This window comes from Schistosoma mansoni, assembly GCF_000237925.1.
Source record: "Schistosoma mansoni, WGS project CABG00000000 data, supercontig 0129, strain Puerto Rico, whole genome shotgun sequence".
Classification (NCBI taxonomy): Eukaryota; Metazoa; Platyhelminthes; class Trematoda; order Strigeidida; family Schistosomatidae; genus Schistosoma; species Schistosoma mansoni.
In genome coordinates this window covers 627,967-700,055 of record NW_017386036.1, presented here as the reverse complement: position 1 = coordinate 700,055, position 72,089 = coordinate 627,967, and the positions used below count along the sequence as shown (strand labels likewise).

General features: G+C 37.1%; 3 protein-coding genes across 3 annotated transcripts; 1 reads left to right on the top strand and 2 right to left on the bottom strand.

The window, feature by feature from the left end:
• Positions 1-16,372: 16,372 nt before the first annotated feature.
• On the top strand, positions 16,373-25,448 carry Smp_059360 (pre-mRNA processing factor, putative; the record flags this gene model as incomplete). Its single annotated transcript, XM_018792759.1, has 8 exons — positions 16,373-16,432; positions 16,477-16,599; positions 16,638-16,724; positions 16,761-16,907; positions 16,941-17,258; positions 19,790-19,930; positions 19,976-20,047; positions 24,684-25,448. The coding sequence occupies 8 exons, from the start codon at positions 16,373-16,375 to the stop codon at positions 24,924-24,926; spliced, it is 1,191 nt and encodes a 396-aa protein (XP_018644273.1). The 3' UTR covers positions 24,927-25,448.
• Positions 25,449-37,849: 12,401 nt separating this feature from the next.
• On the bottom strand, positions 37,850-38,014 carry Smp_187290 (hypothetical protein; the record flags this gene model as incomplete). Its single annotated transcript, XM_018792758.1, has 1 exon — positions 37,850-38,014. A coding segment is annotated over one exon (165 nt), but the record flags the coding sequence as incomplete, so codon positions are not given.
• Positions 38,015-41,165: 3,151 nt separating this feature from the next.
• Positions 41,166-57,952, bottom strand: Smp_154050 (hypothetical protein; the record flags this gene model as incomplete). The annotated part of the gene is given in 4 exon segments (XM_018792757.1): positions 41,166-41,249; positions 41,253-41,260; positions 48,975-49,059; positions 57,842-57,952. Coding segments are annotated over 4 exon segments (189 nt in total). The 5' UTR covers positions 57,854-57,952.
• Between the last annotated feature and the right edge of the window lie 14,137 nt (positions 57,953-72,089).

Below are 72,089 nucleotides of genomic sequence, written 5' to 3'. Positions count from 1 at the left end.
TATTTGTCGTGATGTGACGACCTAATCTATACGATTTCACTTGGAAGCCACATCATTGTCTATTCTGACTTGTCACAATGTACCAATCAGTAGTATAATGTTTGGCGTTTCTAAAGAACACATTTAGTCTGGGGATGGAAAAATATATTTAATATGAAAAAAAGAGGTAAGTTACACAAGAACGACAACACATGCAAGGCTGAGCCATGCCACCCGATCAATTAAATCCACTGTTTTCAAGTTGATCATTGTTGATCTTTTCCTAGTGTTACATGTTGATAGTGAATCTTCTTTTTAGCCTTGAAGATCATGCGGTTAGAAACCAATGCCACTACAGCTTTCGCCTAACGAGCTTTCGTGTTTAGTAGCAATGGACAACCGATATATCCTGGTGAAGATCTAGGTATATTTAACAAGAAAGATGGAAATATTTGTAAATTATGTTGCAATGTAGACGTCAATCCTTGAGGATAAATCAAATTGCATCATAATAGACTCTTCGATAGTTCCACAGACCACCTCAGTCGTTAGAGAATTCTAGGACTCTACTGCTCGTAAAGAGTGGGTCGCCTCTGAGTTTTATGTAGTCTAATGGGTCAAGATCCAGTGATTTCATGCGCTATTTAAAAATTTTGGATTTAAGGCTTTGAAAGGACTAAGTGTTCTGCTTTTGGAAACTTTTCAGTGTTCTTATACTTCTGGTGTGAAACAGGAAACACTATATTTCCGTACTTTAAATGAAGGCTGATAAAACGGGTAAAATTAGGCGAAAAGTTATGCTGGTAAAACATTTACTTCGGGGTTGCTAATGAAAGATTTCCTCTAGAAACATTCTTATCACAGTCACCTTAAGTCTTTATAACATGAGGGACCAAGATCTGAGTCTTTTTCAACCTGGAAAGACTTTAAAAAGAAGTCACCTAAGTTGTATATGTAGCCTGCAACGTCTATCATTTAAACAACTTTGAAGTTTGTAATGTTGTAAGTATGTTAGTTGTTATTACCCAATTATAAAGTCTAGTCAGATCATCCTGAAGCCCCAACTTATCATCGTGCTTACAAACTCCTCTCCAAAGTTTAAGATCTTCAGAGAAGAGCAATAACTGACGGCACTTGCAAAGGAAGGTCGTTAAAAACAGATGCGGTCTTAGTTTTGAACCCTGAGATCTTACCAGGATATTCCTTAACCTTAGAAAATATAAAGTTTACCCTAATATTAAAAAGCAGATCATTATGATATGGCCCGAAACGGTTTATGAAGAGTGACTTGTTATCTATCAGTTTCAGACTATTCATACAACATGCATGATCGGCCTCGTAGACAGCTTTTGAGAAATCAAGACATATCACATCCACTCACCCCTTGTTAAGGAGAGTCGCAGCGACATATTCTCTACAGTCAGCAGATTGATGTTAATGGAATGGCCCTACCTAAAACCATTCTGTCGGAGTCAAATAGTTCGCAGATAACAGGTGGTCACGTAGGTCGTCATATACCAAAGATTCCATAATATTTGCAAGTAGCAAAAGAAGTTCCGCCAGTCAGCAGCTTGAAGGTTCATTGAATCGGTCGCCTTAGAAAGTTTGTGGTGGATGAGAGCTTCCAGTCATCTGGGACTGCACCTTGGGTTAGTGAATGAGAGGATGTCATAACAAGAGGTGTTGTCAAGAGTAAAGCCGTATACTGAGTTATAGACAATCTTCATTGTTTTTGGTGCCAGGTCCATCAATATCGGTGACGTTGGCTACTAATTTTCTCAATTTTTCCGTCCAGCTTTGGAAGATTGCTGATTTCTCGCTTGTCTCTTTTCGGTTTCGCTTACTCTATGGCCTAGTGACTATCATATTGTCGTGATTTCGTTTGTGCACAACCGGTCCTTAAGGCATTCAACCTGTTAACTTCGACTGAATTTTTCCTTCAGTTCGAAAGCACTCTGTTGAAACTCTTACTGGTACTGATGGTAATGTGATGCCTCCATTGTTCTTACACTTAAAGACATCTCCTTCCTTTGGTATCTTGATGAGTTATCTTTCTTTTTGGTCTTCCTGCATTTGCAGTTTATCCGTTGCAATATGAAGATTGTTTTCGGGACATTCTGGCAGCCTGACCCAAACAATTTATCAATAAATTCCTCTAATTACAATACAACTCGGGATGCCATTTATAATTGTGCTACAAGACAAATAATGGTTTTCATTGAATACCGTGTTTAACCATAGCAAGTCATTGAAAACGGAAATAATTGTAGTGTAACTAAAATGACTTTAAATTTTTGTTCGTCGAAGTAGTATAAAGTATGGCTGTCATAACTTACCGGTATGGCGGAGTAAGTATAACTTCTTTAACCCCTAGAACCCTTGATTGAGCTCATAAATACGCCCTAATATATACATTATGCACCCACCGAGACAAGTAACAAAAGATATAGTAAATCGGTAACCAAGTAGTACTAATAATACACTAAAATATACATAAAAAGCACAGATAATCAGCGCCTGAATAGTTAATAAACAGGTCTGCACGATCCAAATTCACCAAGAGGTATTTTAGATCACTTAAATTTCCTCGAAGGGTAAATAGTCACTTGTCAGTTTACTCATGTGAGTGATCAGAGTTTAAAACGGCAACGCAAGGGTCCAACAAGCAACAAATGTGGCTCGTGCATTTTTGCCGTAACTAATTTGGTCAGTCAGGAAGAATCAGTCAAGAATATGGTCACTTAATTTGACAATCAGTGAAGTACACTGTCGAAGACGGAAACAAGATAGTCAGTAAGAAGCTATGTGGTAGCAATGGTAGGACTGAAAACTGAAATCAAGCACAGAACAAATGTATCTAGTGAAATCTGGGCCAAAAGATGCTGTAAATTTACAGATAAATTTGTCAAAAATTGCAGCTCTATATCTACGTAAATGCTGCAAGTTTTTATCACACAAAATGTAACATAGAGGCGACTTTATTTACATTCCCATAAAAACATGCAAATAAGAGCTGACAGTTAGAGTGCGGCGTGGAATGTATGTAATGACATCGGAATTTATGAGCAGAACGGGTATATAAGTGATACACTTAAGGACTGTCACATTCAGATGCAATCGCCGTCGTAGGATGTGGGTCGCCAGTTATCTCTTGGTTTCGATGGAGAACATTTAGTTATTCGATCGTAACTGACTCTTATGGAGGGACTAACTGAAGTAGTATGGAAGTGAGATTGATCAAAATGCTCATAAGTCCCCTTATCCCGACTAATCAGTCATACGTTTGGCTCTAGATAACCTTCGAAGGGATATCTGAGTCAATCTCAACAAGCGCGAACTCGTAAACAGTTTAGAAGCTGTGCGTTACACTGACTGTTAGCGAACCGAAATCATGTGCATACCAATCATCGCTAACCTTTTCGCCGTCTATCCCTCTGATTTTTCATCAGAGGAAAATCGTTGGTCAGTGTTTTCTAATTCTATCAAATCCGAGACATCGACTGTATCTTTTATTGCTGCCATTTTACCAATATATGTTTCAGTCCTGAAGGGTCCTATATTCATGACTTCCAAAAAACGATACTCGTTGAGTAAGATCTTATAAATAAACTATCGCCAACATGACATAGGGAGGAAAGTTGAAGTAAACAACCTGGTCTACACTGGCTCGAATGATTAGGCTTCGACAAAGAAGCCACTTTGATTTTACCACAGAACCATATAAATAGTCTTTGAATCTGTTACAGAATTGATTGGAGCTTGATCAACGAGCGATCGGTGCTAAGTGGACAGAGAGGTTCCATCGAGCCGGGTGCAATCACTATCACAGAAACTAGAGTGATGCATTCTGTAGACAATAAAGAAATTGATTTCGAAATTTTCACATTCGTATGAGCCTACAGAATCCAGGAACCTAAAAAAAAGCCAAGTTGTATTCATTAGAAGCACTGTCCAATTTGTCGTTATTGATATAATATCCCGAGAGAATGAAACATGGAAATTGGTAAGTTGCCTCTTGAACTGCAGGGCTGAAAAGCTGCCGATTAGCTTGTTCTGCTTAAGTCTAAATTGTAAGGTGACGAAGTCTTGCTGGACGGTTTCAACACTTGGTCGATGTTTAACCCAAGGAGACTTTAATGTACCCATGGTACATCCCATATTCACCTATTGTGAGGATGACATCTCAAAAGTCCACCATATGCCATCCCTAAGTAGGGGTAACCATACATTTCCAGTCCTTGATTTCAATATATTTGTCAGTAACGAGGACGACTCAGCCGAAGCTGAACCAGATGTTTGGAAAGCAGATATAAATGATACTATACGCTCAGAGTCCTTAGTAGACTGAACAATGAAACCAGAGTCTCTATCGAACTAACGTAAACTAACGCACTAAACCACAAAAGGAATTGTTAGTAAACAAGAGTTCGAGAGAAGACCAGATATCTATCTGAAAGGATTCCTACAATTTTTCACATCGTGACCTTCAGCTTCCGGTTCCCACCACAAGACAAAGCTTCAGCACATCTCTCGTTACTACCCATTCTTCTCTATGTACCATCACTGTTCTTATTAGGCCATCTTCATCTATCTAGTACTTACGAGACCATCCCATTGTCTGTGAACCGCGAGTGTTGGTGTCGTTATCCACAAGCACCACGTTAACTTTCCTTAAGTTTCTGTGTCCGTGAAACCGCTTCTGTCTCAGTTTCAGAAACGGGATGCACTCGTTCATCCATCGACGCCAGAAGGGATTAACTGGGCAGTTTAGCTGTCTCCATCGCTTTGAATACCTAACCGCGATATTCCACCCCACTACTAAACTATCAAAATCTTTTAGTAGTGGCAGGGTATTGTGTGTGTGCGCTAAGTCATCCATTTCATCCGGTGGTACATGGACGTTTCGGCGGTTAGGTAAAATTCTTTCTATCTATCTTCAAAAAAGGTTTGAGACAGAAACCTAAGGACTACGGACCAGTGAGCCTAACCTGCGCGCTCGTTGAAATTTTAGAAAAAATATTCGGAAGTTGTCTAAGTATCAAGTGGAATTTTCAAACAATTGGTTCTATTAGTGTTTGTGAATAAAGTCAGGATACATTGATACAGAATAACATAAATTCATTTCATTTCGTGGTTTCTCATCAGCTTCTTACAACCGTATCTGTCTCCTTGCTTTATTTGATTATTGTGCCACCTATCCCTTATGTTTGCCGAATTCAGATTCAAAAATGACCTCTAACGTGCTTTTCCACATATATAATTATCATTAATAGCATTTTGTCGTTCTAATACTTTTCGTTCATCTATGTCGATTATTTAACATTATATCTGACTTCAGTGCTAATGTTCATTACATTTATGGTTGTAAGTAGCTGATGAGAAACCATGAAATAAAAAGAATTCACAGTATTGTGTACCACTTTTTGGTCTGGACGAAAACCAGATTCCTTCCGAAAGGCAGAATGGCTTTAAAACAGGTTAAACATGTCCCACAAACTAATTAGTAGCCCGTGAAATTTGGTGTACTTTTATTGACCAAACGCTGTGCATAGATCCATCCTTCACTGAACTTGGTATGGCTTTTGAGAAGGATCTTCACAACCGGCTGTTATCTAAGATGTGACATCAGGATTGGAGGCAATTTATTAGTGTGGATTGAAGACTTCCTAGTTGAGTGTTAACAAAGAGTATAGGTGAACTCGTAGTTTTTTAGCTGGGGAATCTGTCCTGAGCTTAACGTTCGGTAGATTACTTTTCTTTTCGAGTTTTGCCCAATTTTATAGTTAAGTGTGGTTTTCCCTAAGCTTAATATTCAGTTCTTACAGTTTTCCACGTCAAGGCTAGTTGTAGTATATCCTACCGGATTTTTACCTGCTTTACGCGTACTCTTTTTTCGTTTGCTTACAGTTGCAAACTCACTAGGATATATCTCATAACACCATGGTCATGAAGAACTCATGCCAGCGGTCAGGATGCCGTTTTTTGTCACACGTGTCATGCAGTATGACAAATACAACGGTTGGTTTCTCGAAGCATGCACAAATCTTTCAGTAACTGGTTACAGTAGACTTGGCAAGTCAGATCGCTAGTGAGTATTCGGGACATGCATCATAAACTCAGGGAACTTGCCGAACAACATCCTTACTCTCTTGACAGGTCTGTAAAAAAAGGTTGTCAACAAATCCGAAAAAGACAGCCCCAAGACGGATAAACAAAGACGCTTAGTAAAGTAAAAAATGGGGACCTTGACAACATTTGTGGTGATAGAATACGCGTCGACACTAGTGAGCATATTCTGAAGCTCATTACAATCATAACATCAACGATGTTAGACTCTCTTAGCACAGGCTCCCCAAATGCAACTGTAGTCCCCAGACATTTTGTGGGTGTTTGGGCGCTCATCAGCAAAGTTAAAAAGGATCGAATGTTACCATAAAAACTCGGAACTGCTTATGTCTTGTAGTGAAGTCAGCTAGTGATTTGACCATGTAATCTACCCCTAGGATTGTACAACCAGTAAACAAATAGCACGACAATCTTAAACGAAATTCACCTGTCAAACAAATAGGACTCCCACCTCAATTTATCAGAAAATCTGGGAAGACGATGATGGTCCGAGATGATTCTTTCATCATCATGAACCCAAAAGACATATTCGACCTTCCTCTTGGTATGCGGGTTAAAAATAACAGGATGCTCTGAGAAGTGTTGGAAGCTCAAGCTATCCGAAATTAAACTACTGACCGTTACACGGTTCACTCGAGGGAATCCAAACGCTAAAATCGCCTAAGCATACCGTTCATCAACACTGCCGACGTAGAGCATGTTCTGCTGGCGAACCACCTGCTGGAATCAGAAGGGGATGTAAGAATGCTGCCTAATCTATCATATTCCTAGCGTAATTTCACCAGGACCATCCCCAATGAGTCTTGCGAGACTCACAGAAAGCTATCACTGTGTAAAGTTTCTCAGAAGACATGAACCCTGACTACGCAGACCCTGATATTCTCGGGTGAAAATTCATAGCGCAATCCTTGAAGCTCAAGAAGTGGTGTGATTAGCCAAGAAGAACGAGGGTTCTAAGCCACAGCTAGTGAAGATAACCTCCTCGTCCACCCATATGGCGGCTGCTGGCCTCGAAGCATTTCGTGCCAATAGACGACGGTTGTCAAATGGAATCCACATGCATCCGGATAGACCGTATGATGTAGGGATCAAGAACAAAAGAAGATTGGAACTGTATATTTACAAATGAGGAATTCCTAATTAACAACCTCTCAATCTTGGTCCACCTGGCTAAAAGTGATCATGCTATCATAGTCTTCAGTCTTATCAGATAAAATGAGCTCAGACATCCTAAGAACAACAGACAATGAAATTTCGAACGGTTAGATATGCCAGTTTTGCAGAACAATCTGCATCAAGTGGACTGGGAAGTTCACCCTCAGTTTGGTGTGGATGGTCATTGAGGTTTCTTACTGTACACGATCTTATATGCTAAAAAGAAGTCTGTTACTCCAGCAATCTGCAAGCAACCTACAGTTGTCAAGAACGTCACTCTTCGCTTGCTAAGCCGCTGAAGGCACCGCTGTTCATAATACAAACAAGCTGGTAACAACAGTACATACAGACAATGAAAACAAATAAGGAACGCATACACAAAAGCAATAAGAGAAGACAGGCTTCAGCACCAGGTAAAGGTTATTGATAAATTTTTCTCCAATCCGAAAAGCTTATCCCGTTATGCAGCCTCTCTTTGACAAGCCAAAACTGAAGATCTCAGCTGCTAAGTCTTAATGGACCGATCAACAACAACGGTGACACCGCCTACCTTCTGTCAGAACGATACTTTCTGATATTTCAACCGACCTACACTAACTGTATTGATGAGCGCTTCATCCACATCTTCGCAGGACTTTCAGAAGTGAACAGGAGCGCTGATTTGGTGTACTAAAAACTTCAGAACCTGGAGCAAGACACTTCTCCTGGTACGGATACGGTCCATTCTACTATACTGAGGGAAGCAGCTTCAATCTTAATGACATCGCTTAGCTTGATGTTCTCACATTCGTTAGGCCGAGGCACATAACCCCAAATTTGGAAGCTGGCTCAAATCATACCAATTTTCAAAGGAGGTCGACGCAGGGAACCTTGAAGTGCTACCGACCGATAGCACTTCTCTCTATACACTCAAGAACTATGGAGTCGCTGATATATGGCGGTATAGACGACTCTTTATTATCCATAAACTTCTTTTCACCCCAACGGAATGGTTTCAGAAAAGATCACTCTTCTATAACCAACCTGCTGACCGCGTGGACAGATTGACAACCATCCTTGATTGCAAGGGAAAGGTTGACGTCATTTACCTTGGCTTTTCAAAGGCCTTTGATAGGATCAACCATATATGTCTTATCAAAATGCCAAAGCGATTAGGTATCAAATCACCTTTAATTGGTTGGCTAACCTCATATCTAAAAAATCGACACTTTAATGTCAGGGTAAACTCCACTTTCTCTTAGGCTATGGAATTTCATATTGGGTTCCTCCAAGGTTCAGTACTAGGACCTCTTCTTTTATTAGTTTATATAAACGGAGTTTCACAGCAGGTATCGTCAGATTTATTACTTTTCTCTGATGATGTGAAACTCTGGAAAGAAGTACGTAACCAATATGATAAACCGGCACTTCAGGATGCTCTGACTTGTCATCAAAGTTGAGCCGATAACAACGGACTTACCTTTAACACTTCAAAGTGTAAAGTAGTCCATCTAAGACATGTTGCAGACTACGAATACAACTTAGATAACACTCATATAGTGGTATCCGAAGTAAAAAGATCTAGGAGTGCTGGTATTCTGCGATTTGAAGTCTTGCACCAACTGAGACAAAAATGCCTTTCGAGCAATTTTTGTATTGGCAACGTTGAAGGGCATTTTCGGCCAGTTCGATGGAAGAATTTTCCGCATAATCTTCAGTGGTTTTATTAGTCCCTATTTAGAGTACATATGCATAGTATTTCCCCCTCACTCCAAAAAGGATAAGGATACATTGGAACGTATCCAACGGCGAGCCACGAAATCAGTTTGGGGACTCAAATTCGAGCCTTGCGAAAAGCGCCTCCAATCACTGAACTTTTGCCCATTAGATTACAGGCGTCTTAGTGGTGACCTTCCGATGGCTTACAGTATCTTTACCACTTCTTCATATACCCTTAAACACCTACTTAAGCTTAGTCCCAACACAAACATTAAGAATAACACCCAAAAAGTGAAGACAGAACATGACAAAACGGACTGTATAAGCACCTTACACTTCTTCAGGGTAGTCAAATGCTGTAATTCTCTGCCAGCTGAAATAATCCAAGATACTTTCCAGGAGCCCTCCAAGAGAAAACGTGACGTATTACTAAAGGCTAAGGACAGTATCCCACTATGATTTACCGTTAAATATACCTAGGTTCTTACCTCGGGGCATCGGCGATCCACTGCTACTAGATACGGAAACCCATTAAACGAATGATTCTTTTATTCCGTCCAGAACCGATTGAACTATTTGAACCATTCAACGTCAAGATATGAAAAGCTTCAAAACGATTTAGAGAAATTATCTGAATGACTTAGAATTCAGTAGTTACCAAGTGGGAAACCACCTTTAACACGAAGATATTGCCCACTGTAGAAATTGAAGACACGGATAAAACCATCACCGTCCTTAACAGTCCCTGTACGGATGTCCAGATTGATGGAAAGTGGATGGCAGTATGGAGAAAAAGAAGTGAAAAGAAAAAAGCTATAAGCGGTACACATTTGGTTGACAAGTCATTGGTGAACTCTCGTTCTGAGTCATAAAATACAGTACCAAAGTTCGATAGTAAGACAGAACTCCACCTTGGCATGGCTGAGAAGAATTCGATCTCATCGAATAATATTGTGAGTAATTTGATAAAGTCAAACGATCCTGATTCCCAAATTAGACACGCCTATAATTTGGGAAAGGTCAACGAATTTATCCGTAGCATCTTACCAGATAAATCTAAAGCAGTTCAAGTCAAAATTCGATGAGAATAGGTAAAAGAACCGACGATAGTGCTGAACTCCGACCATAAAGACTCCTTAAGGTAATCCTACGTTCGGAGGAACAACGTGATCCTCTGTTAAGTAGCGCTCGTAGTCATGACAGTGTCGACATTCGAGTAAGACCTGATATGTCTCTTGAGGATAGAATAAAAAGGAAGACGGCATTGGCTGAACTAGAAAACCGTCGACAAAACGGGGAGGATAATCTCCGATTAGTGGGTTTTCGGATAGTCAGGTCTTGGAATCGAATGCTACCAAGGCATGTGTGGATAGGTCGTTCTCCCTAGGAGTTTTATATGCCAATGCTCGTAGTCTAAGAAATACATTCTATGAACTATGAGCATTAGTGGAAAAGTTAGGGCCACTCATTGTAGCTATGACAGAAACTTGGTTAGTCTATGACTTCAACATCACTCCAGAATTATCCGGATACCACTGCCTAAGAAGTGATAGACATAGATGCAGGAAGGGAGGTGTCGTCCTTTTATACATTGCAATAATATAAATATCCGCTCCTCTGTTTGCGAATCCCATAGTAGTGGAACTTGTGAAGTCATTAGCTGTGAGCTCGCTATCGGATATTGTACATTTGTACTCGGTGTCATTTATCGCAGCCCAATCTGCTTAGCTGACGACTTTGTTTTAAAGCACATTCAGCTATGAAGTGTAAATAACAGATGCTTGATATTAGGAGACTTTAATGTGCCTTACATCGGTTTGACTGAAATGACCACGGAAGGATCTATAAACTCTTTTGATAGTATGTTCCTGGTAACAGTGATGGGGCATGCATTAGTACAGCATGTATCTAAACCCACACGTTTTGGTGTAAACGAAGGTTCTTCTCTGTTGGACTTGGTAATCACTCATGCGACTGAGGATATTGCCAACCTATATATTCTTCCATTGTTAGTGAATAGTGATTACGCTGTTTTGTCATTCACATTTATAGCCAGTGACATGATATACGATCAGGTTAAGCCTCGCCCAAATTTACGGAGAGCTTACATATCAGCCATTCAGGAGTGTGCTTCCAAGACAGATTGGTCAGTAGATACTAGCTCATCAGTTGAAGAAGCATGGTATATATTTAAAGGCAAGTTTATTTCAGTCACGTCTTCGTTCATATCATAACTGGTACCATGTAGACCGAATAATAGTCTACCATGAATAATTAAACAAGTCAAGAAACTTCTTAGACGTAGGGAAAAGCACTGGAATATGTTCATCTCTACTGGCTTAGAATAGTACAAATCCAGTTTTTGTAAGATTAGGAATGCTTGTTAGGCGTTAATTGGTAAGACTAGACGGTCGTATGAAAAATAATTGATTAGGGATTGTAAATATAGTCTGAGACTGTTATTCTCGCATATGAAAAGGCGAACTCAGAGAAGCAATGGAATCCCATCACTTTCGATACAGGAAAATCTGTTAATATTGGCAAGGAATGATGCCGAAAAACCTGAAGCTTTATCGGAATATTTCAGTAAGGTGTTTTCTATCAGTAATGAGAAACGACCAACTAATAATTGGGATGGTGGCGGGTTGTTAATGGGCTGTCTTAAGACAGGTTCAGAATCCCAAACCTGATAAGTCTAGAGGTCTCGATGATATTCATTTTAGGATTATAGAAGCCCTATCGGATGTAATTGCTGAACGGTGGTCAAAAATATGATTACAAGAGCTCAAAAACTTGTCACTGAACCAAACGATATGAAAAAGAAAATAAATTTAATTACATCTAGCCTAATGATGAACAATTATCCAAAAGATTTTATTAAAAGAATAATTAAGAATGAAAGAAATGACGGTATGGATAATACAAAAAGATTACAGAAAAAGGAATGGGTTAACACAGTGGTGATCCCATATCGGAAAGGTATTTCAGAAGATATTAGAAGAATCTTAAATAATCAAAATATAAGAGTATTTTTTCGAACAGACAATACCCTAAGATCAAAGTTAGTAAGAATTAAAGATCCAATTCACAAAGAAGAACAACAAAATTGTGTCTATGAAATCAAATGTAGTGACTGTAATGCAACGTATGTAGGTGAAACATCAAGACAACTGAATGTGAGGGTGAAGGAACACAAACAATGTTTGAAAAACATTCCTAAATCCTCAGATGATGTAAGGAAACTAGAGAACAAATCAGTGATAGCATTACACTCGATAGAATCGGGTCATACAATTGATTTCGTTCACACAAAAATCCTTCAAAAAGATTTCAATTCTTACAAGGAAAGACAAACAGCTGAAGCCCTATACATTTGGGCTAATCCTAACAATATTAATAGGAGGGATGGAATACAATTAGCAGTGCCATGGCAGCTAATCATTAATAAGTAAAAACCTGAACTCCTTAACGTTTTTATCTATTTCGTATTATCTAAATGACAACAATTGCTTTCAATGATTCCAATCAGTTGTCTTATCGGAATTGTTAAACAATTCACTGGAACATTAAAAATGACACATACATACAGTTTTTTAAAAAAAATTTACACTCTTCAAATCTCACCCTTTTATTATTTTTATTTTGTTTATTTATCTTCATGTTGTACATGCTGCGACAGATATGATTCATGTCATATATTACAAATTGTATGCTTCCTTATAAATTCACCGATAAGAGACAATATATAGTGTGAATGTAATTTCTCCCCTCACCACTTACGTTTTCTATACAGTATGTTATCTTAACACACTTATCATTTCACATCACACATCTCTTACACACTAATACACATACCTAGTTTAGACATTTTTAACGTTGATTGGATGACCTATTCAGTGTACAATGAAACGAAGAACCATGTACCTGTTTATATTCGACAATTTTGATGTTTGATTATAATTCCTTGAAAAAGCTTGGACCAGATTGCCAGGCGAAACGTTGGATTTACTACAAATTCATTCGCTGAGATTTTACAAATATATATTATTCCTATTTAATGTCATATAGCTATACTGTTTGATATGTCTCCGCGGCAGTCCAGACTGTCAGGAGACTGGAAAGATGCAATAATTAGTCCGGTGTATAATGCGGGGAGTAGAGATTTAGTTAGTAACCATCGGCCCGTTAGCTTAACCAGTTCAGTTGTAAAACTGATGGAAAAAATTATTCGAATGGCTGCTATAAGCTATGTGGAAGGGCGTCATGTTTTATCCAGGGAATAGCATTGTTTTCGGAAAGTTCTATGATGTTTGACAAGTCTGCTCATGACGAGAGAAGATTGGGTTGGGGCAAAATACCGAAATGTTCCTGTAGATGTAATTTTCATTGATCTGAGTAAAGCCTTTGATAAGGTCTCCCATTCTGATCTCAAATTAAAACTGGAAATTTTTGGAATTAATTATACGGTCATAGACTGGATAAGTGACTTTCTACATGACAGGAGGCAAAAAGTAAGAGCAAATGGAGCTTCATCGTCTTGGGAACCTGTAAAAAGTGGGGTTCCCCAAGGCACAATTCTCTTTTTACTTTATGTAAATGATTTATCAACTGTGGCGAGGTCATCCATTCTTATCTCCGCCGATGACATAAAGGTTTGGAGACCCATATACAGCACGTCAGATATAATAGTAATACAGGATGATCTCAACTCATTGGTGGCATGGATGGATGAACGGTCACTCGAAGTGAATTCTAACAAGAGTGTGGTGATGCAATTCAATAACTATGATGATTCGTATCACTACTCATTACGTAGATTCCTGTTATCCAAAGTAATAAACCGTAAAGATTTAAGTCATACTAAGCAATGATTTCAAAACTACTAGTAACTGTAAGGATAGTGCTGCAAAAGACTACAGGGTATTATGGATTATTCGTAGGCCTTTTCGATGACGAATTGATAGATTATCATACTCGACTTTCGCGAGACCACATTTGGAATATAGGATTCAAGTGGCGAGTCCTTGTTTCAAGTATGAGGTGTATATGCTGTAAGGAGTTCAACAACGAGGGACCGAAATGGTAAGAGGTCTCTGTGGCCTATCTTATGAAGACAGACTGAAACAGCTTAACTTATTTTCGTTGTCTTACCCCAGAATAAGGGATGATCTAATATTGAATTATAGTATACTAAACGATGACCTTGGTATTAATATGCCTTATCTTTTCCTTCCGTCTATGACTGTTCATTTGGGAGGACATTCGAAGGAAGTTCTAAAACCGAGATCAAATCGTCTACGTCTAGTGAATTACTGGAATTCTCTATCAGAACCCATAATATCAGCAGCTTCTTTTAATATATTCAAAACGAGATTGGATCTTCACAGTGTTACAAACTGCAAGGATTAATATAGATCAATAGACCTCCTATCCTTATTACTGAGGACCGTATCTTCTGGCGGCAATTTCGTTTTGTGTTCAAGGCAGCTGTTAACGTAGCGTATGTGCATGTGTAAAAATATCCATATAAAAGCCACTGTTCCTTTGATATTTTTTTATCTGGAGTCTAGTCAACCCATAATCAAGCTAAAGCTTATATGGTGTTAGCAGTTTAAGCCGTCCTAATTAATGTGAAGAACTGAGTGTTTTATTTACGGATATTTTGGTTCAAGGAGGGTGAAAATAACCTAATTGTAGGCTTCAACAATGAGTGCTGTTTACCTCGTGGATAAACTAGAAAATCCACTTACAAATTTAATATTGGTATGCAGTAACACCAATAAGCTGTTAGTGCATAGTTTTGACGTTCCTAAGATCTGTTTAGATACTTCTGCAATGCTTTCGCCCATACTTTTTTATGTCTTTGAGGCCTAAAGTGTTCCTGTAATAATTTTTCGAAGTGTAGGCTTCGAAACAACATCTGTTATATCGATGTAGAAACCTTATCTTCGTTTGCTTTATGGGACACATCCACATGGTAATTAAGAATAAAAAGTCGGAATCGGTTGGGACTATAATTTGTGAACGACTTTTGAGTGGGGCTGAAAAGACCTTGAAAATGCTCATCTACATGCTACGGCTAAATGAGGGTTATAGACCAGTGTGAGGAATTCTGATTAATATTTACAGTTGGTAGTCAGGGTTAGGGATTAGGTTTGGGGTTTTCATCACGAACTTACATAAGCTATAATGCCAAAACTATTTAGCCAAGTGAATGAGTTAGCTCTTAAGTCTTATTCGTCCATAAATTATAGTCTCGCCGCGTAAATGGTTTAAGTCAATAAAAGCTCGTTCATACTTCCAGTTTTATAGGCGCCACGTATGTTCATCACTCCTTAATTAGTCTTTATGGAAATTTACCTTAAAAACACTTTCAGATTTCACCAGCTAGTGATGATGAAAAGACGGTTTGTGCAGAAAACCAAACTTTATTTCGTACTTTGAATATATAATGTGGAATTCCATGACAATACTATGCCAGTCAGCGCCCAACGTAGAATCTGGCACTTGTAAACCAGTCAGATTTGTCGTGTTACATTAACACAGTAAAATATAATCAGTAAGATAAGCCCTAACATAGTAGGAGTAATGTGTCCGTAATGATGAGAAAGACTAGGTATGATATAATTCCAAAGGAGAGAATGGATTCGTGCATAAAGAAATGCTAGATAACTTTAAATCTAAGGGAAGACAAGAAGTGAATAAATCTCTCCAATTGCAACTAATTGCAAGCCACATCATTTTCTAAGTGTTTCTCCCTAAACATCGTTTTTTCCCCAAGAACTAAGTATTAATCAATAGTCTAACCTTCTTTACTAGTCCAATTATTAGAAACATATGTACTTATGGCTAATTCTCTTGACGTCCTTACTTGATATGAGATCTGAACAAAGCGATAGGCACTCATCACAAATCGAAAAAGGTAGTGCTCTCACATTTCCATGATTTCACAACTCGTTAGAGAATATCACGAGGTCCTAAACTGGCTCTATCGTAAACTTCATTAGGTTTTGATAAGCCGAGCGCGTAGTAATGAATAATTCCAGCGAAGTGAGCCTTGCATAAATAAAAATTATTACCTCAGTGACTTTTTATGTCAAACTGGTGGTCGTTGCCCAGTCAAATATTTTTATCATATGTGACTTTGTTTTTCACTATAAATACACAAGTTAATGTATAGGAACTTAGTACCACAAATGAGAATAGCAACGCAGAACGTCGGGTAATATTGTGTTTATTTTAATGACTACGTATTTTCGTGGTTTATGACCAAAATATGGTTGTCGCGAGGTTATAATGCCTCGAATTCCGCACATTCTCAACAACTCTATTTTAAATCAAGACAGTTTATATAAAAACCTTAAAAGTCTTAAGTTGTAATGTTTTATATTTTACAGGAGTAATTGTTTTTACAATGGATCTTGTCAAAGCAGAAATAGCAAGGCAACGTGAGAAGCTAGTTAGCAGCGGATTGGTATGTATAATAATCCTGGTTTTTGTCGTAATTTGGGTAAATAGTGTGAGAAAAAGTTCTTTAAGCGTTCACTATTAAAACAAAAGGAAGAAGAGGAATATTTCAGCAAATCCAAACGTATCAAAGAACAAGCGAATAACAATGAAGATTATAATTTTAGGACTAAGGTGTGCGTCTATTTCCGAGGGGATAATGTTATTGATAGACAGAGGAAGAGGATCTCTTGTTGAAAAAGTTCGAAGAAAGAAGTCGGGAAGAAAGAGAAAAAGGGAAGCTTATGCCTCGTAAAGAAGTAATTTTGTGCGTCCTTCCGACACTTCGTTTTCAGGTTATTCGTCTTCTAAGGGAACGAAATCAACCCATACGATTATTTGGTGAAAGTGATTATGACACTTTCCAACGGTTGAAAAGGGTCCAACTTTTAGAACCTGAATCAAAAGGATTGCGCAATGATCTAATTGCAGCACTAGATAAGGTAGTTTATTAGATCTCCTATTATTGTTGTTAGTTGGATGATGCTGAGGATGAAGAGTTTTACACCTCAGGTCGTGGAAAATCAGCTTCCGAATCTCAGTCTGTTGATAGCTCATCAACCTCCTCTACCTTGGATGTAAAAACAAAAGAAAATGTATTAACAGAAGACGAACTTGAGAAGATAAAGATAGATTTAGCCCGTTATGTCACCATGAAAGAGGGTACTGCTACTGATGACGCAACGACTGCAGTTGTTACCATTAGTAAACTTGCCCCAGATATTGTATGTACCAATGACTTTGACGAGGGGTTTCACGATCAAGTGATCGACCACACCCTTCGCTATCTGAAGGTGAGCTTCTCAACCTTTAATAACCTTATATTTGCCTAAATATTTTTATCAGTTTGAATGATATTCCACTAATGATAAATCCACTGTACTTTTAAAAACTTAATAACAACGAACCCAATCTTGTGGCATGCAGTGTATGATGAAATGTTCGGCCCAGCTCTTCAAGCGTAACCTTACCAGATTCCTTATTGTTTATGGTTTTGAGTTTTCATGAAGCTTTTCCATGGTCAACATGTGGTTGTGAATTATGCCTTGTGTTGGATGAATAAAAGTCATTTTCACCACGTTAAGGCGACGGCTATAATTTACCAATGTGCTTGACATAATGTTTCTCTGCAAACCAAATTGAGCATTATTCGTATATTGTTAGTTCAAATTCCAATTCTATTAAAAATAGGTGATGAATGAAAATGTTGGTCAAAGTAACAGGCCAGCTGTTGGGAATAATTATGGAGCGAAGTCACTGACGAAAACTGAACTCATTGATAACTCTTATTCACTCAAGACACCCGCTTCAGGATTTACCCCAAGCTTTTTAACTTCAAGTTTAAATATGTGGTAAATGGCCTTTCGTTATCAAGTTGGTTTATCCAACCAGAACACAGTACACACAAAACAAGCTCTTAAGAACTCTGAAGGTTTCAGTTGTGACAAAACAAATAAAAGCTCATGATCATACTACTGTTGGTCAGATTATGCGGTAAATACAGAGACTAAAAAAAGGTAACGTACTGTTTTCACTCTCCGAAATACAGCAGTGACAAATATATCAGATTTTATTGGTAAAGTGTATTCAATGTATGGAAGAAATAGAAGAAAACGAAGAATACGAGGAAAGCTAGAATTGGTAATGTTTTACAAATGTTACCACAGAGGTAGCTGTCGTAACAGATAGATAACTGACCAATATCTGAAGTCTCAAATTAATTGCATGTTCAATAACCTACTTATTTCACTGCATGAACATCGTACGTTACATAATTTTTGGTCAGTTTCATATTGTACCGTAAGTTTTTACATAAGAAAGTGTTTCATTACGCTTACAAGACGAAGAACATTGCGATTTTGGTTGTGTGGTTAACTATTTAGTCTTTTTGTCTGTTATTTGTTTGAAGACTTATTGAGTGTAACGAACGAGCAGGCTCAAACTTGTAAATAGATATCACTCATAATACCATTCAAATAATTATTTTGTTAGTGTTCCATCATTTTAAGCGTGTATTTTTTATTATAACACTTCAGAACTGTAAGTCATTATAGACAAACCGCCAACATGTATTCACAGAAGTAAAACGACTAATCGGTGTTTAAATAATCTTTATATCATAAACATAGATTCTAACCTTGTTCAACATTTATATCCAAATGTTAGGGATTTTCTACAGTTTACTTATTTAATCTATGCAATTATTTGCATTACATCAATAGTATGCAGCCTCTAGCATCTCTTTTAGTTGCTCAGGTGTAGATTTCACTTCATTAAATGACTAATGAGTTTAGTAACTAGTCGTTAATACCATATGTCCTATGTTCTCAACGATTATTATGAAAATAGTTTCTTCCCATTCTTCACATTTTATCATAAAAAAGTAAGCTGGTTAACCGTAGAAACTAATGGCATACAATACGATTAAATAGTGATTGACTATTGACTCTTGTAATCATTCGTAAAAACGTTTCGAGCTGAGAATTAGATTGCGAATTGTTCTGATTATATAGCGACAGTGAACCACTAAATCTGGGTCCAGGAGCAGCCTAAGTTTTATGGCTATGGATGTCACTGGGGAGTTTTTACTGACTCGGCTGCACAAAAATAAATAAATAACTTTGTTTCCACTCATTTCCATTTTGTTTGTTCCCTAATGCCTTTTATTTTCGTAACTTCACGAAATGTTACAACAAGTTTAAATGTACAGTTGTAAGGTTTCGTGTTCTACCAAATAAATCTGTATATTTCTGTCTTTTCCATTTTTGTCGAGTCGTATATACCCGCCTAATTTTTTTGAGTAGTAAATTACATTGTGTGTGGTTAAAGAAGACCCAACTGCATATAATTCGTTGCGAGTTCCTATTCTCACCTACTTACTAAGTGCCAGTTACCGGTCTACAAAAATGATCATATGCCAAGCATTCCACGGTCAGTATATATATGCATGCTGAAGTCATCGGTGTCTTAAATCTGTTTAAAAAATTAGTTTAGATAAGTATGAAGACATCACTTTTAGCCTAATTAATCATATTTAATGAAAGTAAGATTTGGTTAATAACGAGTCGATTCACAATGCGATCTTTTCTTGATTATAAAAGCTAGCAATAATCTACGTATTCCTTATAGTTTTTTTTGTAGAAGATTATTTTTTATATACAGTTGAGATCATGAGTCATGATCTCAACTATATATAACAAAATTACTTAAATCTCCACAAAACCCCCTTCTGATAAATGATTATTTATTCGAACTTTCTCATTTTTGCATACTTATTCAATAACATGATAGTTTGTTACATTGCAAACTAATTTTTTTCGGTTAGTTCCTTTTGTCAAAATGGGGTCATGCTTTGAATACCAGGACTAAAGAAGAAAAACTATCGTATTCTGGAAAAATGGCCAGTGCAACATATACACAAACAGTAGAGTATATTAAACCACTCCTTCGTACACTTCAGAATAATGTAAGTCATTTCATTCCTTCATTACTAATATCACATTCATTTTAGCGTTGCAAAGATGATATTTTGAATTCCTTGGTTAAAATCATGGTTTTGATGATTGATCGGAACTACCTAAAGGTTAGTTGGGCTGTCTTTCTGCTTTTTATGGTTTATAAAATACATAAGCAATTATTAAGTGTTTTTTCCTGGATTGTGACGAAATAAACTAATATCAGGTCGATATATCTGCATACTAGTGTTTTTCCTTCTTACTGAATAATTATTGATCTTGATCACACTAATTCCATAAAATAACTTTTACTCCATGTCATTTCATTTTCTTAGGTTTCATCCACTTGTATTATATTTCATCTCGACCGTAGCTGCTACTTTAACATGTTGGTCGGGCTTGCCCATCATGATGGCTCAACCGAGTTATACTGGCTAAAACGCATATCTTTTATGCTTTGCCATGTCAGCGAGGTTGGTTGGAGAACTGTAAGACTATAAGCAACAACTTAAGGTTCGAGGTTGAAGTTGTACTTCTGACTGTGGAGGGATGTGACAACAGTGAGGTGTTTACCTCAGGCAACCGGCATCTCCAGCAATGCTGCCTTCTCACAAAGGGAGGAGAGGGTTAGAAAAGGTCGGCCCTAAAAATATCACACCTCACCTTACCCCACAGATTTCCGTCTCCGACAATGAGGTCATCTAAAGTGCGGAGCTAACTCATTGAAAACTTCTTATAAAAATGCTGTGGGTGATCAGCCTCAAGCAGTTGTCCCTTGAACTCTGCGGTCACGCTCTCAGGTCCCTAGGGCCGCCACTAATCCAGCTTTTTAAAATCCCTCAAGAATAAATGTCCTTCCACGGTTTGTGTAACTGGGAAGTGATGACCACTCTCATGCCTCTACTACCACCTGAGATCATCTTGTTGACGATCGAATCGCTCCCCCATCTCTCAATAATTCTTTCATCCCGTGACTAACCGCTTCTGATTTATCTGTATCACCACCCACCACCAATGTTAACGTTTTGAGTTCTCCTGAAACCGCGCTCGAAACTGTGTGTTGAAGCTTTTAATGTTCGAACGCTGTGTCAGATCGGAACACAGGCTTTTTTGACTAGGACTGTAGACTGTCGCGCCATCGATATATGCTGCGTTTTCAGAACGCGGATACAGGATCCAAGTACAGCGTTGTAACAGCCGGATTTCTCATCTACACGAATGGGGCGTTAATTTGCATAAGACGAATATCTACACTAGATTCCCTCCAAGTGTCTATTCTACAGGACTTCAGCACAACTCAGATCAAGAACACGTAATTAGCCCAACTAAAACGTAAATATATTTGCATGGCAAAAGCCGACAACAATCCGTCAACAATTACAGTAATAATAAGGGTAAGAGAATATATAACTCATCGGTGGCGAACTGTCATCGGAATTGGTTACTTCAAGTAGTGTTCGTCAGGACTGTCTATTTTCTTCAGTTTTATTTAACTTCTTCATAGACATACTTTGAGAGATAACACTTTCATCGTCTGACTTTTCAGGAGTTGATCTTGTAACAGGAGATTTACTTGTTGTCATGAGCCGCGCAGATGATATGATTTTATGTGTCGAAGACGCTGACAAAATGCAAAGTCTTCTGATCACCTTAAGCAACAATGCAAGCATGTTTAGGATGCGGTCCTCTTACTTCAGATGTAAAATATTACTACAGGATTGGCTTGCATCATCGTCTGAATGAGTGATAGGGACTGAAGTAGTTGAACACATCAACCGCTTCACTTCTCTCGGGAGTCTCATGAGTACTGATGGTTTGGTGTCTGACGAAATCTCGACATGGATTCAGGAGGCTCGATTGGCTTTTTCCGACTTGCGTCACTTGTGGCGTAGGCGAGGGATCCGCCTTCTAACAAGAGGGGGAGTTTACTGTGCAGCCGTTTTCTCCGTTCTATTTAATGGATGTGAAATATGGCCATTAATAATAGAGGATGTTCGTAGGTTACTGGTATTCGGTCATAAGTGTCTACGAGGCATTGGTCGAGTATTTTGGGACCACGGAATAAGCAATGCCCGGTTTAGGAATAGAATACTAGGTAAAGATGGGTAATCGACTGATGAGGTAGTAAATCTTCATCAAGTGAAGTGGTTGGGATATGTGTTACGTATGCCCAACCACCTCTTATCTCGACAGGCGATGTTTTCGAGTGCAGGACCATGCTGAAAGAAAGCTAGTGGCCATCAAACCAAAACGCAAAGTGATATTTCTTATAACGAATGTTACTATTACTACCTCTACTATTCTGGGATTTGCCTTGACAATTATAATTTTGTTTGCTAATGGGGTATGGCAACTTGAACTGGTGTACTTACGTTCTACTTAGTGACTTAGTGATTATGTTTCACAAGATGGTAGGAGACAAATCTTACACCTGTAATCCCTCATGGAGGAGCATAGGCCTCACACCAGTATTCTCCATTCAACACTGTCCTGGGAAATCCTTTCCAGTTGTTATTCATCTTTTTCATGTCTGCTTCTATTTCCCGGCGTAATGTGTTCTTTGGCCTTCCTCTTTTCCGCTTCCCTTCCGGATTCCAAGTTAGGGCTTGCCTCGTGATGCAGTTTGGTGATTTCCTCAATGTATGTCCGACCCACTTCCAACATCTTTTCCTAATTTCCTCTTTAGCTGGAAGCTGATTTGTCCTCTCCCATAAAACGCTGTTGCTGATAGTATCCGGCCAGTGAATGTTGAGTAGTTTGCGTAGACAACTGTTCATAAATACTTGTACCTTCTTGACGATGGATGTAGTAGTTCTCCACGTTTCGGCTCCGTACTTATGACTGTCTTGACGTTCTTATTGAAGATTCTGACCTTGAAATTAGCTGAAAGTTGTTTTAAGTTCCATATGTTCTTCAATTGTAGAAATGCGGTCCTTGCTTTGCCAATTCTCGCCTTTACATCTGCATCAGATCCTTCTTGTTTATCAACGATGCTCCCCAGGTACGTGAATGTTTCCACCTCTTCCAGAGTTTCTCCATCAAGTGTGATTGGGTTGGTGTTCTCTGTGTTGTATTTGAGGATCTTGCTTTTTCGTTTGTGTATGTTGAGGCATATTGATGCAGAGGCTGCTGCTGCATTAATTGTCTTCATCTGTATTTGTTCGTGTGTATGAGATAGGAGGGCTAGGTCATCTGCGAAGTCAAAATCGTCTGATTGATTCTTAGATGTCCATTGTATTCCTTTCACCCCCTCATATGTCGAGGTCTCCATAATCCAGTCAATCACCAGAAGAAAGAGGAAGGGGGAGAGTCGATAGCCTTGTCTGACTCCTGTCCTTACTGGAAATGCATCTGTCAGTTGTCCTCCATGCATGACTTTGCACTGTAGTCCGTCGTATGAGTTCCGGATAATGTTGAAACTCTTCTCAGGAACTCCATAGTGTCAAATAAGGTTCTATGAGGTTCTTCTATCCACACTGTCAAACGCCTTCTCATAGCCAAGGAAGTTGATGTATAGCGACGAATTCCACTCAACCGATTGTTCGATGACGATCCGTAGCGTCGCAATTTGGTCTGTGCGTGACCGATTCTTACGGAACCCAGTCTGTTGATCTCGAAGTTGAGCGTCTACTGCGTCTTTCATCCGGTTCAGCAAAACTCTGTTGAAAACTTTTCCTGGTACTGACAACAAACTGATGTCTCTGTAACTCTCCCATTAGGAGACAAATCTATTTAGCAGTAATCTGTTTCCAATATTTATGATACAGTTGAAGCATTGTGTATAACTGGATTATTCTGATTATATAGTGGTGAAGATTATCACATCGTTCAAAACTTGCAGCTTATTATCATTTATGTTTTCATTTCATAAACTAATAATTACCACATTAATGTATTTGTGACTAAATATCTATAAGTTCTACCAATTCGTATGGTTTTGAAATGATATTCATTGTGTGACGATGACTTGTTCTTGCTTGTTCAAAAATAATGATAATATTCACCTTATCACATACAATAAGTTTGGTCACAGTTAAGAATTCTTATCATATTGCGTGCAATACGGCGACAGAGTCCTCGCTTGTATTTGTTTAATTCGCAAATATTCGAATAATTATGCAAAAGACATTTTCAATGGTTATCATCTTTTAGTCGTATTTATTCACGAGATTTATGATCAGTTTAGGTCTTATGGAGTTTTTTTCATCGCATTCTATATTTGACAAATGAGTTCCAGTGTATTCGGGCCTCATCCCTACAAAGTACAGGCGGTTAAAAAAATACGAACCGCCGTGATGGTTTCTCCTGAATTTCGCTGCATTTAGCTTTATGGTAGGTTGTAAGCTTTTTACAGGAGCGCTTAGTTGGATTAAGTAGTTAAAATACATAATTATCTAGATAAACCTGAAACAAGAAATTAGTTGTCTCTGACTTGATTAGGTCGCTAAAAGGCCTATATAGCTTTCTAGCTTCATAATCCATGTACGATGGGTGTCTACTACTGTTAGTTTTCGGTGGTAGCCAAAGTTTTGATTTCTAGACAGACTATTCAGTCTATTATGCCAAATAATGTACTGCATCTCTTTTTATCCTTTTAAATATGTTTTATTTACGTTTTCGTGTGTTGTTCATTGCAGTATGAATTCAAATTGTTCAATTAATCTTTATATATTCTCCAAGACCAGGCTTGGATGAATTTTTTCTATGGAGAGATGAATGTCCGTATGATGATCCTCATTCAGATTTATCTGTTTTCTTTTGTAGGCCAATGATGCTTATTTAGAATTAGCTATTGGCAATGCTCCTTGGCCGTTAGGTGTCACAAATCACGGTATTCACTCACGTACTGCGCAAGAAAAAATCTATGCCAAAAATGTAGCACACGTTCTGAACGATGAGACACAACGTAAATATATTCAAGCTATAAAAAGACTAATGACACAATGCCAAAAGTTTTTCCCATCAGATCCTTCAAAGTCTGTCAATTACATGGGCACTGTGGGATAATTTACTATATTTCAAGTTTCACTCTTTTACTCAAAACAAATTAGTGTACATAAACTGATTTTTTTCATTTAGTAAAGTTGTTTACTGCATGTAAATATGACTGGTATAAATTTTGGAGAATTCTTAATATTCATGTTCAGACTTCGTCACGTAGTTCTTCTACAACAGTTTTTATTATTTGAAAGTCTTTCATGTTATGGTGCGGTATCTTGTTGATTGATAAGGGGACAGTTGTAATAAATTTGAAAGCTTGATATGATTATCCACCTAGTTTCTCGAACTTTTTTATGAAGAGTTCGAAACATATGATAACATGGAAAACCATTGTGTAGTGGAATATAGAACCAATAGTATCCCGAGTAATTAGTCCATTTTATTTTCACTTTAGGCATTTGTAAGATAAAAATATATTTAACTTCTATTGCTGTGGTCAATACCACCGCCACCATCACTAATGACTCTATAACCTAGTTCTGAGTAAAATACCAGAGAGTTGTTTTTCACAAACACGTTAGAAAAGTAATCCAGGTATGCAGTCAGAAAAATGTTTGTCAATAACTGATCAATTATTTAGTTGAATATTAGATTCGGTTCCTAAGCCCTTCTAGTAACCCCCAGGCTAAATATACACGGCGACTTGAACACGAGAGAAAAGACGCGAAATATGGAAGTGACGCTTTGTTGCAAAGGTTTCTTTATGCACAGAAAATCTAAGGTATTTATAGTATTCTAGATGACCCTGGGCTTCCGGAAGTTTCTGGAACGCTACTAAACATAGTAGCAGTATGGGTAATCATCCGAACAGAAACACGACATGTAACTTTCCACTTTCTGGATGTTTCTAGCAAAACTTCTGTTGAATGCTGGTTGGTTAAGATGTTTTTCGGCGATTTCAGAGCCTTTTTCTGGATCTCCCCAGCACCTCTCCTTCCAAAAAACAAGACTTCTTCTTCGGGTCTACTTGCAACTTGATAACTGGTTTCCTGCGGCGTTCAGACTTTCTTGGTATTCAGCATCTATGAGTGTCTGTTGGGATTCTTGCTATCGGAGTATCTGTAATTATCTGCAGCGGAAGACTCACTCGACTGTCTACCGTGTTTAGCGTCTGTTTTTCTCTGTGTATTTGATTAGTCTGTCTAATCCACGTCTAAAAAGTCCCACACACTTAGTACAGAACATTTCCTATTCTCTTTTCAATGACTTCCAGTTCTTAACGATTTCTCCATATGTATGACTTTATGATCACTTTATCACCCACGTTAAAACTTCTGATGTTATGGTTTCGTCTGCATCCATCTACTCGTTTAGGTGGCAACATGACGCCGAATACTTCCCCTGAAAATAGCTTCAACAGAGGACTTTCCATCTGGGACGATAGGGTTACGCGTAGTTTTATCAGCTGTTAAGAATTTTGAAGTTGCCTGACTTGTCCCCTCGTATCCCCTTTCAGTAGTGCTCTTTTAAATGTGTCAGTGAAGCGCTCTGCGTGTCCACTCGATTGATGGTACCAGGACAATGAGCGTATATGTGTAATTCCGTTAATGTTTCAGAATTGCTTGGATGGTTCTGCAGTGAATTGTGATCCGTTATCGGTCACTAAAGTCTCCACAACTCCAAAGCAGCTCAACAATTCAGAATACTGGCTGTGCAATTCGCCTCGGCAAGGATTTGTGGCCATTCCATAAGTGCATCTACTATGATTGAAAACATTCTTCCTCGTACTGGGCCGGCAAAATCTGCGTGCAGTCTCTCCCAGGGACAATTAGGTTTTTTCCATTGTTGTGGTCCACACTTCTTTGGACTTTCGGCTGCTTGCAGGCACGACGAACAATTACGGCATCTAGTTTTGATATCTTGACCCATTGTAGGTCACTAAACATAGCTTCGAGCCAACGGTTTCATCTTATTGATACCGGGTTGGCCGCTGTGGAATTGTTTCAGAACCTTGTGGCGCAATGTTTTTGGAACGACAGTTCTGCCGCCAAACATCATACATGAATTGACAATCATGAGTGAGCCCCACCGGTGAAGATATTGTAGCAGTTCTCCTTGGAAACGACGGTTCGGCCACTTAGTGAGAAGGTAACCACTAACTTCTCTTAATATCTTGTCACTTTCCGTGGCTTCTTCGATAGCTTTGAAAGTAACTGGTAAACCATCGGCTGCGTCTTCCAATACCCGGTGTACTTCTATTTCCATCTCAGTTGCTACCACCAAAGTATCTTCCCATTTCACTTACGAACCAATCAGTCCAGACAAGGCGTCAGCTTGTCTAAAATCAGTAGTGGGCTGGTACTTAGTCTTGAAGTAATAACCAAGAGTGTAGTTCCCCAACGTTGCAGTCTGTTTGCTGTATACACCAGAATTCCTTTCTCCGACCCAAAAATGGCTACCAATGGTTCATGGTCAGCTAATAGAGTGAACTGACGTCCAAATATCTTATGAAACTTCTTTACAGCGAATATAATTGACAATGCTTCTTTATCGATCTCGTTATAGTTACGTTCTGCTGTAGTGTGATGTTTAAGAGTATTTGAATTATAGTATAAACTAGTAATCCCAAAAACAACTCAATTCAATGAAGAAGTATTAGATGAACACGAACGAATGTACTGTATTTGGAATTCAAAATCAAGCAGTCATCAATACAAAGGAGTCATTGGTTCATTCAAACACCACATGTAGTTAACGATCTAGTTGCGTGTGAAATGGCATGGCGTGAGAAATAATTGCTCCATTGCCGTAGTTCGAAGCGTCTGATGTTACTACAATGGGTAAGGATGGATCGTAGCGGGTGAGCAACAGATCCGAGACTAGTATTTTCATGATTTCCTCAAAAGTAGTTTGACAATTTGCGAACCTATTCCATTTTATATTCTTCGCCAAAAGGTTATTTAAAGGGACACGTAGGTGATGAAGGTTACGGATAAAAGCTCCATAATGACTAACTAATCCCAAAAAGGATCGTAGTGTGGATACATCTCTCGGTTTAGGCATAGTTCTCACTACCTGGGTATCCTCTGGATCTGGTCTTCTGCCATCCTTATCGGTTATAAACCTGAGGCAGCGTAACTTTTGTATGCAAAAGTTACATTTCTCTGCACGGAGCCGAAGTGCATATTCGGTTATTCGCGACAGCACCTGGTCGAGCTTCTTTTCTAAGCCTATTCTTTATATTTCCATAGTTGTTATGTCATTGAGATAAGCTGCAGCACCTGGAACATGCTATGGCATAGTATATATTACTTGGTAACATGTGGATGGGGCCGTCTTTACTCCAAGAGGTAGTCGATTATACTGGAATAAGCCCACGTGTGTTTATGGTGAGCAGATCTTTACACTCATCAGCAAGAAGAACTTGTAAATATATTTCCGACAAATCCAATATTGCAAAGAGCTTACCTCCATTTAACTTGGCACAAAGATCTTCAGGCAGGGGTAGGGGGTACTTGTGAGTTTCTAGGGCTTCATTTAGCCCGGTTCAGAAATCGGCACATAAATGGACGCTACCATTAGTCTTCTTTACTTCCACTGTCGGTGAGATTCAAACTTTCCAAAGGTTTACCGACAGCATAGTAAGAGACTTAGATTTTGTTCACGTCTATATTGATGATCTGTTAATCGCATCATCAGACGAAGATGAACATTATCAACACCTAACACTACTATTCCAGCGCCATTCGGATAATGGAATAATAGTCAAACCGGACAAGTGTGAACTTGAGAAACCGGAAATAAAATTCTTAGGTTATGTTATTAAGCAAGAGGGTATTCTACCTTGTGAGGACAAAGTGCGTGCAATAATGGAGTACACCGTACCGTCCACACTCAAGGAACTGAAGGCATTTCTCGGTTTGGTTAACTTCTACCGTCGTTTCGATTGCTCTCCCTCGAGAGTTATCTACCTGTTCACATGCTTCTATACGAGTAGATTCGGTATGCAAACCTTTGCAACAGCCTTACGAGGGACCCTTCCACTCGATTTCCCGTCACGAAAAGACCTTCAAGGTTGATCGACATGACCGCGTCGAGATCGTCAGCAATGATCGTCTCAAGCCAGCACACGTCGATGACAGTGCCTTACCTTATAAGCGAGACCCAATGCTAGACCCATCAAACCTTCTAGCGGGATCTCTCCATCTACTTCGAATCCCATGCTCAATACATCAGAGACCTCATTCTCATGTCCCAGCCAACAGCACGTGTCATCTGCACCATCTACGGATGAGACTTTAGTCTCACGTCCAGATCAGCAGACCACGTTGCCCTTGACTTCGGATGAGATTGCAGTCTCACGAGACTACCGTCTTACGTTCCGTTCGCCTACCCGTACGCTTTCGCGACTCAGCTCTCAACCAACAACGGATACGGTATAGAACTCTATCCCTATACTACATGCATGCTACACTTTTCTTTGTTTGACTTCTTTCTTTATCCTGAGCCCACGCCTCCGACCATTGCCCTGTTAATTGCTATTATTACTATTACTATTATCATTATTATTATAACCAATTATACCAATGATTGTTTTAATTTACCTGTTTGTTTAAGTGTACAAAACACACATTCTTCCGTTGTCTGTGACCTAGCACGAACTCGCGTACGCTTAGTAGTTCCGCTTTTAAACTTTGGCACGATCTCGTTATTCCTTCGGTTCCACGAGATCACCAACAAATTTATCTTATTACAACTGTCAACTGCCTTCTGGTTTTCGGCCACCCTAATACCTTGAACTCAGTCTCCCTGTAGTGATCATAGTCAATCGCGACTCTACACCAACTACAAATTCTCCAAAATTGATACGTCATATTTACATGCGGCAAACAACTTTACTAAATGAAAAAATTAGTTTACGTGCTTCATTGTGTTTCGAATGAACCAAATCTGGCGTCTAATTTGAAGATTTATCACTTATTTTTAACTAGATAACAGTCCTTTGACTGAATATTCTGTGTTGACATCATATATATTTAAGCTCTGCCCTCCGAGTTGAAGGAAGAATTATGACGCCTCATGATAAAAGACGAGATTATTCGGAAGCCACGAGGCCGATGCATCTTCTAACAACCAGAGCAACAATTTCTATAGGTACATGGGACGTCCGGACAATGTGGGTGACCGGGAGGACCACATCAGCCTTTCCCAGAGATTCCAACAGCACGTCATAATTTTGTGATCGCTCCTGATCCCATCAATTAATTTGTCAATTTCCACCTAATAACCGACGCATACTTCAGTAATACTCGCTTGGAGGTCCGACCATGTGTGGTAGATGTTCTGAAGAAATCCAAAATCAAATATTGGTGACCTTTAGATTTTCCCAACCTTCATAAACCATTTTTACGTCCATAAAGTAATGCAAAGGGGAGTTTGCTCACTCCTTTATAGGCAGGTGGAAATCTCATCGATGTTAACAAAAAATCCGTACTGAGACTTCGGGAGCAATCTATTGATAAAGGCTAATGCGACTTTGAAGATAAGGTGTTGGATTCTTTGAAGCACTTCATTTCCTACGATCAGACCAGATGCTGGTCTTGGCCAGTCCAGAAGCAAGTTTTTAGATTTAGATGGACAAAACCACATTTCAAACAATTTTCTGTGGTCTCTGAAATAGAAGTATCTTAATTTGGCAGTATCATTACCGAACGTCACTTTATCATCTCCCCAGCCTATGTTATTAAAAGTCTTCACGTAGGGAATCCGTCCCTGAAAATCTTGATGACTAAAGAGTCACCTCATGGACCATATCTATGGCGAAATTAAATAATGAATGGAAAAAAGTAGTTAGGATGCACAGAAGCCATGAATAAGGGAATTTTTAGTCATAACTAGGGTATTATACTTTCGCACTAACTATTTCACAATCAAACGTGTTTTTTAAACCTCATACTGTGATTTTGAACTACAAACAATGACTAGTTTCTTAAGTTAACATAAAATCATAGAAATGTATCAGTGTCTTAAGTTTGAACTAGTTCGTATTACGAAATTCACTAACAAAAGAATTTTCTATCACAATTATTCTTACCACCTTACAGAACTACGTCAATACTCAGATTTGTGAGGGATGCTCATGCGAATACCAAATCTTAATAGTATGTCGTAATAAAACTACCAATATTTTCTGCAATATCTGCAATCTTTAATCATTTACCTATCCATCTCTTACGCTTACATAATTTGGGTAGCTGAGTGAAGATTTAGTTTCTTCATGAAATATTTAAACTAATGAAAGAAAACATGAACACTAACAATGAACGTTATCATTGCAACTTGGTACATGTGTATTTGTATGCAGGTACATTTTTACTATAGAGTTAAGTCGAAACGCATACACAATTGTCCTAAAGTATTCATGTGTGCACCTCCAGTGATAGAAAGTTGTTTGTCTTCCTGACCGTAATCATTGACAGTTTGTCTTTGTGTGTAGATAAGTTTGTTTGTTGTGTCAATGCAAAATTAGAAAAACGAAATTTATTTTAGAAAAGATATTGGAATAGACGTTCAAATTTTTAGGGTTTTACATCAAGGATTAATTCCTCTTGAAGTAACATTGGAAACCTGGGAGTATTGAATAACTGTTGGTTACTAGTATGGGACATCTCAGCAGTCCATGAATGTTTTTTTGTGATAAAACACGAATATCCAGAAACTTCTTTCTTGTTATTAGTCAGTCAAAATGGAGAAATGGAAATTCTTCCCCGTTAATCCTGTTGTCATATATGTCAGAACAAGAGTAATTGGTTAGCAAGAATCCATCATTCATATGGCACTTACTGTATGGTAAGATACCGGTTAAGATGTAGACTGAGACTCATCACATTCTATGTCAACCTGTACAATAAAAACGACTAAGCTAGGATCTATAATTCTCAGGGTAAGTGGTTAATCACTGGGCCGTCGGGATCGGCATACAAACCATTTCAAACATTTCAATTAAAAAATATATATAACAACTAATTCCTACAGCTTTTATGGATGGAGGATATGAACATATAGGATATGATTTAGAAGCATGACTATGTAGGAGAGATTACCGATTTGTGTCTAATCAATGTAGTTTTAAAAGATTATAATATTCAAATTACTGACAAATACTAGTATCTTCGGATATATTATCCCTTCATCGAATGGAAACCGGCGGTCTATACCATTCGAAACTTGGTTATAATTTGCTCTCAATAAGACAAGTTGTGAAGATGGATCAGTGCAGAAACTGACCAGAGGCTCAATATTCTGCTCAATTTGGCCTGAATAGAAGTCTGGAATTCCAAGCTGCCTTGTTGGTGAGATGTTGGTAAAACGTGAGTATCAGACTTATCTACATGAAATGTCTGAAGAGATGCATAGTCTGTTCATTAACACTATGAATATATAGATAGATTATACCGGATCATTTTTATTTCTCTAGTATCAGTAAAAACAACTGCATAAGAGAACAATAGATGAGGGTACTATTCCAATCACTCACTCCTACTAATTAGATATCTATTTAGAGGTGATGATTAAAGTAACAAAACACTTTACAAATGAGTTTAATCACAACGTCAGTGTTTAAAACAGTTTAATCTGGCACCATGTGAAATGTCGAAACGAAAACAGGCAGGGGGGGGCAAGATTATGAGTCTAATAAGAATATTTGAGAAAAAACAGAATGGTTTAATACTACTGGGATATTGAATATTTTTGTTTATTCTATGAGAATAGATGCACAAGCAAATGTATTGTGTTACTTTACAAGTTTTAATCAAGTGGTCAAGCAGCTGGTAATGCTGTGTTGCTTTGTTATATAACTAATTAGATATATTCAAGAAAATAAGATCTTCCGTGTCATCGGAGTTCACAGTTCATTATGAGAAGGGTTGGACACAAAAGTAGTTGTCGGAGCATCCAGTCTGATAGAAAAAAGTGATAAACGTCAGAAGTTGTCCAAGAAATTAATAAAAAAGTTTTTACTAATAAGAAACATATTTATATATTTTTAACCAAATATAGTTAATATACATACGATTGCAAAGCTACTCACGTGTACTCCATACACAAAAAGCTTCGCAACTTACCTCATCTGGTTACCTGAATTTAGAAAGTTATTTGATTGACTGCTGAGTGCAAATGTAAGTTTTATTGAATAAAACTAAAGAGCATTAAACGAAGAAAAGTTTTTTTGATGAAACCATTAACTTAAGCTGTACATCCGTATTTACAGTTATTGTAGACTGTTGTGATTAATATGTAGACACAATAGCTACAACGACGATTACTCACAAAAGAACATAAATCTCGATTATTTGACCTTCTGATAAATCAGGATTTAGTGCTGTCGCACAGATAAGGGTGAGGAAATTTTCCTTATGGATCGTCATGGCTATGTCACCAAACTATCCTCAATATTATCGGACGCTGTCGAATTCTCTAGAGAAACCATTCAGAAGATAAGACTGAGAAAACTGAACAGATGTTAACTAAAATCCTAGGAGCGATGAGTTTGTTATCAGTTGTGACCTCGATGAACATCTAAGACCACCGGGTCTCGCTATATCGAGACTATACGGACCACCAAAAGTTCATTAAAAGAATGTCCCCCTACTTCCTATAATTGACATGAATTACTCACCATATCATTTGATGGATAAATGGTTAGTTTAAACTTTACAACCCGTCAGAAATCACGTCAACAAGCACAACTCTCTTGATTTATTTGATTTTGTTGACTCAATTAGAAATATCGATGTGAATGATAGAAAAGTGATCTCGTTGAATGTCACTTCTCTCTCTGCAAATGTTCCATTCACAGAAGCTATATGTTTTTTACGCGACTATATTGAAAATAACAAGTTTGATATTTTTATCCCAAAATATTATCTAGCAGAGCTAATTCTACGATGTACTCTAAATGTGCAATTCAGATTTAATAATGATTTCTGTAGACAAACTGATGTAGTTGCAATGCGTTCACCACTAAGCCCCTTTATGGCTGATTGTTTCATGGCCAATCTGGAAAATACGGCACTTCGACCAATAATTGGGATATTTCATTTATATAAAGGATATAAGGATGATACTTTCATTATTTGTGAAGAAGATATCGACCTCAATGAAATTTTGAATCGATTCAACAATTGTCATCACTCAATTCTATTCACATTGAAAGGAAAGGCGAACGAGGAATTCCATTTTCTTGATGTCTTGTTGAAAAGATTAGATGGATCTTTACAGATCTATATATAAAAAACCGAACTGGAATGGTCAGTATACAAGTTTCTACAGTTGAGTCCCATTGAGTAGAAAAAGTGAATTAATTCACTCTTAATCTTCGAGAACTAGGCGAATATGTTCTAATGAAACAATAGATGATGAACTACTTCAACCTCGACAGATACTCATCAGAAATGATTATCCACCTGGATTTATCGATGGGGACTTAACACAACTACCACATCCTAAAAACGCACTGACAGTTTAAGAAACATTTTTTACGAATATCATATTTAATGGAGATGCGGCCGCCGAAATTATGAAGTAAACGGATTTCAAAATCTCTTGATAAAACCTTTTATTCAGTTAAGCTTAGAATTGTCTTTTAAAACTGGCCTACTATTCACGGATGTGTTAAGGATAAACTTTCGCTTTGGGTCACATCGATGTGCATCTATAAATTTACTTGCTCCTGTGGAGCTGGTCACATTTGTCGTACGGAGCGATCACTTTCCAAACGCATCTCAGAACTTTACACGGTGTGATTTTTAAAAGGAGAATTCAGAACAATCAACAGTTCAAAACAGGAACACCTGACCAACTCTGGACAAGTCACTGCAGAGGAGTCTTCCTTCAAAATAATCTAAACAATCAAAGGAACTGGACAGAAGGCAGGTCGAATCAAAAACTTATGCACGGCTGAGGTGTTGGTGATCCATTAATGCCAGCCCGAACACTGTGTGCAGAAACGATACGTCTAACCTGTCATCTTCGCTTGGATCTAACTCCCTTCTACAGTGCGTTTTAGTCTTGTTTATTGATTATTGTTTCCTAATTTTAAACCGTAACCAGTTATTATTGTAGTGTCGGTTGCTATGTTAATCCCACATAGCTAATTCTACCTTCCGGACAAACAAATCTATTCATTCTTCTTAAATCACATTTTGACCTTGTCAATCATTCACTTATCAATTTTGACTCTTTGTATGAGCGTATGTATGCTAATTACTTATCTTATTCATTACATGTCTGTAGCTTATTTTTGTGTGACTATAAATATTGATTCACGCTTGATTAAATTAAGTTGGCTCGCACGCCTTCTCCAGTGCGCGTTATTTCGTTTCGCTCTCTTCACTTCGCTTTCTTCTCTTCGTCCCTCTGATTGTTTGTCCAGATAGATGAGTGTACAAAATATAAGTACTTGAAATTCATTCTCGTATTTGACACTTAACTCCGTGATTCAGTAACGCTATTTGAGTCGATTATTTTATACGAGGATCGACGATATGTATATTTCAATAACAATCACTCATACGATCGACCTGGAGTCAGATATAAGGCCACTAAATTCTTATTCTTCAACAATTTTTATGTTTACTATTCAGTTATTATTATGACCTTTATGTTTTTTGTTTCTCTTCATATCTATCAAGTGAACAATTATCTCCCATAATTGTGACCCATAAATTATTTTCATTCTCCTATTCTTCTCTAAGCCCTGATTATTACACAATCGCATTTTATCCAATGACACAATGGGTTACTTCAATAACTTTAATTTATAAAATAAAGTGGTTAGTTAAAAATGCATATACTTGTTTCACATCATTTTATACCTCGAATAGGATATGTGTAATTCGCCTTTTTACACCTGGTCCAATTCACTGAAATTAAAAGTCAATCCATGCAACTTAGAAAGCTTTCACTGACACTATTTGGTCCACTGATCAATTGTGGCGACATATAGCTTGAGTTTTTACTAGATATAGACCGACCTAACTCTTAGATGCTAAGTGAATTAAAGTAAAGTCTTTATATCTTTTGATAGTTGCTTTCAGTCCCAACGTGATTGACAGATAAGATGCAGATAATTTGGGCCTATATTTGTCTCTAGAATTTGGTGGATGATGGTTTTTGAAGTGGTTGTATAAAAAACTTAAAGTTTGTCTTGCTTCGTCTTATTACAAAAATGTCATTTATTTGTTCACTGTACTCAGTGATGTCGACAAGTGACATATAAAAATGTGGAAATAAAATAATCACTCCCTTTCTGTTCACAAAGCTGTTAGTTGGTTTACAAATTAACTCAACTCTAAATGAACATTTCAGAGGAAAATATATTACTTAGAACTCTCAGTAACATGGTTTTGACTGTGTGAATAAACAAAACCTAATTAATTATCCCTAATGATTTACAATGTATCGCACTACACGGATTACCAGTTAAATCCCAACTATAGTATATTTCTATACAAACAGACAAATACCAGACTAACTTAAGAGTATTATTAATTGATCGCTGACATTTGAAAACACTAGAGTTATGTTATTCACTTCAACATTAGAATTGTAGTAGCACCGTCGCACTCATCCCTAAACATACTTTTAAATGCCTATCAATTGTAAGTCTCCAGTTTGTAATCTGATTTGCAGTGCTTTGGAATATCCCGTTCATGATATTTTGACTGAATTTAGGTCAGATTTAGCATATTTCCATACTGTGAGGATAGTCATTATATCACAAGTTTATATGAAATAGAATATGGCTGGCAGTGGGATGAAATTACATCCAGCTAACTAGTATCAGGTGTAATAAAACACACGTTCTGGACTTAAGCGCTATCAAAATTCATTGATTCTATCTTCAGTTTTATTTGTATGCCTCAGGATTGATTGAGAATATTCCACACTCTTCCTTCAATTGTACTTCTGTGTTCTATTCGGATTTAATTCGCCATTGAGATTCACTTAAAATAAGCTTATTCAATATATTACTTATTTGGTCATTTTACCTCGCATCATAAATAGGTGTTAGAATTCCGACGTAGTGGACCTAGGTATATATGTGATTAGTTGGAAAGTACATCGCTCTAGGAGTCAAATATTTGGCACGAGGTATTTCTGTAGACTTTTGTTCGCAATGTGTTAATGATAAAATTTAATAAAATATACCAGTTATTCGATTATAGCTTAAATATCTATGAAGTTTGCATTAGCAGACAAATTAACTTCGAACTTCCACTTCTTCATATCCAACCATAAGGTGCATCTCACAGAAAAAGCGATTGTTATGAACTGACGCCAGCTTTCATCAAGTAGAGAGAAAAAGTGGATCCCTTTCTTACCTGGCCAAGAAAATGAGAATTTTAGAAGATACCTAATGGAGTGCGTTCAATCTAAAGAAATTACATGTTATCGAGAACGTATATCCGTTGAGACTTCAACAGAGGAGCATTGAAAATATCCAAAGTTAGTCAACTGATAACATAGGAGAAACGTGCAAAACCTGTAGTTCAATGGTGAGATACACAACCATGATCTTAGTAAGTATTTTGTTGGATGACTAAGTAGAATATTTTCCTCTGCCATCCTGCGAACAACCTATAAAATCTTCAAACTAATGTACTTTTGTGGTAAGTTACTGTTTTACCAATTCAATGTAGAACCAGTTAGATCGGCTTCTTATCTAAGAAGTTTATTCGTTATGTTCTACAGCATCTACCAACCTAAGTATAAAGACAATGCAGGAAAGTGATAACAAAGATTAACATAGAAAACTTTTCAGACAATCATTAATTCAGGCTAGGAACAATGACTGGTTATGCTTTCAGTGATGTTAAAGCTGGGAAGGACTTCATACCAATGAAATTCAAATAGATAGGAAGTCTTTCTAGATTTAAATAATCTACATATTATCACCAGTCAAAAATAAATTACCTGTACATCAATTAACTGTTTGGATTGAAAAATTCCGTCAGACCATCGAGTATTTTGGAATTATCATCTGGATGAAGTATACTTGAGGTACTAAAAGTATTAAATGATTGTTTATTTGGAACATCTAAGCAACGATCCAAAGTCGGTTTTCGTGTAGGAGGTTTACGTGCACGATTCTGTGTAGATACAAATGCACCAATGTAAGAATCATAATGATAATGTGTTTTTCATAGTTAAATTCGTGTAACACCGTTATTGTTAGATAAATCTTCCAAAATCAAATGAGCTCTAGATGTATTCACAAGAAAAATTATAAATGTCCAGGGATAACAAGCCCTGTGTGAGGAACAAAACACAGTATAGACTCTACTTCTAGAGTTATCTTAGAGAAACAGACCATTGTTTATTTACAACTAACCATAACCATCGAAGTAAAATCTTAACTATCCCGCTTAGTATATGTGATAATGTTTCCACTGTGGTCGTAACTTTACTTCAAGCAAAGACTAGAAAAACTTGGGCTCATGAGAAAAGGTCTGTGTAAAAATGGATCCTTTCTCAAATCAGTCGATAGTAAATTCAGTTAGAAACTGGTTTTCAATGTAGTGAATAAATAACCCCTGAGGTGGACTATTCTGAATTCATTTTAGTTCGTAGTTTATTATTAGCTGATTACAACTGTATTTGTACTAAAGTATAACATCGCATGTCCAAACACGTATCAAAGAATTTTAGACTGAGAGGAGCAATCGCTCTAAAAAGTTCAGTAGTTCGACATTTAATTGATGCCGGGAATACAATTGACATTCTTCAATTTCCTGAAATTAGAAGCAGAAAAAATAACACAGCTTCTCTTGGGTTTGCCGAAGCAGTAGCAGTTAAAAACCACCAAATCTCACTTCAGTGTTCAGAAAGAGACAGTAGTCAATTTTATCATTCACTTGGTAAATTCACGATTTTGAATAAAATCACCTGAAATTATTATTATTATTATTATTATTATTATTATTATGTTTATTTCGTTATGCAATCTTTGCAAAAATAATTGCTATTTCATGTACGCTAAAATCATCCTTTCATTCATTCTTTTCACACACCCGATTTTCGAAACTTATCAAAACACTAAGACTTATTCGTTATACCGTAAACTATCTTATGAATTTCAAATTTAAGACAATCGTTATCCAATTACTCTATCTTCTCGTGATCTGAAACTTATGTACCTCTTCAAATTTTGTAAAATTATCACACAATCCATCTTATCAGTCTGCGGACTCTGAATAGTTACTCCCTTATCTTATGTGTTTTCTAATTCGATCTTCAAATGAAATTATACTCACGTTTCTACTTATGTATGGTTATCACTGATAATCTTTATTATTCCAACTCTTTCCGTTACTTATGTCTTTTACTCTATATTACGTCATACCTCAATGCTACACTTCAGTACTAATACGGTTGTAAGCAGCTGATGAGAAACCATGAAATAGGATGAATTCACTTGTTGTTTTGGCTTTATTAAAATTTGTAAAAGAAACCAACTGAAGGAAATAAATGACTTAAATTGAGTTTCACTCGATTCCTCCCTTTAATAAATATAGACCAAATAAAGGACAAGGATTTTCACAGATGAAGATTGGTCACTGATTTGTTATGGGTAATTTGGGCTTTTTCATTAATGGAACACTGTTTTCCAGTATAAATGTAAAGACGGTTTAGTTTAAAAGAGGTAAGAAGCTTTTTGAAAGTCAACAATAATGAAGTCAATATATATATATATATATCCATGGTCACATCTGAATAAATTTCCTACTGAAGGGCGACATTGTACAAGAGTCAGTAGAAAGAGATTATTTTATCTAGTTTCCTTGTTGCATTGTTAAGTATAAGAAAATAATTCTAACTGCCAGCTATTTGTAAACATTATACTTCATGAATCACTATTAAATAGCAAAACACATTGGACGAAAATTGATTCTTATCAGAGTGGAATTTGTGGAGATTGTAGTAATTTTAATGGTTGAATTCATGAGTTGATCTAAGATAGACCACCATTGAAAACCTGGAAGCACTGGATGAACGTTTCGTCCTAGTATGGGAATCCTCAGTAGTGGAGTCCAATCCGTGTCAAGCGGAGACATTTATCCGCTTCAGCGGTCTAGAAGTTGAGCGTTTGCACGCGACACTGGGAGTCCTGAGTTTGAGTCCCATAGGTATAAACGTGGATGCGCACTTCTGCAGAGTCCCGTATTAGGATAAAACGGCCGTCCAGTGTTTTCAATGGTGGTGTAGCTTAGATAGATTCATGAATTCGACTATCAAAAGATAGATTCATCTCGAAAACACTGTCCTTCCTATTGGCAACAGATAATGCTGAAATTTCTTTTCTGATGAGAAAGTAGTTAAAAATCAATTATTCACTATGCCATAATAAAGTTACTATTTTATTTAGCTTACTGAAAGGTATAAAATATAAATTTCTCATACGATCGAAATCAAATTTCGCAGAAAATCGTGATGAAATTCAAATGCGGCAACTGACGTGTTTAGGAACTTGATATGTCCCTGAGTTGTTTGTTCATATACTTATGGAAAATCCGTGCTGATTACTGATAGATAGGAATAGGAAAACGCTGATGAAAAAAGACAGATGAATAGTTTATTATTTTGTGTAACAGTAAATAGTCATGTGTAAGTGTTATTTAATACGGCGGATACGGTATGTCATGACTTTGTGTTAAGACTGGTTACTTACACTCATATTCTGCTTCTTATCCTTAATTATTATCTGTATAGCAGTGAAAAAACATTCTGTGTGTGTGTGTGTCATGTATTAAAACTGCAGGTTATGCGGAAATACAGTAATCTATTATTACTAACATGAAACATCTTACTTCATATCACATGAAAATAAATCCAAAGATGAACAAATATGATATCAGTTAGTTTCATAAGAACTACCACACTATATCCATCGACCTACTCAAAACTCAGACAAGGTTCCTATAACGAAAACAATATCGTAGTGTCTTTGGGCAATCATAAAATATACGATTATTGTCCCAATATTATTTCCATTGAAAATGATGTTTGTATGTTAACATAAAGAAAAAAACTCTAACATGATGTTAGATAGTACTGGGTGTCATATAAGATACGTGCAAAACTATACATCCCACTTGTAAATCTCACACTTTTATTCCCATTATTTATAAATATTTATCAATTTTTAAACCTCAATCTGAAGACAGTTTCTTTAATTATTTAGTAAAAATTGATACAGTAGTATACGGTTGATGATTTATGTACTTTAAAGTTTCCAAAAGATCAGGAACACTTTCTCGATAGAAAGTTAACTGAGAAATGATTACGTAATGGAAATGTATATCGTTTGGGGTTACAAGTAAAAACTTATAGGTTACCAGTAGGTAATAAACAGCTCACCAATAAAATATCTGATACTGTTTTCGACTCAGATTGTTCAAAATCATCACATATTGATGATCTGGGACTTGAATTGGCTGACATGCTAGAAGATGCAGTATCATATGAAGATAGTTCTTGCTGTTCAAATGAATTGTTCGTTGACATTTCTGAAGTCGATTCTTTAGTATCTGAATGTCCAGTTGATCTTAATTTTAGTCGGTTTTTCATTTCACCGAAAAGTTCATTTCCTGAAGTCATAAACAATATATGATGGTAAGTAAAAACGAAACGTTTGATCAAATTTATAATTCTCTTATATAAACAATCGATAGCTAAATTCAAGAATATGTCGTCAATTCTACCCTAGCTGTCACAGCAGATTTATCCTTCAAAACAATATATACGGTCAAAGAGTTGGGATCGAAATGAGTACGAATCAAAAACTTGTGGATTAAAGAGGGTTTAGCTATTCATCAGCTTTTCGAAGAAGGTGAAGATTCCTGGCAAAAATATCAGGTCAGAAAATTATGCGACTAATCGAACTGCATATTTGATAAAGATCTACGGGGTAATGTTTTGCGACATAAGTCATAAAATTGATGCGATTGATACATGTTCAATTCGAAAACTTAGTCAAAAAGACGAGTGATCTTGACCCTGTCTCCGATCACGAATTTCACCGTTTTAAATCGTCTCTTCTAGATAGCTACAACTAGTATATAAACACAAAAATAACAAATAAGGTTCTTCTATCAAAGGAACATAGAAATCAACTAAAACCATTTAGAAACAAAAAAGACCTGTTAATAATACTCCTAGACAAAAGTGCATTTTTAGTGCTGTGAGACGGAAATAAGAAACCTATTTTCAGTTGACAACAAATCCTCCAAACGAATCAATGAGAAAAGCTAGACCGAAATTATCTGAAAGCAAGTAAATGAAGTTCTTAAGAGAATAAATAATGGTTTTGTAATTAACAAAGATATATATTTCTTAACTGCTAGACCACGCGGGACAAGATATATATGTACAAGCACATAAAACCAACAGGACCACTAATGACACGACTACATGGTCTATTTAAAGTAAACAAAGTTTGCCTGCCTCTCCGACCAGTTCTTGACATGTCCGGATCTCCTTATCACTCTATAGAAAAGTGGCTGGCAGATCTCCTGAAACCCGTAAGAAAATGTATTTGTACATACTCTCTACATGATGCTTTTAAACTCATTGATTACACAAAATAAGCGAATGTAAATAGCAAACTTATCCTTTCATTTGATGTGGAGTCACTATTCACTAATGTCCCATTTACAGAGACTATTAGCTTTATCTTCAAATACATAAATGATAATGGAATTAATATCGGACTGCAGAAATCCTATTTTTAAAAGAATTGCTATTACAATGCACTTTTTATGTACAATTTACATAAAATGGCGTATTTTATATAAAAAAAGGATGGCATAGCAATGGGATATCGTCTTGGTTCATTACTAGCAAATTGTTTCATGGCCAGTCCAGAAAACAATAAACTCAGAAGGACTTTTGACATTTTTCACTTGTTTAAAAAGTACATGGATGACGTATATATTATAACAAATTTTATTTGAATCATCTTCTGCAGGCATTCGTAACTGTCAGCCGTCAATAAATTTCACACTAGAAGTTAAAAACAAAGAAAGTATTCTCTTTCTTGGTGTTCAGATGACTGGAAAGTACGATGGAACTATAGGAGATCAATCTACACAGAACCATCGTAGAATGACTAACTATCAAGCTTTCTCAGCTGGGCCTCCATTAGTTTAAAGCGTAGTTTACACGGATACATAGAATTGGCATTCCCTAAGTCATAGGTAACGAACTGAAGCTCCTGAAGAAAATACTTATTGAGAAAGGAGATCCATAGGTTTTTATCAATAAGAAAATAAAACACAGGCCTCCGAAAGCACAGACAGCCGCCGTACCGAAGAGAATTCTATGTACGAACATCAATTTCAAAGCTACAGACATCTTAAAGAGAGGAATTTCCGACTCCCTCAATAAAACGACTTTCGCAGAAACCATGAGATTGTTGTTTTCGAGCTGAACGACGTTCAGTAACAGTCTGTCAATTTACCCGTTCATGTGGAATCAGGTATGTAGGTCGTCCGATAAGTAATTTTATCCAAAAGAATCCAGAAACATTACCCCGCTTGACTCAAAAGAGAAGGAGTATGGCTCAGTAAGAAGTTCTATAGTCAAAACCTTGTGAGCACACGTCATTCGATCAAAACCGGCTCTGAGTTGAAAGTCATCTACGAGGAAATTTGAAAGCTGCCAAAGACAGTTACCTTCCGTCTTCTTAGTATTGCCGAAGCACCTGCTATGTCTGAAAAACCCAGAATTATATGTAAAAAAGGAACTTGTACAATCCATCCTTCTACCATAGTCTCAATATCTCACTATTCTCTTCCCATACCTTCTCTCAAAAAAAGCTTCCCTTGTATTTTCTCTATAGACCTTTTACCACAGCTGATTTGTTTTTGTTTCTATGATCCTTATCACGTTGAGTATTCCTTTTACAACTATAGCTCCTTATTTATCTTCAGAATGAACCTTTGAGCTATTAAAAACAACATTGTTGCCGGTTTCCTTATTAAAAATAACGTTTTCATGCTTCTACCTATTTTACGTCACTGTTAATGTTAAGTTCGTTGAAATACTTATCGATATTCTCACACCATCCTACTACTGTTTTGTGCATCGCTTTATACTACTTGTTCATATTCAATAAACAAATCTATATTTAAATAAATAATATATTTGTAATATCCCGATGAGTAGAAAAATTAGATTTTCTGACGTTTCGTGACTCAGTGTAAACAACTTTTTCAGAGAATAAATAACCCAATTAACATTAATTTAAGTTTAAGTAGTACAACGGAACAACACGAATATTAGGTGCGATCAATCAAAAAACAGGTCTGAATAAATCAATATCATGTCATTTCTCTCAATGTGATTCATAAGCGACATGTATGTAAATTTATGCACGTATGTGTGGACTGTTAAGGATGAAAATTGTGTGACTTTTGTAGTGAGAAAGGATAGAGTTCAATTAGTAAGGTAATAGTGTGAATTGTAAATAACATCAGACTAGGTGACTAGGATAGATAGTCCAAGTACGATGTATGCTACGGCCTTCCTTTCTATTGAGAGCAGTAGGATTAAGCATTATATCAAACGCTTCAGCTACTCTCCTTTCTTTGTAATTGGAAAAGCCTTTTTGTAGTTTTTTAATATTTTTGAAATCAATTTGATGATTGTTGAAAATGGCGTGAACTGATATTGCTGATTTAATTTGAAGTCTATCCAATTCCACAGAACTATTAGGAGGTTTCTTTGTGTACCTAATATGTTCTTTGGCACGAGTTAAGATTTCGCGAGATGACTCTCCAATATAGAAGGCATCACAATCGACACAGCCTAATTTGTAGACGCAGTTCTGTGTAGATATGAATGGGATCTTTTCTTTTAATCGAACTAAAGTATTTCGAAGTGCATTCGTTGTTTTGTAATATACGACGATAAAGACCAATTTTACGAGAGGCTGCAATCAATCATAGTAATATGCTCAGGAAAAAACCTGATGATCCTGATGGGGGACTTAAACGCCCAAGCTGGAATGGACTACACCGGGTATGAATATATCATGGGACAACATGGACTGGAAGAAAAGAACGAGGATGTAGGGAGATACGCAAATCTGTGTGCAATCAACATAATGGTTATAGGCGGCACAATATTTCCACACAAATGTATACACAAAACCACATGGGTCTCACTGGATCACACCAAAGAGAACCAGATAGATCATATTTGCATCAGCAAAAAGTTCAAAAGGTCAGTTGAAGACGTGAGAACCAGAAGAAGATCTGACATAACTTCGGATCACCAGCTGGTGGTTGCCAAGATGAAACTGAAGCTAAAGAAGCAATTAACAACTGGATACACAACATTAAAAAGGTTCAATATAGCCTTTCTTCGAGATGCTGACAAACTCAGCGAATTCAAGATAACTCTCAACAACAGGTCCCAAGCCTTACAGGATCTACTGGAGGAATAAGAAACTACTTTAGAGGACAACTGGAAAGGGATCAAAGAAGCATTAATTTCAGCGTGTCAGGAGGTGCTGGGCCACAAGAAGCATCATCATAAGAAAAGGATCTCTATCGAACAAGAACAAGAAGACAGTAAGTAATAACAGCCGAACAAGAACAGAGAAAGTCAAAGCACAGTTCGAATACACAGAAGCAAACAAGCAAGTAAAGAGGAGCATTAGAGCTGACCAGCAGAAATAGGTGGAAGAGCTAGAGAAAACAGGGGAAAAAGCTGCAAGAGAGGGAAATATGAGACAGCTTTATGACACAATGAAGAAACTAGCAGAAAAATATAGTAAATCAGAGAGATCAGTAAAGGACAAAGAAGGGAAGCTAATCACTGAGATTCAAGATCAGAGGAACAGATGGGTGGGACACTTCGAGGAACTCTTGAATAGAACAGCTCCATTGAATCTGTAGTGGCATTTAACCGTAACCACAGGACCTTTAAAGCCGAGCACACAATTATATATATATATATATATATATATATATATATATATATATATTCCAACTTGTTCAGTTACTAGTGTTAATATTATGTCTGAAGACATATATAATTGTAGAGATGCTGAAGACTAACTACAAATCCAGATGAAAACATAATATTTTGCTTCAATTATTAATCACACTACTATCAGTACCAGGAAAGGTTTTCAGTTACTGAAAAGATTTATATCCAACAACTGACACGAAGAGAAGGTGAACAATCGGAAAAGCGGGAACATTCACTCATTCAATCAGATGGTATGGCTCAGCTTTACAGAAGTGGTCATTCTGTATAATTTGTATTTACTCACATCAAATGTATAATTCTATCTTGGGCCCAAATATGTTCTTTAAAAGCACTAAACGTTATACTGCTGATTCTTACGATGTGAAGAGTCAGTGAAGATAATGATGAGGCTTCTACGTATGATCTCATACATTAGGTAGTCACATCATGACAAGTCTACAATTTTAGGATTAGGTCTATCATTATAGCAGTACTAATAGTGAACTAGACTATAATCCTTCAAATCTACCGGATATCGAAGCAACACCTACAGATCTTCTTTAAGATATCACTCCACCAACGACCGATAAATCAGGATGGCCATCAGGCAAATCAAGAGAGAAAGTAGTACAACCTGACACCATAACAGCTGAATAAATGCGAATATGTTCCACGTTCTATTCAGGAAGATTTGAGAAGAGGAACTAGTGTCGACAGACTAGAAAGGATATCTCACGAAGATATCATAGATTGAAGACCTGAGCATTTGTGAGAACTACAGAGGAATCACACTACTTCGAGATCAACAGACCTGATTCCGTAAAGATCAATCGTACAGACACCAAATTTTGACACTACGGATCATCGATGAACAATCAATCGAATGGAACTTGTCACTATACATCAACTTCCTTGACTGAGAAATCATTTGACAGCGTGTATAGGAGAAAATTATGGAAACTTCTTTGACACTATGGTGTACCTGAGAAGATCGTCAACATCATAAGGAATTCATGAGACAAACTACACTGCAAAGTTGTGCATGAATGATAGCTTACAGATGCATTCCAAGTGAGAACCGGAGTCATACAAGGCTGCTTACTCTCCTTTCCCTTTCTTCTGGTGGTCGACTGGATTTTGAAGACATACACATCTGACGAGCACGGAGTAGATTGAACAGGTTGGATGCAAGTAGACTATTTAGACTTGGCAGATGATCTAGTTCTTTCACAGCATACACACCAACAAATGCAGTTGAAGACAACTATTGTAGCAGCAGCCTGAACACATACTAACGGAAAAGCAAATTCCCTAAATACAATAAGGAGAACATCAACCCCATGCAAGCTTTTTATTATATTGACCACTGTAAAATGAAAATAATAGCCCTCCGTACTATGGGCAGTTGTTATTTGAAATAATCAAAGTTTATCAATCAAATAAAATTATAATTGTTTAACGTGTAGACGAATTCCCATTGATGTTTCAGTTGGTTAGTTGTGGAGACTAGTCCACTTAGTTAATGATTTTCCTGATGAAGAGGCCTTAGCTTCTAGATCACTGAATCTCCGTTAAGTCTGAGATCACTAACAATATTAGATGGTCGTCGAGCTACATCCAAAGTCGACAAAATTCATGAATATCTACTAGCGGTTTGTCAACCAATGATCTAAAAGTGACAGCTTCATAACTATAACTACAAGCCTTTGTTTCGACTTCTGGTGGAATCTTTCGTTGCGTGTCTTATCGAAATGAATAAGATTTATGAGTCACACCAATTAATAGGATAATTGATGTCCTTTAATTGGCTGGTCACATGCAGCAGGGGTAGTTTACAGACAAATCAGACCAGATTAACGTGGTGGGAGCTTAAGCAACGATTTCGTTGGTTAGTTATGGATATAACTAAAACCATCGGTGAACGAGGAGGATCTGATTTAGACGTAAAGGAGAGAATTGGCAAAGCAAGGGCCTCATCCTACAATCGAAGAACATATGGAAATCAAAACAACTGTCAGCCAACATTAAAGTCAGAATCTTCAATATGAACGTCAAGACAGTCATAGTGTACGGAGCTGAGACATGAAGAACTACTAAAACCGCCATCAAAAAGGTACAAGTATTTATAAACAGATGTCTACGCAAGATAATCAGTGTCTGTTGACCGAATACCATCAGCAACAACGTACTGTAGGAGAGGACAAACCAGCTTCCAGTTGAAGAGGAAATTAGGAAAAAACATTGGAAGTGGATAGGACATAAATTACGGAAATCATCAAACTGCATCACGAGGCAAGCGCTTACCTGGAATCGTGAAGGGAAACGGAAAAGAGGAAGGCCGAAGAACATACTACTTTGGGAATTGGAACCAGACATGTAAAGAATAAATAGCAACTGGAAAGGATTGTCCAGGACATGTTTGGATGGAGAATGCTGGTGGGCGGCATATGCTCCTCCACGACGAGTAACAGACGTAATCGGTAACTAAGTGATATTTATTATTATAACTTTCTCTCAACCCCTGTTACACTTACTCCCAATTTTGTGTATTCTTTTAATCTTTGATTAAATGCAATAGTTTCCATATTTCTGTGCTCTTAGTTTCCATTTGGGTTATTGGTAAACTGTTGATGACATTAAACAGCTGTCATTCTCACAATCGTACGTTTTAATTACTAGTTATGTTATTATAAGAAGAAGCCTTTCTTTTTCCAGACTTGTAAACTCATTATTAGCCGCAGATACCCCACGAGTTGAGGTTATTAACCAATTTATGTTTAATCCTCAATGATAGTACCGTTCTTTAGACAAATCGTAATTTTTTGAACTACTGTTTCACGAGTATTTCCATCGTATAATTGGGTGCTTCGACAGATATAACATTTACCAAAATGTTCATCATTGTTATTAGTCATTATTATCATTTTGAAAAATAAAAATATATCATGGGACATGAATCCACCGAAAAGAGAACCCGTTGCAGAGCCAATCTTTCTTATTTTATGTCTCAATGGGTATGTTCTGTTTACTGATTATACAAGATTCGAAATCCTTAAAAAACAAATCACTCACTCGGACCAAATAAAGCTATTCCAGAAAGTGGACGATCCATAGTTTTTTTATATGGTGAGGATGGTTCACTTTTTCCATTTGAATGCTAAATGTAAAATCAAACATAATTTGTGATAAATTATGAAAGTGACGTAAAATATTACATAACCAAAACAAATCAGACAATTTGAGATAGTATGCAGAGATGGATAGTGGCTAGCAGTGGACATATGCCAATTAGAGACTAACCAGTTGCAGTCCTAACAAATCGATGGGAAGATTCAAACAAACAATACTGAATGACTTTAATTTGAGATAGTTTTTTCAACTAACAATTGAAATTAAAAAGGAAGAAATCGAAGCAAACGAAACAATACTATAGAGCATTAACGTTTATAATACAGAAAAACAGAAAACAAAAGAAGGATACTAATAGAAAACACATTACACACAAATTAAGTTGTTAAAATAGATTTTCATATATGGTGTGATAATTACTACAGAGATATGGAGCACTGATTGTTATGAACTCTATCAAAGATAGTAGCACTAGTAAGTTCAGTTCAAGAGGATAACTAGTGATGGCCAAAACTGTTATCGGTAGAAAAGTAATTCAGGGAACAAATGTGCTGGTTGTGCGAACTTAGAAATTCCATTGAAGAGATAGCAGGTCAGTTTGCTTATATTCTGTGCTACTAACTCGTGAACCAGTGGAAAACTAACCAATGATGACTTTTAGTATAATAACCCTCATTAAAGAAAAACCTATATCCCGCACGCGGGACTCAAATACAGGACCTTCGTTTTCGCACGTGAACACTTGATCTCTAGACCACTAAGCCAGCATCCAACAGTGTTGTTGTCTAACTCCAGTCAATTCATGATGTTTTACAACCTTTTATCCATTGTTTGAAGTGGATAACTGTTTCCACCCGACATGTATTGAACTCCAGTGGTCATGGATTCTCACTAGAACTCCATCTTGAAGCTAGTCACTAGGGTTCGAGTCCCACATGGGGGATCGTGGCTGCGCACTGCTGGGGAGTCCCATACTAGGACGAAACAGCCGTCTAGCGCTTCCAGGTCTTCAGTGGCGGTCTAGCTTAAATAGATTCATGAATTCAACTATTAAAATCTTCGCAAACTCCATCCTGATAAAAATCTATATACCAACGACTGTTCAGTTGTCAATTTCATTATAATGAAATTGATAGCAATCAAGACTCAAAATCCTGTTCGCTATGATTTGGAATCAACTTAAACAATAATTATTGTTGTTATTATAATTATTCTTGGCATTTCTCATCAAGTGTATGCGAGCACACAGATAGACACTTGCTTACCTGTCAATAAAAAAAATTAGGAAATGCTCATTCAATTTCATATATGAATAATGTAGATCTGTATTCGACTTATGATGATGTCAGCACAACAAACATACTAAATATAATGGAGCAAAACCTTTTAAATGTAGAATAACACTTTTTGTATAGTTTATTCGAAAATATTTATATTCAGTGTAGTGATATTTAGAAGGTACAGTCAAGTTGTGACAATGAATCTATTCTTTTCTCCATTCGTGAGAATTAGATAACATGGTAATCAGTCTAATAACTAGAACTTTATTTTGAAAAACAGACGTACAAACAACAATCTTCATATAAACTGAATGATAATTTATCGATCAGTAAGTGATGTCCGTAGTAAACAACTTCACAAAATTAAAAAAAAATTGTGTTTAACTGATACAAAAATGAACTGAAGCTAGATAACAATGTAGCCTTAGTGTTGAGTGCTCCATTATGGCATGCTGTTACTATCATTTATGTACAAAAGACTGCTAGTCAGTTGTGGCTTAAGTGTTACCTAATGTCAGAACATACTAGAAATCCTCGATTAAACCCTTTTTTCGATATCGTATGTGTTGTCGGGTCAATTAATTTGAAATAATACAATGATCAGATGGCGGCATATCCTACATGATCTATTAATAGATCATAAACATGAGAAATTGGATGCTGATTGTAAGATGTAGGCAGTCTAAGAAATATCATTCGTATTCACAAACAAATCTGAAATGCTTATGGGATGAATTCGATCAAATTTGCAGATGATGAACAAATAGTTGTTTTTAGCGCTAAACGACAGGTAGCAGAAACACGGTTGAAAGAGTAATTCTTTTAAGACTCAGACTTGAAAATCTATTCCAAGCAAGAAACATTAATAAATTACAAGCACTCGATTTTCTTTCACCTACACCATTGTGGTAGATTCTGAGTCATGTCACACAGAGTCTCCAACCATTGGTTATGATAGTCACGCGGACCCCAACCAAGTAGTCTGCATCTACCAACATGAATCAGACTAAAAGTCAGTGACTTCAAACACTGATGCCATGTTTTGGTTTGGCCGCCCCTAACTTTCTTTCAACTATCCCCAATACTAGTCAGCATAGCGTGTCGTGGTAATCGGTGTTCAGGCATACGTAACATCATGGTATAAATTGAAAAAAACATGTTCAAATGATGCACTGATTAATTAACTAAAGGTCTAGAACAATTGGAATAAAAAAACCTTAGAGCAAACAAATGTAGACTCTCAAACATTTTGAATTAGAGGATTGGAAATGTAAAACTTGGAGGTAAGTAATTTCTTTGAAATGTTTTAACTCCTATCAATTCATATATTTACGCAGTGCGCTGAGGAGTCCTACAATAGGACGAAACAGTCGTCCAGTGCTTCCAGGTTTTCCATGGTGGTCTAGCTTCAATTGACTCATGATTTCAACTATATATAAAAAATTTCGTATATGCATATAAATATATATTGTATATTAGAGTAAAGCCTGATGAGGATCTAATCGAAAACTATCATTCTCTGATTTATGTTGTTCTAAATCACAATATGGGAATTTTTCAAATACATAAACAAGCGAAGTGGTCTTTCTATCCAGTAAATACTATATAAACGTTAGATATTTACTGACATTCATTCTCTGATATACGTAGCGGTATGACTAACTAGAAAAAGAATTCCGTTTTCACTGATGAAATGTCTTGCATTTCAGGTTTTTCACGGAATCTGAGCCAAGAAATAATAAATTTTCGGGATATTAGTGTTTTACTATAAGAATTAGTCGTGCACATTCGAGGAGTCCATATTAGGGCGAAACAGATGTGCAGTGTTGTCGGGCTTCCGATAGTACTCCAACTGATATCAATCTGTGACGAATATCAATTACAAACTAAAATAATCGCCACAAACCCCTCTTCATCATGACAATGAATTTCATTGATGCCCTTTATTGACAGACAATCACTTCACGAAACTTTAGTGGAATTGAAATAGTCCAGGCTTTTGGAATTGTAAAATTGTTAACACATTACATTCTTAAGTATCGAGTAACAAACTTATCATTAAAGAAATCGATTCCATAAAGTTCATAGGATTGTTTATAAGTTTTAACTATTGATGAATACTTAAACTGAGCCTCAATCAGTTGTCCCCCGGGCTCTGCGGTCACGCTCCAGGGTCGTTAAGACCAACACTAATCCAACTTCCTTTTCAGGTCTCTCAAGAAATACCCTTCCACGGTGTGGGCAGCCGGGAAGTCATATTAGCAGTTTTGCCCACCCCGAGGCAGCGTGGAATGACATTCGAAAAGCTATAGAAACAGCAGTGATATCTGCTAGTAAGGTAAACCATAAGGTTAGGGAGAAACACTGGATCTCAGCAGCATCTACCGCACTGATAGATGCTCGAAAACTCATCCTATCTGGCTCTGAACATAACGCAGAGCGGAGTCAGCTTAAGCGCAGGCTAATAAGAAGCCTACGCAATGATCGTGAACAGTGGTGGGTAGCGAAAGCAAGAAATGGAAAAGGCAGCGGCGAAAGGTAACAGCAGAAATCTGTTCAGACTTGTTAAAGAAACCGGTTGTAGGGACCTAACTGTCAGCAAAACTATCTCGGAAAAAGATGGATATATTAATCATCCTCAATCCAGGAGATTGGGTCGATAGGGAGAACACTTTAGGGATCAGTTCAACTGGCCTTCAGCCACACTTCGGTTTCCCACGATCCCCAGTCGACATGAATGGCAAGTTAATGTAAGTTCACCAACTCCTTATGAGGCTGAAGAAGCTATAGGAAATCTGAAGCGTGGGAGAGCAGCAGGCCCTGACAGGTTTACCCCTGAAATTTTTAAGGACGGCGATCCCGTATTAGCAGAGAGATTGACTGAAGTCTTAGGTAGAATCTAGGAACTAGACGTAATTCCATTTGACTGGTCCCAATCATTGATTGTGCCAGTCTATAAGAAAGGACAAAAGTCCTCTTGTGACAACCACAGAAGAATCAGTTTGACTAATATAGTGTCTAAAATATTAGCTTCAATAATACTTGGACGCCTAACCAAAGCTCGTGAAGAGCAGACTAGAGAAAACCAGGCTAGTCTTCGACCTAGATGTGGCTGTTTAGACCAGATATTCACTCTACGTCAGGTCCTAGAACATAGACACATATTCAGATGTCCCACAATAGTAGTATTTCTCTAAATTAGGGCGGCATTTGACTCTGTTGATCGTGGGGTTATGTGGCAGTGTTTGTCACTGAAAGGAGTACCAAAGAAGTACATTAACCTTACAAAGGCTCTCTACTCGAACACAACTGGTCGAGTTAGAGCTTATGACGAACTATCATCAGAATTGATTACCTTAAGTGGTGTTCATCAGGGCTGTTCACTCTCCTCAATCTTGTTTAACTTTGTCGTTGACATGCTTTTAGAGATATCGCTTTCATCATCTAAATCTCCGGGAGTTGGACTTTTACCAGGAGGCTCACTTATTGGCTTAGAATACGCCGACGACATAGTTTTATTCGGTGAAGACGCTGACAAAATGCAGAGTCTTCCGACCACTATAAGCAACAATGCAGGCATGTTTGGGATGCGATTTTCCTCATGGAAATGCAAAATGTTACTTCAGGATTGGGTTGCATCGACACCTGAACTAATGATAGGGAGTGAAGTAGTTGAGAGTGTTGACCGCCTCACTTATCTTGGGAGTCTCATCAACCCTTGTGGTCTGGTGTGTGACGAAATCTCAGCACGGATACAGAAGGCTCGTCTAGCTTTCGTCAACTTGCATCATTTATGACTTGGGCGAGATGTTCATCTACCAACCAAAGGACGGGTTTACTGCGCAACAGTTCGTTCCGTCCTACTTTATGGCAGTGAAACATGGACGGTAAGAGTGGAGGATATTCGATATCTGTTGTCTATCCGAGACCCATGTTCATGACTGTAGTGAAGTACTATGAATTCGATCTCCATCTGTCACTTCGGGAAGCTTGTTTCACGTCTGTTTATCCCACGATGCTGTGGCATCTTCCTCAGGTTTTGCTAGCGTTTGTGTCATACTAAGCGCTAGAGTCGAGGCAGAACTGGCCGATGGGATCCTCATTAACAGTCGGTTATATGATGGTAGATTAGAAAGCTCCATCAAAGTAAGAAATCGGCGTGAGAAACGACGCCTTTTCGTCATCTACGCCCATACCCTGACAGATTGCAGTCCGGATGCAATCAAGGATGAATTCTACCAACAGTTAACTGTTCTTCTCCAGATATTGTAGTACTAGCCGAAGACTCGAATGCACAGGTCGGGCGTCCAGGCACAGAAGAGAGTCGTTTAGGTGGCCGATGGGAACTTATTGATCACAGGACAGATAACGGGGACCATCTACTGCAACTGTGCACAGACCACAACCTGTTTCTGGCTAGCACTAACTTCCGGCACAGTCATCGCCGATGTGCCACCTGGCATCCTCCCTCTGTATCTCAACCCTGGACTCAGATTGATCACATCGCAATCAGCCACCGCTGGCGTGGTTGTGTACAAGACTGCCGCTCCTTTTGGAGTACCTACCTGAACTCTGATCATGCCCTGGTCTGCGCCAATCTTACCTTACTTTTCAGTGGACAACGAATTGATCGTCATCAATGGATTGATGTCAGTAAATTGGTTGCAACTTCTGTTGCAAGTAAGTATCTAACCGACCTAGCTTCTAGGCTAGCTACCATCCCACCAAAAAGTATAGATGAGCATTAGTCGCAACTGCATGACGCCATGAGAATGGCGATTAAAGTAGCTTGCGGCTTCGCGAAACGTCCCGCTTATAAGCACTGGGTTTCTCCAGGCTCCTTACAACTCATCGAAGCCCCTTATTGTACTCTGGGTGACAGTGAGTTTGACCACAAACGAAGGCTGTTACGCAATGAAATTAGGCAAAGCTTGGTAGTCGGAGCGTGCCAATGAGTTGAAAGCAGCAGCTGCATCTGGTAACTGCCTGAAGCTCTTCCAACTCATCCAAGCCACTGATAGCAAGAAGTCTTGTGCGAGCGAAAACATCTGTGAGGATGACGAGATGCCATTCACTAACATCTATCGACGTCTTGAACGATGGGCAGAATTCTTTGAAGGGCAGTTCAACTGGCCTGCTGCTCCGGCAACATCAATCAGATTGTCCTGCCCTCCATGGCCGGTGACGGCTGCTTCACCAAATGAGGCGGAAGTCCGCAAGCAACCCCAACTCTTGAAACGCGACAAAACATCGGGCCCAGATGACTTACCTCCCACTCTTTTTAAAGATAGTGGTGACTTCCTGACTAAGGAATTGACTGTGTTGTTTACAAAGGTTTGGGAGCTAGAGAGTATTCCAACATCATGGAATGAGTCAGTAGTTGTCCCTAACTTTGAAAAGGGTTCACGTCGTCGCTGTAACAACCATCGGGGGATAAGTCTACTTCCGATTGCGTCCAAACTATTGGCTTCTGTCATTCTCCGTAGGTTGTTCAAAACCCGAGAAAAACTGACTCGCGAGGAGCGGCTGGTTTTCGTTCTAGTCGAGGATGTATTGATCATATCTTCACTCTCCGCCAAATGTTAGAACACCGTCATACTTATCGCAGACCAACAATCGTGGTGTTTCTTGATATCAGGGCTGCCTTCGATTCGTTGGACAGGACTGTTCTCTGGGATTGTCTATTGAAGGGTGTGCCTGAGAAGTTCATTAACATCTTGAAAGCCCTATATGCAAACACCTTAAGCCGACTGAGGGCATACAACCACCTTTCTCCATTGTTCCGTTCAAGCAGTGGGTTTAGGCAGGGTTGTCCAATCTCACAATTCCTCTTCAAATTTGCCATCGACGACATTCTGGAAACAGCTCTGATGGATGTAAGTAATGGCGGTGTGGATCTGTTGCCTGGAGATGTTCGACCTTGAGTATGCAGATAATATTGTCTTACTGTGCGATAATAGCCTAGCCATGCAATCCGCACTTAATCAGTAAGCAATCAGTGTTCGTGTGTCTAGTTAGCTGCTGGTGGTGGCGTGAGTGATAAGATCGATTCACGTATAATGAAAGCCAGAGCGGCTTATGCCAATCTGGGTCATCTTTGGCGCCTTCATGATGTTAGTCTGGCTGTAAAAGGTTGGACCTACAACGCATCGGTGAGAGCAGTTTTGTTCTATGCTTGTGAAACCTGGCCTCTCCGAGTTGAGGATGTTAGACGACCCTCTGTGTTTGATCATCGTTGTCTCCGAAGGATGAAGGCTGGAACCAGTACAGAGACGATTTACACTTCGTATTTTGGGAACTGATTGTACCTTGACTTATAAATCTAGGTGTAATAAACTTGGGCTCGACCCTTTATGGAAGAGGAGACCCAAACTAATTATTATTATTATTTTCAGCCGAGTTCGGCCCTTGCAACCCAACGTCTGCAATCACTGGTTACGACATTACACAAGCCCTAGCCAGGGATTCTCCACCTAACTGCACGGCTCTGTTCAACGGTCAATGACTTTGATGAATTGATGCTAATCGTATCAAATGTTCACAAAATCAATAAAAGCTTAGACCTAAGGTTAACGTTTCATTTATTCTTCCAAACTGAGGTGAGTCAATGCACGCACACTGAAACGGATTGTTCTTTGATTTTCACTAATTCGTATGTTACGATAGTATGCATGAGATGGATCTATGTTCTAATTCGAAAGACTGAATTAAAAGCATTGCTGGTAGACTGAATTAAGTGGTTTACTAACAAAGAGTTTTAAGTGACCCGCTGTTATATTGACAAATTATATTACATCATATTATAACCTACAATCGATGGCGAATTTATATTTTTTAAAAAGAGCAACAGCGAAAAAACGCCCATGGGTTTTGACTATTCTTTTAACCAGTGATAAGTATTCACAATGTATAGAGATGATTTTTTACCAATCCATTTAAGGATATCCAGTTAATTTCAGTTGTTTAGTATCAATGCTGGAAGCAATATCATTGTTAGATTAATGATAGTACAACAAATATAACGTAACTTGTTGAAAAAAAAAAAACAATTGTAAGTTATTAATCGTTATTTTGTGAGACTCACTAGTAGCATTGATCGATAAGCTTTTTGATCCTTGTCTACAAATCAGTTCACATGGATGAAATGAATAAACAACCCATCCTACTCAACCATTATGAACTGACTGTTAGGTTTAGCACGTAAATTCATAAACGTAAATGAAATGATGTTAGTTTGTTTTGAGAAAAAGCTTAAGAAAACGATTTCGTTGAAAAGAAAATTTTCTTCGCTGAATTCTCTTTATTCTTACTCAATGACACAATGGGTTATTTTAATTATTTGAAAAAGCATAAAGGTGGAGTCGATAGCCAATGCTAATGGTAATAATGAGTCATAATATGTGTGATATCAATAGGATAGTACAGTCTGCGATTACCGTTCAATAAAAGACGAAAAACAGTAAAGTAAATATCCTAAACAAAATACTTATTGCAATTAAAATGCAGCATTAAAAAAAATTATTCACTCACTGACTCTGCCATATTCTGAAGATGTCATAAATCCATTCTAGTATTACAATATTTTTATGGATTTCCCTTTTTCTATGTGAAATACCTTATTTGTTGGTAGATTGTTGTACCCTATTAGCTAATCTAGAATAACATTGTGTTCACCTATTCAAACCCTATTAATCGTTCTCTCTATCACGCATTATCTTATTAACGAATCGCTATTTGGTTTCTAGGTCATTGGATGAGGGACAGACAAGAATGCACTTAGGGAGGGCGATTAGAGCAACGAATCCATACAGCCTTGAAAACACCTGGTGAGAATATGAAAAACGATTATATGTGACCTAGCGAACAAACCGACATTTTTATGACAACTGAAAAACTTCATAATAGTTTTCGGAAACTTTTTTCTCTACTCAAATCGTATTTGTTTGCATACATGCTTCATTTTATACTTGTTGTTATTACTCGTTAAAAAAATTCTATGTGAAATAAAATTTTTGCGGAATTTTCGACTATATATATATAGTCTGTCAAACAAAAATCTAAACAAGATTGAAAGTGAAGCTACCTCTCTCTCTCATGGATTTAAATGGTCATGTTCCAAGTAAAAATGTCAGCCAAGTTGATATACAAACTTAATTTGAAAGGCTGTACCAACAAGTCACTGACTTAAAACCTATAGATGAATATAGGAATGGTTGGTCTGAATCCAAACTGGTTGATATTGCGAATCAACATAGTTTTGAAACTCCACATTCAAGAATGTTGACGAAGGGACATATGTCAGCATTAAAGAAATTACAAAAGAATGATAAAACCATTATAATAAGACCAAATTGGAGCTTCAGGTATTGTAATGTTGAGTCGAAAAGATTATATGCATAAAATGTCCCAAATCCTCAACGACACGTCAAAACTTCAAGTTGGCAAATTTAGTAAACATGTCATCGGAACAATTGGAAACAGAATCGACAAACAACCCAAAGAACTTTTAAAAAAGGAACTGATGAATAATTTGACTTATAACAACCTTCAGGCAAAAGAGTCAAGACTGTCTTCCACTCATGATCTCCCGAGAATCCCCAAGTCCAACATTCTAGAAACCTGTTAAAGTATGTTGTGCTAGAACAACCATTATGAAGGATTTCTACAAGGATTTTCTCCAATGAATTTTCATGCATATTCAAGGTATTGGATTTGAAAATCCCTGAAATAGTAACATTAAAAGTAATATACAACTGACTTACTTCCTTAATTACTGACGCCTGTTACCCCTCGTGGAGGAGCATATGCCGCCCACCAGCATTCTCCATCCAAACATGTCCTGGACAATCCTTTCCAGTTGCTGTTTATTCTATACATGTCTGATTCCAATTCCCAAAGTAGTATGTTCTTCGGCCTTCCTCATATTCATACGAAAGTTACACAAGTCTTGTTTTATGATGCATATATTTGATTCATCACTCATGCATCAATTCAACCTTTAGATAAAATCAATGTTTTCCCTAAGCATACTTGGGAAACAATTAATGGTAAGTTTACAGAAGATTCCTCATGTTTATCTCCTTTATTAGCGTAATCAAATCTAGCTAAAATTACCCTGATTCCATATTCGTATACACTCATTTTGATGTATTTGAACAAACGAAATAACGCTTTTCGTTTCGGACGTTAAAACATCTACCAAGGTTTGTTAAATAATAAATCTGTGTTCCATTACTTGCACTGTTGCGTGAAAATCGATATATAAGTTAGTATCACGTGTTCAAATAAGATATAACTGGTGGCCTGCATAAACACCTGAGCCACCTTTTCTTACCATCTAGATATTTCAACAAGTTATCTAATTTTGTTTATCTTAATATATCAGTATGGCTATTAATCTCATAACCTATTCAGAAGTTACAAAAGGCTTATTCACAGACATCGTGGTTTCTGGGAATATACAGAGAAAAGAATGCACATTATTCAGATGTCGTTTTACTGGATTGCTAACTTCTAACTGGCAATCACTCAATATTTATCGTCAGGATCGACCAAGAATTAGGAAACGAAAACTTGTTGAAATACTTTGTGCTGAGAATTCTATATTGTACTAAAAATACAATAGTGAATAAAGCTAATAATAATAATGATAATAATAATAATAATGAAGAGACTGTGAATAATCTGGGATGAATGTATTACAAGTCTTTTTAGAAAGCATATCTGTCGTCAACTTATGAGTTCGCCGCGTTATTGAAAGCAGATTTTTATAAAACAAAAGTATTTGCCTCTAGCAGGTGCTTTTTGAGATATGATATTGTAACCTTTTTTACTTCTAGTCTACTTCCAAAATATAATATATGGTTTCATAATTTTATTTATTTATTTATTCATTACCAGATGGCTAACTCCTATGCACATTTTCATGAAGCGACACATTTTGAAAAGCTTTTGTTAGAGTGACTTGTTTTATCAGTATGCTAGACAGTGGGTTATTTTCACTTGTGAATAATTTGTATTTTTCAAAAGTGTACTTGAAATATGCCCTCAAATGCCCTGGTAGGGCCGAGAGTGGGGATAATCCGCTCTCCCTCTCTAAATACTCGCACATGGCCATGCATAATATAGCCTCTGCCAAGGAAGTCCTACTCACTGCCTTCTCGTGGCTGGGGTGTTGTTTACAAAATTGAGAGGACGAAGAGCGAATGTACGGCGCTTTAACCAGGTTGGTGGACACGGATAGTCCACCTAGGGGAGTTGAAAAACCCTGATTCCAAACCAATGGTGCACATGGGTTCCAGTATCCTAAGGGAACAAATGGTGTATGAATCAATCGTTGGTCACCGGCTACCATGGGACTGCATCTCCCTCGTTGCTCCACTACCTTGTGGATCAGATCTTAAGGTCAAAGGCTCCGGGTGTGGTCCCTTAAGAAAACCACCTGCTTCAGTTTGGGCACCTGGGCAGTATCACAGCCCTCACACAAATCAAATGAGAATTGTACGGCGCATATATATTTGGTGCCCGTTTGTACCAATTTTATGTGTTTAAATAAAATAAAATAAATAAAGTACTTGAAATATATGTCAAAAACGTCAAATAATAAGTTAGCTGTGAATAGTAAATCAAGTTAGTTGTATGAAGCTAATAACCTGTACTTCAAGTGAATCGAATTATTCACTAGGAAAACATAAGCTTTACTGCAATATTTGTAGGCCTTATTAAGAATATTAGTTGTTTAATTGTTAATCATAACTTTGTTTCTCAAGGTAATGGTGCACGAGAATCTTAAATATGAATGTTTGTATTTATTCAACTTATTGAACCATAGATTTTCCTGTATATTACTAGTCTTTTATTGGTAACTGTCCAATTGACGTAGCAATGTAACCTTTCATTTTCTCATCCCATTACAGTAAATCAAAATGACGTTATTTCTTCTGTGTTATTTTACGCCTATCGTACATCCAGTAAGTTAATGAAATTTAGTTTTTGAATGCTAGAGATATTTTGAACCTCCTTAATTTTAAAAGAAAATAGTTATTATAAGTTTATTGACGTACACAACTCGAATTCTAGATGATTATCTAGCTGATTAATGACCTCAACTAAAGGTAGCAGGTTTCTGAATAGGTGATATGAGTATATCTGTGTCTATGTCTTTGCTTGAGTACAAATTAGCCTCTTGAAAGTTAACATTCGATTCAGAAAAAAGCACTATTAGAGTCTTAAAGTTTCATTCTGTTTGAGGATAACTAGAATATTACTGAAATATATGTATGGAATGTTATCTGTCCGTTCGATTATTTTCATAATGTGCCGTTTATTCTGAGTCATCAGAGCTGATTGGTCAAGCCTTTGCTCTGTGTTTACTGCAGGACTGAATTGACAGTGGAGCATTTAGAAGTCCCCGCTACTTTTTTTTTACTTATAAATTCACCAATTTTCTAGTTTCTTTTATGCAACCAAAATTTATCAGATGCTTGATGGAAGTTTTATAAAGTAGTCTCTTACTTTCAGAATCACTTGAAAAATGACTGCATATACAATTTATGTCTTATGTTTTATTTTCTTAAGTTTCAGTAAAAGGAAGAAAACTAACCATAAATGTCTCACCATTGTTCCCAAGGTTTTATAAGTAGTGTGAGCTGAAAGCACGTATCAAAAGTAGATAAACATCACACGGTATATTTCATTTTACTTAAACTCATTGAAATTTAGAATTAGCTTTTTTTTCAACGAATATTAAGGAGTGTTTTACAAAAATAATGCTATTGGTGACTTTATGTAAAAATTCAGGTAACATATACATTGACCAAGAAAAAGTAAAACCCTAAAGTCCTCTGACAAAATTTAGGCAATAGTATAGTAAATGTTCAGTTCGCATTGGAATACCCGTGTTGTATGAAAAATCAAAACGCAAGACAAATATTAAATATGATAATCCAGTGCTTATACACCGAAGATTTACCAACCTGATTTTAAATTGGTTTCTATTTACGCAGACAAATATCTAACATATGGATGAACCTAATTGGAATTCATTTCACTTTATATCATTCACTTATTTATCAAATTAAATCGTCTATATAGAGGTGTTCAATAGGAAGATGAGAAAATGATAGACACTCAAAAAGTGTACAGAAAATAGAATTGGGCTACAATGATTTCAACTCAGTGAGGTCACAATATTTCTCAGTATATCCATACTATTACTCGACTAGGAGGCCTTCTGGAGCTACTGCTCTTCCCAAGAACGTGTACAGGGGTAGGGTTTGCTGTAGAATTAACAACCTCACCTTGTAAAAAGGGGATTCATTGCAAAACGCGAAGCAGAGAAACATTAAACTCTGATCTGGGAGTTGAAGGGTCTTCATATAAACAGTTCTGATACTTCAAGATGAAAGTCGGGATTCTCGCAAAGCCACGAGGCCGATGCCTCTTCCGAAAAACAGTGCAACAACCATTATAGGAACAAGCATTATCTACACAATGTGGAAGACTCAGAGAACCATACAAACGGCGAAAATAAGAAGGTATAATCTTGTGTTGTTTGAAATAAATGAATCCTATTAGACATAATGTGGACAAAAAAGACTAATTTCAGGAGAGATGATGTTGTATTTCGATCACGAAGAAAGTGCCCCACATAGACAACGAATTGCACTGATACCGTCCAAAAAAGTACAAAAGCTCTTATAGGATGGAAAACCAACGGCATCAGGATCATCATGACACCCTTCGAAACAGCGGCGAGTATGACAAAGACCATCTTTATAAGGGGCTGTAGTTTATCTTATAGAAATTCCCAGGAAGACACCCGAACATTTTGATAGGACGCTTGAGCGTCAAGATCGGGATGGAAAATACCTAGTATGAAGACAATATGGAGTGACATGGACTAGGAGAAAGGAACTAGAATGGTCAGAAACTGGTAGATCTGTGCACTCTCAGAAAAATGGTTATAGGTGACAGCGCTTTCCCCCACAAATGCATACATAAAGCTAAATAGGTTTCGCTGGACTATACTACAGAAAATCAGCTGATTCCATCTGTGTAAATAAAAAACTCAGTGGGTCCACTGAAGACATAGGAACAAACAGGAGGTGACATAGCTTCAGATAGTCACCTGTCGGTGACGAAGCTAAAACTGAAGCTAAAGTAGCATTGAACAAGTGGACAAGCAACACTACACAAGTTTGATGCAACCTTCCTTTGAAATGTTTACAAGACCAATGAATTCAAGAAAGCTGCTCACTCTAATACGGCTATACGATAATGAAACTGGTCTGGATGACCGCATTTATAATACATCTAGATTGAATACTCCAAAGATCCGCTATACGAAGGCCATATCGCGTTACGTCAGATACTTGATTCACGACTAAATTTAGAGCCAGAGTAATGTTAGATAATACTTTATTTCACACAATTACAAGCGGTCACTTCTAGTGAGTTAGGAACAAAAATCAATAAGCGGAAAGAAAATCCCATATTCCATAGTAAGTTAAGTGCCTGTTTGTTCACACTCACTGACCAATCATATTTACTTTTACTACCACACATCAACACTACGCAAGTTAAATACAGACATTCTTCCAGATGCTAACAAACTCAGTAAATTCAATATAGATCTCATAGTAAGCTCTAAGTCCTACGACATCTTTTGGAAGATGTTACTCCACCAACAACAGGAGAAACCAGTGAAGACATGGGACAAATGAAGAGGGGCAAAGCAGTAGGACGAAACACAATAACAGTTGAAGAATTGAAGTCATATACGATGGTAACTGCAAAGGTGTTCCATGATTTGTTTAATATCAGCTGGTAGTAAATACTGAGCTAATATAGATCAAGAACACGAACACCTATACAATATGAGAAGGGGTGGTAAAAGTTTATCTATTATCCCTAAATATTGAATCATATACAAAGTTCTATTAACTTATAGTGGTCTAGTTGGACCATATTGCCTACGTATTGTAAATCAGTATAGAAATCTCGAGAGACTGATAAATTCTTCAGGTATTGAAAAAAGACAGTTGTCTCTACTAGAATGTGTCTGAAGAAGTAGGACGAAAATGACGTATTCAGAAACCTCTTGACGAATGTCTTTTTTCAGATATCCATCATATAGGCTATGGAGTGAATAAAACACTTGATATCAATAATTTGTTCAGAGTTATTTGGATACTAAAATTAATCACTAAAATAACTAAAATACCTAAAATGAGGATCTCACCTTTACATTAACATATGGAAAGATGGAATCCTAGACGCTGAGGGGGCTTACAAATCACTTCTCATGTATTACAAAGTAAATATTCACTCAATTTATTTTATACTTCAGACATTTAGCATCAAAGTAATCAGCTTATGAATCCTTTAGGATTTGTTAGGCTAAATAAACATGTATCAGCGTATTTGAGTAAACCAGTTCATTTGGTTTTACTTTTGTTAATCTGCCGTCAATTCAACTATTCCTTTGTAGACACACAATTGATTGTATATGAACGAACATTTAAGGTCAATATTTGGACCTGATTACATTAACTGTGATGATCTGGAAACAGAGGTTTATCATCATTATTCTACAAAAATATAGGTAAGGTCAAAGTTTAGGAATTTGAAGACTCTTCTTCTATGAACTAAAACATTGTCACCATCATAATCAGTTTATTTAAGGAGAGGAATAAGTATAGGTGAATGCAAATGTTCGATAATACGGTGATTGAAATAGCGGAAAAATATTGGAGATTCGGGACTTGGACTTGTCAGGACTCAGCTGACGTAAATCACTACTTCGAAAGAATTCTAATTATTTTGTAAATTTCATTATTCACTAGATAGAATTTTTAAGTCAAAATTTAGTTAACCTAAATTGATTTATTCAATTTTAGAAGTACTACAGTAAAATACCAGCTGTTATTTTGTGACTAATGAGTGTTATTAAAATTCAGTTCCTCACTATAAAAACTTTTTGTTCTTATGTACTGATTTTGAGAAAAGGACGGAAAATTAATAATCGTTTATTTCACACAGATAATAGGTTTTTAAATTGATTTTAAGTGTGATTTATATACATGTGAGCAACAGATTGTATAAACACATAGTCATATCTATTGAGTGCACATGTCATGTGACATATTTCTAAGTATAAGTAGAAACCCAAAATAAGCGTGAAACAAACATAACCATTAAAGTATTTAACGAAATTTCATCAGCTATTTATTGATGATCAGGAATTGTAGTGACACAGGAATAGTAACCATGTTACAATGACACCAGAATAGCGAAGCTACAGAGGAGCTGTTGTGAACATTCTTCACTTTTCTATTAAATATTTCGTTTTTATGACCATGTAAACTGAAATATTGATTAATTTCTTAATGATCTGCTGGAACTTCAAGTTTTAGACGTCGTCAAAATATGATAAGAAGTTAGGCATTTAAAAGTGGTTGTTGCTTTCAGGAAACTCTTAATATCATGTTGATCATGTACATTTACAAACGATACTCTTAAGTGTCGAAATCTTCCAGTAGTATTTAGCTCCCAAGTGTAGTGAAAAAGCTATTCTAATTTAAACATTGTCCCACAAGATTTCTGAGTTACCTTGGTTTATAATCAATGGAAAATTATTCAAGAATTATAAATTCGTAGTTAGCATTCATCGCAGTTATGTTAAATGACTACCCGCGTCAAGTGGTTATTGACAAACGTGCTTTATTACTGTTTGCCGGCATCTGCGTTTTACTGTTTGTATTTCATTCCATTACTGTGAATTTCTACTTCAATTCAAATAAACTAATGTATATTCAAATTACAAAGCATCATGTTCAGGAAATACACCTTTCTTTTTTAATCAAGTTAAACAGTTTTTTTCCACACACACTGACATACTTCTTCCCATGACTACTTTTGGAACCAAAATTAAGTCCCTACAGAAGAATTAGGTTATCTTTCAGCACACTATCTGAAACATCATTATGCGTAACAATAGAGCTACCAGATATATATACATATATAGATGGGCAATGAAGTAAGGAATAACATTTTTAATGCCTGATTTTGTATTCTAAATACAATACGTTTGTCTGTGCTCACATAATTCTGTCTGATTCAAATTGTGTAATTTTGAGGATTCCTAGTTTGTATAATAGTTCAAATACTTCTAATTATCACAGTCTACTTTCAACAAATATTGTAAAATTATTTATTACTACATTTATAGGATTATTGTTTGTTGCTGAAAATTCATAAATATATACTATCTAAAAGTTGTTTTCATTATTAAGTGGAATCAGACTGATAACATTTTATCCCGAGTTCACAAGAACTAATAGTTGACTAACTATACTTTTGACAGAGAAAATTTTATAAATTATATAATCTCGTAACATGAGCACGTATAGTAGGGTTATGCGCACTTTTGATACTCATAAATCAAGGTCCTAATAACTGTCTCAACTTCTCGTTTGATATTATCTCATAAATATATTGTCATTCACCTGAACTGATATAGCAGACGTAGTTTGAGTACATACAATCTGATCTCACTATTCGGTAAACCTAATAGTTAGAGCCCCTAGATGAATCTTCGAAAATGTTTTGCTGTACTGTAACTGTGATTCAGTGATTAAAGATTTAATCATCTGTGAATAGTCCAGAATATACAAGAATAGTTCGGTCAGCTTCAGATTTGTATACAATTATTTAAATGTTTAGGTGGTTTTAACCACCGGGCGGATAAATAGTGGTTTACTAAGAAGTTTGCATGGACTTACAAATATTATAAATCATTTATCATCAAGTAGTAATATTGTAGCTTCATAAAAACGAGATTAGGTCTTAATAATAAAATGAAGCGAATTAAAACATTTGACGCAGTTGGGAGTCCTTTTCAGTCAAATCCATCAATAAAAACAAAAGTAGTTTTAGGAAACTATGTAGCATTTTTAATCAGTAACTTTAGTTTTTCACGGAGTTATGTAAAATACAAAAAGCATCATCTTTTTATACTGAAAACTCATTAGGGTGCATTTAACTGTATTTATCCTAATTTTAAGTTTATTTATTCTTTTTAACTCTTCAAAGAACTAGTATATCATATTGAAAATAAAGGATACCACTTAATTTCCAATGTTACCAAGTTTTCAGTATTTACATTTTCATGTAGCTAGCTATCTTATAAATGAGTACCCCTGATGATAATTTGAATGCTTACTTCCAAACACTTAACAAAATGTAGATTGATAATATAAGGTTGTGGAACTTGTTGAATTTTATTAAAATCACAAAGGGTTAAAGGTTAGACAATTATGATTGGTGACCAGTGGAGCTAAATCGTATCGGGTGTGAGGAAGGTACCCACCGAAGACAACGGAAGATAGTTGTACACTATTGTGAACTGACTAAAGTTAGACTCACACGCTGCGAAGTCCCGGTTCAGTGGTCTAAGGATTAACCGTTCATGAGCACGACCGAAGCCCCTAGGTTCCGCTCCCACTAGTGGGGCCGTGGATGACCACTTCCGAGGAGTCCTGTATTTGGACGAAACCGTCGTCTTGTGCCTCTAGGTTTTCAGTGGTTGTCTAATTTTGATCCATTTGTGATGTGAATAAGAATTTATAGTCTTGTGTAATTCAGTAAGTTGACTACTTATAACAAATAAGCAACATAAAGATATGTATTTTTTTGTGGACATTTAACAAAATAAACTGATTCGGTAATCAGTCCTACTGTGGAGTTAATTAGGATAGATTTTGTTGTACTATTTGGTACATATACTATGAGTACCTGTAAAATTGTTGTTTAACAACTCATGACCTTAGATTATCCGTTTTCGTTTTGAATCTCCCCCCCTGGCATGACACACTGATTATCGCTCACAAAAAGCACTGTTACACACATATGCCTCTTGTTCTCAATTACTTGCTGTTATGATAACAGAACTCTAATGTATTTGCTATCTATGTTTACAGATCGCAGTGATATTCTCATTATATGCTTTATCCGGATATAGATATCGAACTATAACAACCGTAATTGGAATTATTAACTACTTATATATGTGGATTACTGGACCAAAAAGAACTCAAACATGCCAATTCCTAACAACTTAAGTAACGTCCCGTATATTTTTCTTGCGTGTGTAGTGCAGTGCTTCGTTAATCATTCACCTCGATAACCGTTATAATACAAATCTTAATGGTGCATAAAATCAGAGGGCAAAGATAAGCGGCAGCTACAGTTTTGTTGACAAATGACGCAGGCCAGAAAGTTATAAGCACATGAGTAAATATCAGCGAGCGAAACAAAAATGACACGTATTGGAGATGGTGGGTGAGCTAACTAACTTTAATCAAGCGTTAATCAATATTTATAGTCAGACAAGAATAAGTTACGAATATGTGGTGAATGAGATAAAAAGTGTACACACACGCTCGTATAAAAAATAGTCAGGGTTAATAAGTGAATAATTAACAAGGTCAAAACGGGACTCATGATGGACAGGTTAAATTGGCTTGTTCAGAAGCTAGAATTAGGTATATGGGCTTAACATATCAACCGGCACTACACGTGTATAGATTATATTCCATATATTAATAGGTTGATTTTTGGACGTAATAACTTAATCATTATTTTTGCAATTGATATATTCTTGGTCCACCACAGTGAACTGTGAGAATTGTTGAGTTGCGAATATTTTCTGATAAATCAATAGAGGTGTTGTTTAACTAATTTCTAAAAGAGCTTGTAAATGTAGACAAATTTATTGTACTGACCGTTTGTTTAGTAAGACTCATGATAGGAACTCTTACTTCTAAATTAAGACAATTATGTATACCTCGTTTATAAATTATCAGACCAGTCGAGAGAAAGTGGGAAACTTGTTCTGAAATAAGTTTATAAGACTCCACCTTTAAATAAGAGAGAAATATTTGACTAATTAATTTGTGATTATATGTCTGTAGTGACCTACTTTTATGACGAGAACGGGATTGGTATAATGGAAACAATTATTATTATAACCAATTGTACCAGTGATTGTTTTACTGCACTTGTTTGTGTAAGTGTACCACACTTTCTTCCGTTGCCTGTGACCTTGCACGAACTCGATTACGCTTGGTAGTTCCGCTTGTAAACTTTGGAACGTCTCGTTATTCTTTCGATACCCCGAGATCTCCAACAAATATATCTTATTGTAACCGTCAACAGCCTTCTGGTTTTTGGCCTACGGAGGAATCCACGTCGATACCTGTCACGTAATCTTCATGTAGTGGTGATCATAATCAATCGCAACTCCACGCCATCTACATCTGGTGACCCAAAATTTCGAACACGTTTCAACCTCTGGCAAACCTTCCAAGAAGATTACTACGGTGAGTCTATTATCTATCTATCTATCTATACGCTCATATATAACTAGTCATGGTCAATAAGTGAATAATTAACAGGGTCAAAACGGGACTCATGATGGATAGGTAAATTGGCTTGTCCAGAAGCTAGAATAAATATATGGGTTTAACATATCAACCGACACTACACGTTCATAGATTATATTTAATATATTAATACGTTAATTTCTTACATTTTTCCTACATTCTTACATTTGAGCTGACGTTTTTCTAGTTTTTCCAGCCAGTCTATAACTTATACATTTGTCCTTGTCAAATACACACATTTATCCTTCGCCATTTTTTATTAATATTTGTGCGGTAATGTGTATGTGTCGACATACTTTATTTTTTTGTTTCCTAGAAATATCGGGTCCTTTCATTGATCTCGGGTTCAGAGTGTCACGAATCTTCAGTTGGAGAGAAGCTACAGGATCGTGGATCTGTAGTGGATGTCGAGTCGAGGACGGACTATGATCACCACTACTATTCGATTACGCGCCCACAAACAACTTGGTTCCTTTGATAACTCGTAAATCAGAAGGCTTTATTAATCCAGATCAAGTATATTTATTGGCGATCTCGTGGTATCGAAATAATACCGAGACGTGCCAAAGGGTACAGGCGAAATGGGCAGTGCGTGAGCAAGTTCGAACCAAACAAGGCGGATAGCGAAACAAGAAGTGAATCTGATACAGTTAAACAAATACAGTAAAACAATCTCTGGTACAATTGGTTACAATAATAATAATTGTTTCTGTTATTCCAATCGTGTTCTTATCGAGACTGGCCGGTCACTACAGATCAATGAAGCTTTGAGAGTTAACCAATAGTTGCTAGTGCTGGCTGAATGTATACTTGACCAAACCAGGAAGGCCGACACGGAGAAGATAGGAATTCGGGTCAGTGGTTTTGTTGCGTGATATGTATCAGTTGCAGCATGAGATAACCCTTGCCAGCAGGTGGTTTAAAGCAAAAAAAGAAAACATTCACAACAGCATCCTAAATTTATATTGGCCCAGAGAATGGTAATATAGCAGAGGCACTGCCTGACAATAGTAACTAGCGGCAACAGTTTTGGAGAAGAGGAGATGACAACATTCCCAAGGTATAATATAGTCTGCCCGAGAAGTTGTGATTTCAAAAACCGTATATAGTCAAGCCACTGTACCTGTTAAACCCGCTGCTAATTTTCACTGACCGCCCATAACGAATCGTGCTTCTCTTACTAGTTCATTAACAGACCATCTTATTGGAAATGCGAGACTCATGAATTTTTACGACAGAGTGAAAAGGACGTTCTCCACTGTTTTGGAAATTGTTCCAAAAGCAACTATGTTCTCACACAAAGATACTAAAGCACTCATTAGTATTGCTGCAGACGCAGCCGATGCAGCAATCGGATGAGTCTTACCACAATGGCCTAAAAATACCTCGCAGTTTTACTATTCTTCTCAGAGCGATTGTAAGACGATGAATTGAAATATGGCGCTTTCAGTAGGGAACTCCTAGTCATGTATTATACAGCATAACACTTTCAACACTGTGTAGGACGCGTAGATTTTGTGATATTTGTGTCCAGATTGGTATAAGCGCACTTATATGTGCTACTGAATGACAGACGTAATCTAATATTGTGGACTTACCATACTATGATTGCTCATAAGATCTCACAACAGTGTCCATACGGGCTCGTCTTATAGTGTCTGTCACTAGTACACTTTATGCGAACCTTTGAAGAACACGTTTTGGCAGGAGATAGAATAATATATCTCATAAAAAGAGCATGGAGTTACATAGTTACCACACCTGCCTGGCAAAGCCATTTAGTCTTGATCAAGTGTACCCACGTTCACATTTGCTGACCTCCTAGTTTTTATTGTTAAATGTAAGGCTTATCACTTATTGTATGGTCAGCGCCGATGATCATGTAATTAGGGCCCAGTGTCACCGCACGTTCACCCTCTTCACTGACCGCAAACCGCTTACTTTTCCCCTTAACGTGTCCTAAGGCAAGTAGTCTCCTCGAGTGTCCTCATAACTAATTCCGACATAGAACATGTCTATGGGTCTAACAATGCAGTGACAGATGATTTTCTCGAATGAATTTCCTGAACAATCTCCGAGGGATTGTCGTTCTCAATTTCGTCCAGAGTGCAAAAGTAGACATCTATAATCAATGCAGGTTAACCTAAAACTATGAATCAAACAGGTGGTAACAAGTAAATAAAAGCTTTACTAAGTAACATATAGTGATGGGATCAATCGATCGTGCACACACTTTTGTTTAAGCTCCCAGAGATCTAAGATGATTGGACACAAGAAATACCTCTTACGATCTTTCTCAACTCCTGACGCTTGTTTCGATCAAGTTTATCTTG